The following is a 72,089-nucleotide window of genomic DNA, read 5'->3' as shown; positions in this document are numbered from 1 at the left end:
CTGTAGCAAAATCTGATATAGGTATGACAGATCATCAGTACAATATAAATTCATGATACATAAATTTGAAAGAAAATATTTGTTTAAAAAACTCACTTACACAGATGTGTAAGACACAATGTTATCATTAAAAAATAAAAATTCAGGTGGATAGGACAGAATACTTTCGATGATGATCAGAGCAGCAGACCATATTATTTCACACCCCTTGATTATAACTAGTCCTTTAAACAAGACTATTTCCCAAAAGTCCTAAAATTTGTTGACATGAAGACTCTATACAAAAAGGGATCACCAGAAGATATGGGAAATTGCCATCCTATGTTTTCCTTCCTGTCTTTTCTAAAGTAACTGAAAAATATGTGTCAAAGCAACTTGAAAATTCTGTTATAGAAAATGACATTACTTCTAAAGATTGGTTTGGTTTTCAAACAGGAAAAAGCACCATAAACACAATCAGAGTATTTACAGAAAAACAGAATGTCATGAGACCAGGGTACAAAGTTTCAAGATTATTTTGTATCTAATGAAAGCCTTTAATTCAATAAACCACTCATTACTACAGTAGAAACTTAAGAGGTGAATGACCAAAGATACTGCACTGCAGAGGTTCACCTCTTATCTGATAGAAAAGAAATAAACAGTTATTGTAACATATATTTCAGTTATCTACTACTCTGAACAGAAAACAATTTCGCAAAGAGGTACCTCAGGATTCGATACTGAATCTGTACCTGTTCTTGTTATGTGTAAATGATCTGTCATTAAATATTGATGCTCAATCATTCTTATTTGCAGATGGCACCTCAGTGCTAATACGAAAAGATATTATAGAAAATAATTCAGATAGTGTACAAATTGTTCTAAGAAAACTGATTCTGTAACAATGGACTTTTGTGAATCACCAGCAATGTGCCCTGTAAAAATAGCTCATAATAATCAGTTGATGACAGGAGTAAGACATACAAAATTCTTGGTCCTAAACCTTAACAGTGTACCGAACTTAAAGAAAAATTAAATAATATAGATTTTGCAATATTTATTTTATCTGGTTCCACTCATACAGACACAAGAAAGGCAGCCTATCATAGTTATTTTGAATTAGTTATTCATTATGGGATAATTTTCTGGAGAAATTCTAGAAACAGCACAAGGATATTAATTTTTCAGAAGAAACTCATTAGAAACACGTTTGCTGCCCATAAAAGTAAGGGACATGGCCCATTAATTAAGAAATTAAAAATAATGACAATTCCTTCATTGTACATTTTTGAACGTTTTGTTTTTGTTAACAATAAATATTAACTTGAAAATTTCTGCTTTAAGCATAACTATGGCACTCATCACAAAGAGAACTTCAACCTTTCCTCTCATCACTTAAAGCTTTATGCTCAGACACCACTGTATATTGGGATGAAAATTTGTAGCAAAACATATTAAACATGGATCTTCTTGGCTCTTTGAAAACCATGCACTACAACATTTTACTAAATAATGAAGAATTCATGGAAGACTGGGCTATGCTTTAGACTAAAGAAATCTGTAGACTATTAACCTATAACAAATCTTGTCATTTTTGTTCAATGCAGTTGCATAACAAACTGATAATGTACAATGCATGACTTTCCACAAATAGTGTAAAAAAGCACAACAGATCTACTGATTATAACATTGTATGTAATGGAATGAATGAATCACGTTTCACATATTTGGCACATGGGAAACTGATAGATGGATATTTGGGTACGTTTTACAATAATTAACTTTTCGTGCTGCTTCTAAAGTTGCTTCCCTTTATTAATGTATACTCTGAAGCATTCCACATCTCTGAAACATTACATTAGATATACTGATCATTTTGTAGACCCTTAGGAGATTCTCAAGATTGTGAAATATGTCAGAATAACAAAAATATGTTTCAGAATAATTACCAACCAGTTGTAAAAGAGAAATTTAATTTTTTACCCAGTTTCAGACACTTAGTGCCCTTCTTCAGAAGGGTATACCTATCGCATTATTTGTGAGTGTCAACAATAAGATGCATACTACAAAATGCTGTTGTCATGTAACTTGTAGTCAATTTGATTTGATTTTTTATTTGCTCCTTTTGATTACATATTGTACAAAGGGAGTACTAGTGATATAGGACAAGTCAAGTGAAATAATACAATATTATGTCAGTATTTTATATATCATACACATACTTATTTTCTATGAATGATCAGTTGCGGACAGTACTATAACCTACTTTTTACTGGCATAAGTTCAAATGGATGCTTAAAATACCAGAATGAATGAGGTACACATTTTTATCCCAGTGTCACAAATAAATAAATTTACATTTTTTCATTATGATTTAAATTAAAATACAAAATTTTTATCATCATCACATAAGCAAGTAAAAGTGAATACTTAATAGTGTAGAATAAATGGTACTACAGATTTTAACCTATGATACAAATAAATTTACATTTTATCATTATAAATTATGTTAAGAATGCACAATTTTTGTCTTAATTACTCAAATAGATGCCTTCTTACTCTAGGAATTCACAAATTTTGTAAAATGATTGTTCTCTGAGCAAGTTTTTAGTTTCCTTATGTTATTAATTTCGTTTTTTATATTGATGGGAAGCTTGTTGTATACTTTTATTCCTGACTCGGTTACTCCCTTATGGACTTGTGTGAAAACTGCAGAGCCTTGGTGGAAATTTTTCCTGTGTCTTGTGTTATGCTTGTGAATGTCGCAGTTTTTCTTGAATAATTCCTTGTTGCTGGCTGCAAACATCATCAGTGAGTATATTCATTGATTTGTAACACTAAATATCCTGAATCTTAAAGAGATCTCTGTAGGATGTTCTGTCCCCAAGATCCCACTACTAACCTCCTGAGAAGATAATACCATAGGAGAGTACAGATTTGGAAATATGAAAAATTGGCAAAAGCAATATTTCTCTGTCAACAAGAGGAGAAATAGCTTTCAGAGCAAAACATGCTACGCTAAGTTTTTTGACCAGTTGATCAGTTTGCTCTTTCCATCTTAGTTTGCTGTCTATCTGGATGCTAGGAATTTTGTATGTGTGATTTATAACCTTTTTGGTTGTCAATCTCCTTGTTTACTATCGGAAATGGTATAATGTTAGTTTTTGAAAAAAAAATTGGGGTTAGGCTTTTTGCAGTGAACCATTTGTGTACTTGGTTCATGACTGTTAGGGCTGTATCCTGCGTTGTGGAATTGAGCCCTTGATCAGAATACTTGTATCACCAGCAAACATGCCTATTTTTGATGTGTCATTAATTGTAACTGTTAGATCATCAATATAGATAAGGAAAATAGGTGGCCCAAGGATTGAGCTCTGGCAGACTCCACATTTTACATTTCCCCAGTCTGAGTTTACTGTTACACCTGTCTTCATTAAGACAACTGTGTTTCCTGTTCAAAAGTCACAGGCCTGTCAGCCCATGAGTACACATATTATTGTTGACCCTCACAAATATTGAGATAGGTATAATCTTCTGAAGAAGCGAGCTAAGTGATCAAAACCATTTAAGGAATTAAATTTCCAATATGCAACTCATTGCCGATTATTTCAATACATACAACTACAGTTGCTGAGGATGGATAAAATGCTAAAACAAAAATACATTACACTACAAGAGAACTAATAAATGAATGTTCCTTACACAGATCCAAAATAAGGTGGTTCTCATGCAATTAGAGAAGTCAGAAATGTAATATGTTAATTAATTAATTAGTGCATATGTAATTCCAGTGCTATTAGACAGGCAACTTCTAAAACAAAAAGTTTGCAGCACATACTTACAAATATCATATTACAGCACTGAAGCTGTTCCATTATCAACTATTTCATAGCATTTATGTTATGTTACATAGCTAGTAATAAGCACATCAGTTATTCCTGTCAAAAAATTCATCAGAGTGTAGATGGAGTTGACAATCAATAAATCTTCTAGGATCCTCTGAAAAGTACTTTCTTTTTATTGTTATCTTTAGTCCAAAAGGAAATTTGATGCAACTCTCCATGCTAACCCATCCTTTACAAGCCCGCTCACTCAACCCCTTGCAGCCCAAACAGATACTCCCTGATTCACTTCATTACCTCTTCATAAGTTGTGCAGTTTACCATCTAACCTACAGCATTATTTGGTAGAACCATATTCCAAAAGCTTCTTTTCTCTTCATGTCTTTACTGTTTATGTTCGTGTTTCACTTTCATATAAGGCTACACTTGAGACAAATACCTTAGAAGAGACTTCCTAATTCTTAAATGCTTGTTAGAGATTAGCATATACTCTCAAGACAAAAAAAAATGACACTCTATGAAGGAATTATGCAAATGGGACAAAAATTGGTAGATGTGATGGACATGTATAGACATTTTTTTTAATGAATGATTCATTCAAGAGAAAAAGCTTCACAAATTGAGCAAGCCAGTAATGTGTTGCTCCACATCTAGCCCTTATGCAAGCAGTTATTTGGCTTGCCAATGATTGATAGAATTATTAGATGTCCTCCTGAGAGGTATCATGCCAAATTTGATCCACTTGTTACGTTAGATCTTCAAAATCTTGAGCTTGTTTGAGGGCACTACACACAATGCCCCAAACATTCTTAATTAGGGAGAGATCTGGTGACCTTGATGGCCAAGATAGAGTTTAGGAAGCATGAAGACACGCAGTAGGAACTCTTGCCATGTGCAGGTGGGCATTATCTTGCTGAAATGTAAGTCCAGGATGGACTGTCATGAAAGGCAACAAAATGTGGTGTAGAGTATCATTGACATACTGCTGTGCTGCAAGTGTGTTGTGGATGACAATCAGTGAGGTCCTGCTGTGAAATGAAACGCCACCACAGACCATCACTCCTGGCTGTTGGCTGTTGAGCTATATAGTGGGCAACAGTCAGTTTGGTATACAACTGGTGTCCAAAGTGTCTCCAGACATGTCTTTGTTGGTCATCAGCGCTCAGTTTGAAGCAGGATTCATCACTGACGACAGTTCAATTCCAATCAATGAGATTCCAGGCTGAAGAAGTGTCTGGAGATGCCCTAGATAATGGTAGGATATCAACCAGACTGTCACAGGCCTGGGTGCCATTTCATTTCATAACAGAACCATTCAGTTGTCATCCACACCATTCTTACAGCACAGCAGTACATTGATAATATTCTATGCCCTGTTTCATTGCCCTTCATGGCAAGCTATCCTGGGATTATGTTTCAGCAAGAGTATGTTTGCCCAAACATGACAAGGGTTTCTACCATTTTTCTTCATGCTTGCCAAACTCTTACCATGACCAGGAAGGTCGTCAAATCTCTTCCCAACTCTGAGCATTATGGACAGTGCCCTCCAACCAGCTCAGGATTTTGACAATCTAATGTACCAATTGGACAGAATTTGACACTGTATCTCACAGGAGGACATCCAAAAACTCATTAATCAGTGCCATGCTGAACAACTTCTTTCATAAGGGCCAAAGGTGAACCATCGTGTTACTGACCTGGGCAATTTGAGAAGCTCTTTCTCTTGAATAAATCACTCAATTTTTTCTGAAATTGTAATCATTAGTTTGTCTGTACATGTACGTCCCATTTCCCAGTTTCCATCCAGTTTGGATAATTCCTTCATGATGGATCACTTTTATGTCTTGTCTTAGAGTGTATTTGTCTTGATATTGACAATCTCCACATTTATATCACCTTTACTTCCACGAGCATTGGTTATTTTGCTGCACAAAGATCAAAACTATTCAAATATTTTTAGTATCTCATTTTCTAGTCTGATTCCTTCAGCATAGAGTAATTTGACTATCTTCCAATGCCACTGTTTTATTTTTGTTGATGTTCATGTTCACCTTCTAATAAATTTCAAAATGATATCAGTTCTGTGCAGCTGATCTTCCAAGTATTTTGCTGTCTCTGACAGAATTACAAAGTTATCAGCAAGTATCTTCTTCTTGAACTTCAATTGATCTAATTTTGTTCTTGGTATCATTCGCTGCTTGCTCTAAGTATACGTTAAGTAGTAGGGGGATAAGCTACAACCTAATAGTAGCTAAACTTTTTATAATTGATGACAAAATATTGAAGATAAGTGTTCCTTAATAATGGACACTTTTCTGGACCAAATTGATTGACTTCAGGGTACTTCCATTAAGTATACTAACAGTTTAATTCTTAATTTCTTTGCGTGTTTTTGGTACTTGCATTGTTTAATTCATAAATTTCGGGCGTATTATAGTATTTGAGAGTTGTAGCATCGCGTTTTAGTACCTGAATAGTGTAAATTCGCGTAGTCGTTTGTCTTCTGTTTTTGTTTTGAACGGCCAGTGTTGGTTGGTCACAGTCGGTGTGCTCCCTGCCGCCGTTGGATAAGCAGCTGAGCAGCAAGTCGTATACTCCTAGCTCACTCATTTGTTACATAGTTTAATTCTTAATTTCTTTGCGTGTTTTTGGTACTTGCATTGTTTAATTCATAAATTTCGGGTGTATTATAGTATTTGAGAGTTGTAGCATCGCGTTTTAGTACCTGAATAGTGTAAATTCGCGTAGTCGTTTGTCTTCTGTTTTTGTTTTGAACGGCCAGTGTCGGTTGGTCACAGTCAGTGTGCTCCCTGCCGCCGTTGGATAAGCAGCTGCAGCAGCAAGTCGTATACTCCTAGCTCACTCATTTGTTACATAGTTTAATTCTTAATTTCTTTGCGTGTTTTTGATACTTGCATTGTTTAATTCATATTTTTCAGGCATATTATAGTATTTGAGAGTGTAGCATCGCGTTTTAGTACCTGAATAGTGTAAATTCGCGTAGTCTCCTTCCGCCGCCGAGCAGTGTCAGCAGTGCGCAAGTAGCAGGATTACTGCATTTACTAGGCAATCTTGTATTTTAATAACCATTTAAATTTTGTTGATTTGTTTGGGCTCTCTGTAGATTAGTTCAGACGTTCTTTGCAAAACAGTTTTTAGCATGGATAGGGACTGCAACTGCTGTGTTCAGATGCAGGCTGAGTTGGCATCCCTTCGCTCCCAGCTTCAGGCAGTGTTGGCTACGGTCACACAGCTTGAGGCTGTTGCCAATGGGCATCACTGTGGGGGTCCGGATGGGGGTTTGTCGGGGACGGCCAGCTCGTCCCACGCATCCCCTGATCGGACTACGACTGTGCTTGCCCGGGATACTGCCCGCATTGAGGCTGATCCCTCACCTGTGGTAGAGTGGGAGGTCGTCTCAAGGTGTGGCAGGGGGCGAAAGACATTCCGGAGGGCTGAACGGAAAGCCTCTCCAGTTTGTCTGACGAACCGGTTTCAGGCTCTGTCTCAGGTTGATACTGATCTTCGGCCTGACATGGCTGCTTGTCCTGTTCCAGAGGTTGCCCCTCAGTCTGCAAGATCCGGGCAGTCGCAGAGGGTGGGCTTACTGGTAGTTGGGAGCTCCAACGTCAGGCGCGTAATGGGGCCCCTTAGGGAAATGGCAGCAAGAGAGGGGAAGAAAACCAATGTGCACTCCGTGTGCATACCGGGGGGAGTCATTCCAGATGTGGAAAGGGTCCTTCCGGATGCAATGAAGGGTACAGGGTGCACCCATCTGCAGGTGGTCGCTCATGTCGGCACCAATGATGTGTGTCACTATGGATCGGAGGAAATCCTGTCTGGCTTCCGGCGGCTATCTGATTTGGTGAAGACTGCCAGTCTCACTAGCGGGATGAAAGCAGAGCTCACCATCTGCAGCATCGTCGACAGGACTGACTGCGGACCTTTGGTACAGAGCTGAGTGGAGGGTCTGAATCAGAGGCTGAGACGGTTCTGCGACCGTGTGGGCTGCAGATTCCTCGACTTGCGCCATAGGGTGGTGGGGTTTCGGGTTCCGCTGGATAGGTCAGGAGTCCACTACACACAACAAGCGGCTACACGGGTAGCAGGGGTTGTGTGGCGTGGGCTGGGCGGTTTTTTAGGTTAGATGGCCTTGGGCAAGAACAGAAAGGGCAACTGCCTCAACGGATGCGGGGCAAAGTCAGGACATGCGGGGACCAAGCAGCAATCGGTATTGTAATTGTCAACTGTCGAAGCTGCGTTGGTAAAGTACCAGAACTTCAAGCGCTGATAGAAAGCACCGAAGCTGAAATCGTTATAGGCACAGAAAGCTGGCTTAAGCCAGAGATAAATTCTGCCTAAATTTTTACAAAGGTACAGACGGTGTTTAGAAAGGATAGATTGCATGCAACCGGTGGTGGAGTGTTCGTCGCTGTTAGTAGTAGTTTATCCTGTAGTGAAGTAGAAGTGGATAGTTCCTGTGAATTATTATGGGTGGAGGTTACACTCAACAACCGAACTAGGTTAATAATTGGCTCCTTTTACCGACCTCCCGACTCAGCAGCATTAGTGGCAGAACAACTGAGAGAAAATTTGGAATACATTTCACATAAATTTTCTCAGCATGTTATAGTCTTAGGTGGAGATTTCAATTTACCAGATATAGACTGGGACACTCAGATGTTTAGGACGGGTGGTAGGGACAGAGCATCGAGTGACATTATACTGGGTGCACTATCCGAAAATTACCTCGAGCAATTAAACAGAGAACCGACTCGTGGAGATAACATCTTGGACCTACTGATAACAAACAGACCCGAACTTTTCGACTCTGTATGTACAGAACAGGGAATCAGTGATCATAAGGCCGTTGCAGCATCCCTGAATATGGAAGTTAATAGGAATATAAAAAAAGGGAGGAAGGTTTATCTGTTTAGCAAGAGTAATAAAAGGCAGATTTCGGACTACCTAACAGATCAAAACGAAAATTTCTTTTCTGACACTTGACAATGTTGAGTGTTTATGGAAAAAGTTCAAGGCAATCGTAAAATGCGTTTTAGACAGGTACGTGCCGAGTAAAACTGTGAGGGACGGGAAAAACCCACCGTGGTACAGCAACAAAGTTAGGAAACTACTGCGAAAGCAAAGAGAGCTCCACTCCAAGTTTAAACGCAGCCAAAACCTCTCAGACAAACAGAAGCTAAACGATGTCAAAGTTAGCGTAAGGAGGGCTATGCGTGAAGCGTTCAGTGAATTCGAAAGTAAAATTCTATGTACCGACTTGACAGAAAATCCTAGGAAGTTCTGGTCTTACGTTAAATCAGTAAGTGGCTCGAAACAGCATATCCAGACACTACGGGATGATGATGGCATTGAAACAGAGGATGACACGCGTAAAGCTGAAATACTAAACACCTTTTTCCAAAGCTGTTTCACAGAGGAAGACCGCACTGCAGTTCCTTCTCTAAATCCTCGCACAAACGAAAAAATGGCTGACATCGAAATAAGTGTCCAAGGAATAGAAAAGCAACTGGAATCACTCAATAGAGGAAAGTCCACTGGACCTGACGGGATACCAATTCGATTCTACACAGAGTACGTGAAAGAACTTGCCCCCCTTGTAACAGCCGTGTACCGCAAGTCTCTAGAGGAACGGAGGGTTCCAAATGATTGGAAAAGAGCACAGATAGTCCCAGTCTTCAAGAAGGGTCGTTGAGCAGATGCGCAAAACTATAGACCTATATCTCTGATGTCGATCTGTTGTAGAATTTTAGAACATGTTTTTTGCTCGAGTATCATGTCGTTTTTGGAAACCCAGAATCTACTATGTAGGAATCAGCATGGATTCCAGAAACAGCGATCGTGTGAGACCCAACTCGCTTTATTTGTTCATGAGACCCAGAAAATATTAGATACAGGCTCCCAGGTAGATGCTATTTTTCTTGACTTCCGGAAGGCGTTCGATACAGTTCCGCACTGTCGCCTGATAAACAAAGTAAGAGCCTACGGAATATCAGACCAGCTGTGTGGCTGGATTGAAGAGTTTTTAGCAAACAGAACACAGCATGTTGTTATCAATGGAGAGATGTCTACAGACGTTCAAGTAACCTCTGGCGTGCCACAGGGGAGTGTTATGGGACCATTGCTTTTCACAATATATATAAATGACCTAGTAGATAGTGTCGGAATTCCATGCGGCTTTTCGCGGATGATGCTGTAGTATACAGAGAAGTTGCAGCATTAGAAAATTGTAGCGAAATGCAGGAAGATCTGCAGCGGATAGGCACTTGGTGCAGGGAGTGGCAACTGACCCTTAACATAGACAAATGTAATGTATTGCGAATACATAGAAAGAAGGATCCTTTATTGTATGATTATATGATAGCAGAACAAACACTGGTAGCAGTTACTTCTGTAAAATATCTGGGAGTATGTGTGCGGAACGATTTGAAGTGGAATGATCATATAAAATTAATTGTTGGTAAGGCGGGTACCAGATTGAGATTCATTGGGAGAGTGCTTAGAAAATGTAGTCCATCAACAAAGGAGGTGGCTTACAAAACACTCGTTCGACCTATACTTGAGTATTGCTCATCAGTGTGGGATCCGTACCAGATCGGTCTGACGGAGGAGATAGAGAAGATCCAAAGAGGAGCGGCGCGTTTCGACACAGGGTTATTTGGTAACTGTGATAGCGTTATGGAGATGTTTAATAAACTCAAGTGGCAGACTCTGCAAGAGAGGCGCTCTGCATCGTGGTGTAGCTTGCTCGCCAGGTTTCGAGAGGGTGCGTTTCTGGATGAGGTATCGAATATATTGCTTCCCCCTACTTATACCTCCCGAGGAGATCACGAATGTAAAATTAGAGAGATTAGAGCACGCACGGAGGCTTTCAGACAGTCGTTCTTCCCGCGAACCATACGCGACTGGAACAGGAAAGGGAGGTAATGACAGTGGCACGTAAAGTGCCCTCCGCCACCCACCGTTGGGTGGCTTGCGGAGTGTAAATGTAGATGTAGATGTAGATGTAGTCAGTTATGACTAGTGGTAATCCACTGTTTACACATATACAGGGTTATTACAAATGATTGAAGCGATTTCACAGCTCTACAATAACTTTATTATTTGAGATATTTTCACAATGCTTTGCACACACATACAAAAACTCAAAAAGATTTTTTAGGCATTCACAAATGTTCGATATGTGCCCCTTTAGTGATTCGGCAGACATCAAGCCTATAATCAAGTTCCTCTCACACTCAGCGCAGCATGTCCCCATCAATGACACAGAAAGAAATCGCATGGGGTTAAGTTGGGAGAGCGTGGAGGCCATGACATGAATTGGATTTTTTAGGCATTCACAAATGTTCGATATGTGCCCCTTTAGTGATTCGGCAGACATCAAGCCTATAATCAAGTTCCTCCCACACTCAGCGCAGCATGTCCCCATCAATGACACAGAAAGAAATCGCATGGGGTTAAGTTGGGAGAGCGTGGAGGCCATGACATGAATTGCTGATCGTGATCTCCACCACGACCGATCCATCGGTTTTCCAATCTCCTGTTTAAGAAATGCCAAACATCATGATAGAAGTGCAGTGGAGCACCATCCTGTTGAAAGCTGAAGTCAGCGCTGTCCGTCTCCAGTTGTGGCGTGAGCCAATTTTCCAGCATGTCCAGATACGCGTGTCCTGTAACGTTTTTTTCGCAGAAGAAAAAGGGGCCGTAAACTTTAAACCGCGAGATTGCACAAAACACGTTAACTTTTGGTGAATTGCGAATTTGCTGCATGAATGCATGAGGATTCTCTACCGCCCAGATTCGCACATTGTGTCTATTCACTTCACCATTAAGAAAAAATGTTGCTTCATCACTGAAAACAAGTTTCGTACTGAACGCATCCTCTTCCATGAGCTGTTGCAACCGCGCCAAAAATTCAAAGCGTTTGACTTTTGTCATCGGGTGTCAGGGCTTGTAGCAATTGTAAACAGTAAGGTTTCTGCTTTAGCCTTTTCCGTAAGATTTTTCAAACCGTCGGCTGTGGTACATTTAGCTCCCTGATTGCTTTATTCGTCGATTTCCGCGGGCTACGCGTGAAACTTGCCCGCACGCGTTCGACCGTTTCTTCTCTCACTGCAGGCCGACCCATTGATTTCCCCTTACAGAGACATCCAGAAGCTTTAAACTGCGCATACCATCGCTGAATGGAGTTAACAGTTGGTGGATCTTTGTTGAATTTCGTCCTGAAGTGTCGTTGCTCTGTTATGACTGACTGATGTGAGTGCATTTCAAGCACGACATACGCTTTCTCGGCTCCTGTCACCATTTTGTCTCACTTGGCTCTCGAGCGCTCTGGCAAAAGAAACCTGAAGTGCGGCTTCAGCTGAACAAAACTTTATGAGTTTTTCTATGTATCTGTAGTGTGTCGTGACTGTCACATGTCAATGAATGGAGCTACAGTGAATTTATGAAATCGCTTCAATCATTTGTAATAGCCCTGTATTTTACCAGTATCTTATACACATAGGAATTTTCCTTTTCCCACCTGGTGTCTACTGGGAAACTGTTGTACATGTTGGTAACTATTATATATGTTGGTACTAAAAAGCAAAACTCAGCTTTGAACCTAACCTTCATATGGGGTACTATATATTTACCTGTATTTTAAAATCTTCATCATTCAGTACTTAAGATAAAATAAATTATTTTTTGAAATCCTGTGAATATAATCATTCATAAACACTTTTATTTATTTTTGTAAATAAAGTGATCTTTCTTGAACAATTTTTCTTTTGTAAGTAAATTTCATTGCACAAAGTATTAAGATATGGTATATTTAAATTACATAATATAACTGCCACTAAGAAATTCTCATTTTTAAGCAGTTGTATCACAATACTAGTTTTAGAAATACCTTAGGTATTGTCTTTCTTTGATCAGAGCTTTTTAACAAATTCCTTGATATCATAATGGACAAGTGTACAATCTATCACAGAATATTCAACTTTCCCAACACGATTCATGGCGAAATACTCTACATAACAAAAAAGGGTAACACCCAGAAGGCTTAACTTTGTATATGCACATACCAGTGGCTGATATGTAAGTTATTAGATCTACAGTTTTTAGTGACCATTAGAGTACATTAGTGTTGTTATTTGGCTTTATAGTGTGTGTAAGGGGCATGAACAGTGTTAGATGTTGAGTGATCAATGTGAAGCACTCAGACATGCTGCATACTCATGTGACACTATTATCAGCATCTGACCGAGTTTAAAAGGGCCTCATTGTGTGTCTCCATTTGACCAGCTGGTTGAATCAAACAATATCCAGATTTGTGGGTCATTCAGATGTGACAGTGGCATGTTATTTGACAGCTTGGCAACATGATGACAGGCATAATTGTTATGAAGATTCAAGTCAACTACATCTGACCACCACAAGGGAGGATTGCCGTATTTTAAACCAAGTACATCATAACCTTTGTCATCTGAGCCAGCCATCTGAGAGTAAGTAAGGGACTTCCTGCAACATTCTATGTTGTTGTTGTTGTTGTTGTTGTTGTCTTCAGTCCTGAGACTGATTTGATGCAGCTCTCCATGCTACTCTATCCTGTGCAAGCTTCTTCATCTCCCAATACCTACTGCAACCTACATCCTACTGAATCTGCTTAGTGTATTCATCTCTTGGTCTCCCTCTACGATTTTTACCCTCCACGCTGTCCTCCTGCTAAATTTGTGATCCCTTGATGCCTCAGAACGTATCCTACCAACCGGTCGCTTCTTCTTGTCAAGTTGTGCCACAAACTCCTCTTCTCCCCAATTCTATTCAATACCTCCTCATTAGTTATGTGATCTACCCATCTAATCTTCAGCATTCTTCTGTAGCATCACATTTTGAAAGCTTCTATTCTCTTCTTGTCTAAACTATTTATCACCCATGTTTAACTTCCACGCATGGCTACACTCCATACAAATACTTTCAGAAACGACTTCCTGACACTTAAATCTATACTCGATCTTAACAAATTTCTCTTCTTCAGAAACGCTTTCCTTCCCATTGCCAGTCTACATTTTACATCCTCTCTACTTCGACCATCATCACTTATTTTGCTCCCCAAATAGCAAAACTCCTTTACTACTTTAAGTGTCTCATTTCCTAATCTAAAACCCTCAGCATCGCCCGACTTAATTCGACTACATTCCATTATCCTCGTTTTGCTTTTGTTGATGTTCATCTTATATCCTCCTTTCAAGACACTATCCATTCTGTTCAACTGCTCTTCCAAGTCCTTTGCTATCTCAGACAGAATTACAACGTCATCGGTGAACCTCAAAGTTTTTATTTCTTCTCCATGAATTTTAATGCCTACTCCGAATTTTTCTTTTGTTTCCTTCACTGTTTGCTGAATATACAGATCGAATAACATCGGGGAGAGGCTACAACCCTGTCTCACTTCCTTCCCAACCGCTGCTTCCCTTTCATGCCCCTCAATTCTTATAACTGCCATTTGGTTTCTATACAAATTGTAAATAGCCTTTTGCTCCCTATATTTTACCCCTGCCACCTTCAGAATTTGAAAGAGAGTATTCCAGTCAACATTGTCAAAAGCTTTCTCTAAGTCTACAAATGCTAGAAACATAGGTTTGCCTTTCCTTAATCTATCTTCTAAGATAAGTCGTAGGGTCAGTATTGCCTCACGTGTTCCAATATTTCTATGGAATCCAAACTGATCTATCCCGAGGTTGGCTTCTACCAGTTTTTCCATTCGTCTGTAAAGAATTCACTTTAGTATTTTGCAGCCATGACTTATTAAACTGATAGTTCGGTAATTTTTACATCTGTCAACACCTGCTTTCTTTGGGGTTGGAATTATTATACTCTTCTTGAAGTCTGAGGGTATTTCGCCTGTCTCATACATCTCACTCACCAGATGGTAGAGTTTTGTCAGGACTGGCTCTCCCAAGGTCGTCAGTAGTTCTAATGGAATGTTGTCTACTCCAGGGGCCTTGTTTCGACTCAGGTCTTTCAGTGCTCTGTCGAACTCTTCACGCAGTATCATATCTCCCAGTTCATCTTCATCTACATCCTCTTCCATTTCCATAATATTGTCCTCAAGTACATCGCCCTTGTATAGACCCTCTATATACTCCTCCCATCTTTCTGCTATCCTTTCTTTGCTTAGAACTGGGTTTCCATCTGAGCTCTTGATATTCAAGCAAGTGGTTCTCCTTTCTCCAAAGGTCTCTCTAATTTTCCTGTAGGCAGTATCTATCATACCCCTAGTGAGATAAGCCCCTACATCCTTACATTTGTCCTCTAGCCATCCCTGCTTAGCCAATTTGCACTTCCTGTCAATCTCATTTTTGAGATGTTTTTATTCCTTTTTGCCTGCTTCATTTACTGCATTTTTATATTTTCTCCTTTCATCAATTAAATTCAACATTTCTTCTGTTACCCAAGGATTTCTACAAGCCCTCGTCTTTTTACCTACTTGATCCTCTGCTGCCTTCACTACTTCATCCCTCAAAGCTACCCATTCTTCTTCTACTGTATTTCTTTCCCCCATTCCTACCATTTGTTCCCTTCCGCTCTCCCTGAAACTCTGTACAACCTCTGGTTCTTTCAGTTTATCCAGGTCCCATCTCCTTAAATTCCCACCTTTTTGCAGTTTCTTCAGTTTTAATCTACAGTTCATAACCAATAGATTGTGGTCAGAGTCCACATCTGCCCCTGGAAATGTCTTACAATTTAAAACCTGGTTCCTAAATCTCTGTCTTACCATTATATAATCTATCTGAAATCTGTCAGTATCTCCAGGCATCTTCCATGTATACAACCTTGTTTTATGATTCTTGAACCAAGTGTTAGGTATGATTAACTTGTGCTCTGTGCAAAATTCTACCAGGCGGCTTCCTCTTTCATTTCTTAGCCCCAATCCATATTCACCTACTACGTTTCCTTCTTTCCCTTTTCCTACTACCGAATTCCAGTCACCCATGACTATTAAATTTTCGTCTCCCTTCACAATCTGAATAATTTCTTTTATTTCATCATACATTTCTTCAATTTCTTTGTCATCTGCAGAGCTAGTTGGCATATAAACTTGTACCACTGTAGTAGGCATGAGCTTCGTGTCTATCTTGGCCACAATAATGTGTTCACTATGCTGTTTGTAGTAGCTTACCTGCATTTCTATTTTTTATTCATTATTAAACCTACTCCTACATTACGCCTATTTGACTTTGTATTTATAACCCTGTATTTGCCTGACCAAAAGTCTTGTTCCTCCTGCCACCGAACTTCACTATTTCCCACTATATCTAACTTTAACCTATCCATTTCCCTTTTTAAATTTTCTAACCTACCTGCCTAATTAAGGGATCTGATATTCCGCACTCCGATCCGTAGATCGCCAGTTTTCTTTCTCCTGATAACGACGTCCTCTTGAGTAGTCCCTGCTTGGAGATCCGAATGGGGGACTATTTTACCTCCGGAATATTTTACCCAAGAGGACGCCATCATCATTAACCATACAGTAAAGCTGCATGCCCTCGGGAAAAATCACGGCTGTAGTTTCCCCTTGCTTTCAACCGCTCGCAGTACCAGCACAGCAAGGCCGTTTTCGTTTGTGTTACAATGCCAGATCAGGCAATCATCCAGACTGTTGCCCTTGCAACTACTGAAAAGGCTGCTGCCCCTCTTCAGGAACCACACATTTGTCTGGCCTCTCAACAGATACCCCTCCGTTGTGGTTGCACCTACGGTACGGCTATCTGTATCATTGAGGCACGCAAGCCTCCCCACCAACGGCAAGGTCCATGGTTCATGGGGGGGCATTCTGTGTTATCCCACACTATTGGTCACAGATGAGCAGCTTCTTTACTAGTGTATTACTGTCATATTAGTAGGCTGCTGTTAACACCACAACAAAAAGTATCTGCATTTAGAGTGGTGCTGTGACCAAGCTGCATGGACTGCTGATCAGTGGTGTCATGTGCTCAGCAATAAATTCAATTTTCCACTACAACAGATGACCATCTTTGCTGACTGTGGCAGGGACCTTGGGAGAGGTCCAATTCTTCAAATAATTTGGAGATATATGTTGGTGTTACTCCTGGTGTTGGGATGTGGTTAGCCATCAGGTATGACTTCAGGTCACAATTGTCTGTGATTAAGGGAAGCCTAACAGCACAGTGGTACATCACATACATCCTCCGTCCTCATGTGTTACCTCTCATGCCAGAGTATAATGGAGCCATTTTTCAACAGGACAATGTTTGTCCAAACAGGGCACCTGTCTCTATGAACCATCTGCATGATGTTGAAGTACTCCAATGGTCAACAAGGTCTACATATCCATACCTGATAGAAAATGCTTGTGAGCAGCACTATCATCAACTTTGTCCCATAGGTGGTGTAGAATGTCACTCATCTCTCTTTTTGGCTTTATGACACCTACTGTGTACCTGAGGCCACCACTTCTTGCAGATGTATGTTGCAGGTGGCCGCAGTCCCAGCCCATTAGTAACAAACACCCTTAGAAGGATGTAAACAGCAGACTCAACACAACTTGCCAGGCTGCTTTCAATCAAGTCTCACACAGCCTCCAAGGCATCAGGTGGCACCAACCTCTTCAATATGTGCCCTGCAGATTGGTGTAAACAGTGCTACAGTCACGGGCACCACTTACCTACATGCAATCATGTACCCAATAAATTCTGCACCAGTGTCCATCCACTGGCAGGTATTTACATTGCTACTCAACCACTCTACAGCCAGTGCATGCTCCAGGCTCAATACCAGCCACATCTGCAGCCCATCAAATGGAGACATCACCACCATTGCCATGAGCACCTACCATTGAATGCTTGCTGGACTTCCATCAGCCATCCTTGAGTGTCGCACTGCACTGGATATGCATCTCAGCCACCCCCAAGCTCAACACTATGCAAGACTTTTGTTTCAATCATCCACAAGCCATCAGCATCATTGGACCCTATTGCTAATCAGCCACGAGTACCCAGTCTGGTTACCATTGACTACGGCTTTCATGGACTTTGTCATTGTGAGCCCATTCCAAGTAACTTCAGGGATTGACTTTCCAGTTTATAATCAAGTAATGTTAACACACATCTCTTGAGCCTGTGCATTGAGTTCTCTTTCTTAGTTAATAAACAAACAGTTGTTACTGCTACTTTTACATTTTACCATTTGCTTGTCATACCTCTTGGGCACGGACACTAAAATGGCAGTGTGGTGACTCTCACATGCATGATGGTTTGATGGACATACAGTTTTTGGCATTTGTGTCTGGAAGAGCTTTATGTATAACACTAACAACAGCAGGAGCAGATGTGCTGGAGGAGAATGCCACATGGATCCGGACCATGTGCATGCAGCCTGCTGGTTGTAGCCCCTGCAGCAACTTGCCTCCACCACTGTGGAATCCATCTCCTGTGCTGCTGGCTGCCTTTATCATCAGCCCTGTCATGACCAGTCCTGTTGATGCCAGTGCCAGCCCTCTCAACAATGATGCCAATTTCATTGCAGTCAGCAATGTTAAATCTGATACTGGTCCTTTTGACACCTACACCAGTACTCTCATCATTGGCTTGGTCAATGTCAGCCCTGTCAATGCTGTTGATGGCCCAGATGCCACCTCTGCTGCAGCTCCTGTGTCCTGTCTCACTGTCCTCATTGGTGTCACCATCATAGTCAAGTTACACATTTCTCAGATTTCCATTGTACCTGCTTCTTTTTCCTTATCTTCTGTGTCTCCTGTGTTCATTGTGCATACACTCTCTGGGTACTCCTCCCCTCCGTTTGGTGCAACATCACTGCTCTCTCCTCTGTCTGCAATGATTGCTGGTCACATCTCTTTGTCCTGGACCACCACTGTTTCGCTCTCGGTGGCACCTTCCTTCCCTTCATTTTTTCCTTTCCAAAAGTGTGTGTTGTTCTGCCAGAGTGTGATGCATTCAACTTTCCTTGATTCTCTCCATTGGATGCTTTTGGGGCCTTTTGATGCTGCAAGCATAGCTGCCGTTTCGTTGACAATGCTCGCACATCATCCAGATGTTCTTTTTCCCATAAGGCTTTGCAACTCTTTCCAGGAAGCCTCATCTTTGCAGATACCATGCCCTCTCTGAGAAGGTTTTGCTATCTCTTTCTTAAGGTAGAGGAATATAGCATATGCTGGGCTGCTGCTACCTTGTGATTGTGGCCACCACTCATATTGATGTATACCATGGGTAGTGGCAGCGGTAAGATGGGAGATTTCATTCCTGGAGCAGCACTGCAAGTACAGCCTTCATTTGTGAATTCCTTTTATGAGCTCCAAAGATGATTGACTTATTTTCATTTACCTATGTGGTTAGTCTTACCTGTTTGTGTGCTTACTAGGACATGCTAGTATCTTAACAACTGTATAGTGTAGAGTTTTGCCATCTTTCGTGTGGATAGGGACTGTGCTTGCTATGTTCCAATGCAGACTGAGTTAGTGACCACTTTCTCACACCTCCAGCCAATGCTGGCTTCAGCCCTGCAGCTTGAGGCTGTTGCCAGTAGGCATCACTGTGGGAGGCCGGACTTGGGGATCAAAGGGTTGCCCAGCATGTGTCTGACATGTCACCCAATCTGTCCCTGTTTTGGCTACCGTGACCACTGCCTGCACTCCGGTTGGCCCCTCTCCTGTCATTGAGGGAAAGTTGTTCCCAGGTATAGCAAGCAGTGAAAGACTTTCTGAGGGGCTGAACGAAAGGCCTTCCCAGTTTGTCGGGCAAAAAGGTTTCAGGCACTATCTGTGGCTACAAAAGATCCAGAGCCAGGTGCTGTAGCTTGTCCTGTTTCAGAGGAAACCCCTCAGCCTGTAAGATCCAGAAAGTCACAGAAAGTGAGACTACTAGTAGTTTGAAGCTCTAATGTTAGGTGAGTAATGATGACCCTTAGGGACTGGGCTGCCAAGGAGTGGAAGAAGTCCAGAGCGCATTATGTGTCTATACTGGGTGGAGTCATCCCAGATGTGCACTGGATCCTTCTGGATGCTATGGAGAGCACAGATCACAGCCATCTACAGGTGGTGGCTTATGTTGGTTTAACGATGTGTTCTGCTTTGGATCAGAAGAGGTTGTGTCTGGTTTCCAGCAGCTATTTGAATTGGTAAAGATTGCCAGTCCTGCTTGCTGGATGAAGGCAGAGCTCACCTTCTGTAGCACTGTCAACAGGAATGATTGTGGACCTTTGGTGCAGAGCCCAGTGGAAGGTCTGAATCAGAGGCTTAGGCAGTTCCACAACTGTGTAGACTGCATATTCATCAGCGTTTGCCTTAGGATGGTGTGGTATCAAATCCTGTTTAATAATACACAGCTCCTCTACATACAGGAAGTGGCTACACAGGTAACTGGGCTATGTGGAAGGGACTAGGCACTTTTTTAGGTTAGATGGTCTCAGGAAACTACAGACGTGGTGTCATTCTACAATATAAACCTACCTATCTTGTGTTCAAACCTAGTAATTAACACCCTAGTTCATGATCAATTGTTTATGATATTTTATAGGTCTTGAACAAAAATGTTGTTAAACAATAATTATGTTAGTTGACAAATCAATAAATTGCCATAAATATATACTGTAACCACATAACAGAATTGCAATGTATTGTTATGTTTAGCAATTTGATTTACCGTGTACCACAATAAGTGAATATTGGGTTGTTACATTGCAATGGAAAATTTAACTTTTTCTTAAATGTATTTCTATTCACTCTGAGTCTTGTTTTGCCCTAAAATAAAAAAGGGCAAAATTGAACAAAAGCAAGGACAAGTTATTGATAACTCCTAGGACTAAAGAATCTTGTGTAGGAAGAGGGAGCCCTACACAATTCAGAAAACAAGCAGTAGTCAAGATTTGAAACTCTGTTACCACTAGTAATGTAAAATCCTTGAGCCTATCACAAATAAAGTGAAACTCATGTATTGTTCTCAAAAAATAAAACACTCCAGGAATATGGCAAAACTAGTTGGAACATTATTAAACAGGAAAAAAAGAAAAATAATGATCCAAACAACATAAAATAACCTAAAGAGTGTATGGTATTCATCAGATCACTAAAAGATATATGGAGTGAATCTTGGGCTGACTGCTTAGGGTTACCCTTAAGTTATCTTTGTAATCCATCAATGATTCAGGGCATATTTCCTGATAGACTTAAATAAGCTAGGTATAAGAAAACTACCTCAGATTACAGATCTATATTACTCCTTTCAATCTTTTCACATGTGTTTGAGAAAATGGCCTGTGTCATAATACTGAGTCATGTAACTGAGCAGAATTTGTTAACTTCCTCTCAGCTTCTTGCTCATGGAGGATTCTCCACTTAGACAGCAAAGATCTCACAAATGAAGTGCTAGCAGAACAAAACAAGAAAAATTATCATCTTGATGTACTGTGTGATCTTGCCAAAGCCTTTGATTGGGTGGATCACAAAATCTACGTATGTCACGGCATTAATGTTATCCTTCTTGCATGGATGGGATGTTAGAGACAGAAGCAGAAAAGAGAGGTTTTCATTTGCTGACTGTATTTCAATAACTTTAAATGGCAGTTCAAAAACTGTAATGTTGCTTTTGGGACAAATTTGTCAATCGAGCACCCAATTTAAGTTTAACCAGACACAATTCAGATGATAGCTACAAGTGGTTCATTGCTAACAGTTGAAGCCTTAATCTCATAAAGACCCATACCATACAATTTCAGACAAGTAGTAATGACGTGATGGGACTAAGTAGACACTGTTGTACACTAAACAAAACACTCTTTGAGACATTCCTTGGGGTCCAGCTGGGTGTTGTTGTTGCTGCTGTCGCTGCTTCTACTGCTGCTGCAGATTTGAATCCAAAGACTGATTTGAAGTATTTCTTCACAAAATTCTATCCTGTGTAAGTATCTTCATCTCTGATTGTAACCAAGCAATGTGGCACAGTGGTTAGCACACTGGACTCACATTCAGCAGGACAAAGATTCAGATCTCTGTCTGACCATCCAGGTGTAGGTTTTCCGTTTCTGTAATTTGCTGGAATAGTTCCTTTGAAAGGCTTCCCTATCCTTTCCTAACCTAGGCTTGAGTTTTTCCTCTAATGACCTCATTGTTGATGGGATATTAAACTCTAGTCTTCCTTCATCTCTGAATAACTAATGCATCCTACATCCATTTGAACCTGTTACTGTGTTTGTCCCTTGGTCTCACTCAACAGTTTTTACTCCCCACACGCTCTTACATTGCTGATAATTCCTTCATGCCTCAGGAAGTTCCTATCAACTGATCCCTTCTTTTAGTCAAATTCTGCCACAAATTTGCTTTTTCCCCAATTTTAATTAATACTTCTTCATTAATTATTTGATCTACCCATCTAATCTTCAGCATTCTTCTATAGCTCTACATTTCTAAACCTATACTTTTCTTGTCTGAACTGCTTATCATCCACACTTCATTCCATATGAGTCTACATGCCAAACAAATACCTTCAGGAAAGATTTCCTAACAACTAAATTTATGATTTTGCTGATATCTGATTTATGGGCATAAGGCCATGGCCCAAGGCATGATTCTATGCCTAACAGTTCTTCTTCCACTGCTGGAGACTTCATCAAAGGCTTTGTCATCAGACCATTGCCTATGATTGTGGAGTCATGCCAACTTATGTTGTGGAACTTGTAGTGGGTAAGAGATGGCACTGTTTGTTTTATTTAGCGTAAGGGCCCATAACATGTCTGATTTCAGTTCTTCTTTTCAGTTGGAATTGTTTCTGTGCTTTTATATTTTTATGGTCTCTTGTACATCTTAGCATAGTAATTATTAGATCTTGTGAAAACCACAGTGTCAGAGGAATGAATTTGGTAGTTTCCCAGTTCTAGCACATGATCTGCTACTGCTGATTTATCTGTATTGTAACAGTTTCCCCATAAATTTATAATTTAGTGTTGTTTAGTCTTCAGTCTTGACATGGTTTGTTTATGGCATTCGACATGAATTTACTGTTTGCCACTAGTTTTTCCTGTTAACTTCTCTGTCAAATATTCTTTTGTACTTGTTTGTGTACACATCAAATTCAAGAACATGGTTGTTCTTTGCTTCCATCTACAGTTTCCACTTTGTAATACTAGAGCTCATGATGCCTTCAGTTACCCATGAGTTTGTTTCACTCTGTTTATCACATACTGTTATGAAGAAGAAACATTCATTGGAAATACTCATGAATTCTGACAAAAGCGTGGTAGTCAAGAGTTCACTGAACACTAGTTGATGAATGACCAGGAAGTTTGATTCAGTTTTAAGACAAATATATTCCTGACTCTTTCCACTGTTAGTTGAAAGCTGTGATACCCCAAAATTTCATGTCTTAATTCAGAAATATGGATTGAAGTTAAATTTTCTGAAGGCACTAGAGCAAACAGCTGATCAGTGGCCTGCACTGATAAGATTATTACCAAATACCAATTTGAAAATGCACTGTGTAGTGCTTAGTCCTTGGTATTTCAGACCATTCAGCTGTGTTTATGATCTTCCAGAAGCAGATAAATTAAAGCCCCCAGAAGTGAATGTAAATATTAATTTCAGCAAAAGTAACAAACTTTTCAAACACCATAAACTATAGCAAATTCTTAAATTTTTCTATATTTACTGAATCATTTCCTCTTATATCTTGGCAAAAGAAAGCAAGCAGGAAACTTAAATGGATTACACCAGGAATAAAAATTTCTAGTGCCAGAAAGAAAGAAGTACACAATCAAGCTAAAATGATACAAAAACTCTGGTTTTGCCATGTATATCAACTGCCATAAAGTTAGTTGCAGTGACATCCAAAAACTGCAAATAATACATTTATTTTCAGACACAGAAATAAGACAAAAGCAATGTGGTCAGTTTTTGATTCAGAAATAGGGGGCAAAGTCAAAAGTCAAGAAATTTTAAAAATTAGATTTGCAAATGATATAATAAATCCTGTTCAGATGTCAAATTGTTTCAACAAATTCTTCTTAAATTTAACAAGATCAGCTGTCAATATAGCAACCTATCAAGACGAAGCAAATATCATAAACTAGGAAAATAATCAGAATGCATCTTTTAAACGTCTGGGTGGGATTAAATTACCAACTCTGTAATCAGTGGTGTGTATAATGTCATTTTGCACCCACTCACTGTTGATTAGTTAAAGCAATCTGTTGAACAGGTATGTTTTCCAAATGTATTGAAATATGCCAAAATAAAACCATTATATTGAAAAGGGATAGCAGAAGATATGGGGAATTACTACCCCATCTCTGTCCTGCCAGTCCTCTCTAAAGTGCTTGAAAAGATCGCAACAAAACAGATTAAAAAATTTCTTACTATAAATGATACAGTTCTTAAAAACCAGTTTGGATTCCATCCGGGAAAAAGCAGTGTCAGTGCCATCAATAACTTAACTCAAAAAATATCCTTCACATCAGGTAAAGATAAAAAGGTCACAAGAATATTCTGTGATCTGACAAAATCATTCAATTCAGTGACCCACTTGTAGTTCTCCGCAAATTGCAGGTATGTGAAATCAGGACACTGCCTTACAATGGTTCAACTCATACTTAAAAGATAGGATGCAAAGAGTAACTGTAACTTCAAATTCAAGAAGTTACTCCTCAAACTGGAAAACTGTTTCCTAAGGAGTCTCACAAGATTTGATATTGGATTCCCATCTGTTCCTTTTCTACATAAACGACCTACAACTTGCTGTTAATGTCCATTCAGTTTTATTTGTACAATAATTTTAATTGAAAATGACATGCTTGAAAGAATTCCAGAAAGTGCCAAAAATGCATTAGAAAAATTTAAATCTTGGTTCCATAAAAATAGACTGAAACTAGATGTAATTAAAACCAAAATGATGCAATTTGAAGCTAAATCATTTGAATGGAGTGAAATAAAAGTAACATTCAATGATCAGGATACCGGAGAAGCAAACCAAGTAAAGGTCTTAGGCCAAAATTTTGACAAAAATTTAAATTGGGAAGTGCACTTGGACTACTTAGCAAATAAACTTATCACTTTAGTATCTGCTATCTGTATTTTGGCAGATGCCACAAACATAGACACCAGAAAGATAGTCTGTCACTGCTACTTTGAGTCCGTTATTTGTTATAGCATAATCATCTGGGGAAATTCAGCAAATGTCATGAGTCTCATAGTATTACAAAAGGAAATAATTAGGAACATTTGTGTTGCCAAACAGTGGGTATCCATGTACTGCTTCGCATGGAGTGCATCCTCCGTTGGGTCAAACTGATGGATGTTGGAAGGTGCAAGATCCAGGCTTCAGAGTTGACCGCTGCACCATAAGGGAGAACATCAGACAGAATAACTCCTTCAGAGTCCCAGAAGACCATTGGCATGACTTTACCAGCTGACAGTGTGGCTTTGATCTTTTCCTTAAGAGGAGATGTGGTGTGGTGCCACTCAATGGATTCTTATTTGTTTCCGGTCCAAAGTGATGACCCCATGTTTCATCACCTGTAATGATGATCAACAAAAAATTGCCACAATCACCTTCATAATGTGCAAGCAATTCTGCACAGGTGGTTCTTTGTTGCTCTTTGTGGTCTTCTGTTAAGCAGCGAGGTACCCACCAAACACACACCTTTGAGTACACCATCTGGACGAGTATGTTAGCACTACCAACAGAGACGTCCAGTTGTGCAGCAAGGTGTTTGATTGTGATCCATAAATTTCCACAAATGAGAGTGTCTGCACATTCCAACAGTGTAGGAGCCGCAGCTGTGTACAGTCGACCAACACACGGGAGATCAGACAGATCTGTGCACCCTTATTTAGATGATGACAGATGCCTTGCCCAATGACGCACTGTACTTTTGTTCACTGCCAGATCTCCGTAGACATTCTGCAAGTGCCTCTGAATATGTGCAGTGCTCTGATTTTCCACCAAAAGAAACTCAATGACAGCTCTCTGCTTGGAACACACCTACTTGACAGACACCATATTGAAGGCTACATATAGTGCCACCACCTATCAGAAGTTCATGAAATGGCTGAAGACGGAATATTCCATAATGTCCCACAGCAAATTCCACATTTTTTCAACCAGAATTGGTCAAGGAGAAAAAGTGTTGTATTATTTATTGAACATCCCTTGTAAATGCAAAGAATGATGAAGAAAACTCTACATTGATAATAAATACTCTCTGCCAAACCAGTGATCCATCTTTTGTCTCTTCTTGTACTGTCTACTTGCACAGTAACTGTTGTCACCCTGCCAGAACCCCCACCCCACCACCCCTTTTTTAATGCTAGGTGCTCGAGGAATATTGGGTTACTAGTACCAACCATCATGATGATTGGCTGGAAGGGGGAGGGGGTCATGGTGGCAGTAGCTGGTGAGATATTGTGTGCCTCTTGGCCTCTCGAGGCTCCTGGGAGGCTTCAGTGTCACTCAGCATTGTAGGCTCAGTGCAGGACAATCGAAAACTGACAGGATGGTTCTGTGGAAACTCCTTGTGTAGGTAGCCAGGTTTTAGTCACTCTGTGGAGATTGCATTGTGCCTGGCATTCTCATTAAACTTGAAAGTGTTCTTTTTTTAAATCACCCAGTTGGGATCAGTATACAGTGGGTGTAACAGTGGGCATCTGGTATCATCTCTACGTCAGACATGTGAGAGGTGTGTCTGCATGCAAATGTCTCATCTGGTAGCTGAACTGTCATGCGAATTCTGTCACTGTGTCTATAGTGATTTGTTGAATTGGTGCTAGTGCAGTGGGTTCAACTGGCATATGCAGTTCCTCACTGTTGGGCTGGCCAAGAGTGCAGATCTTCCTTCACTAATGTGTGTGGGCCTAACAATACTAGCAGCAAGGCATCCATCCACATTTAAAAGTATCATATCAATGCCGCCTTTACTGTGTGATGCCATCTCTCCACCTTTCCATTACTAGCAGGATGGTAGCTAATGGTGCAAAGATGGTTGCAGCTGCATAGCTGAAGAAGCTTGTTAAATAGCTGCAACACAAACTGTCATCCACAGTCACTCATAACAGTTTGGGGAATACCAATCCTCGAACACCATGAAAGCAACAGTGCCTTTGCAACCACTTCTGTGGGGCTGTCTGGTATGGGAGAAGCTTTAAGACACCTCTTAAAATAATCTACTGTACTAAGTAGATAGCAGTGACTATCAGAATAAGGCAACAGTCCTATTATGTCGAAGTGTATGTGCGAAAATCTTGCTTTTGGCACTGGAAAATGTGCGACCAGTGCTAAGGCATGTCAGCCAACTTTGCTGTGCTGGCAATTGAGGCAGGAGTGTGCCCACCCTTGACAGGCTTTCTGAGTTTCCGACCACACCACTCTGCTCGTCACTAAGCTTGCTGTTATCCTTATAAGCCTGCTTAAACAGTGCTTGGAGAAGTGTGCATTAAAATGCTACAGAAATGTACAGGCATTGTTTATCCTGGGATGCAATGCACCAGATACTCGTGGCACAATATGGAACAGAAACACCTCTCAAATGCAAGGCTATGTGTTCACTTTGGAGCAAGTCATCTGGCACTGTGTCCTCCTGTTGCTTGGCTGCTATCTTAGCCCATGGCACCAACTGTAGGCTGGTGCAATTTCGTGACAGGCAATCTGCGACAATGTTGTTTCTACCTGAAATGTGATGCACATTGGTTGAAAAGTGGGGTATATATTCCACTAGTCTACACTGCTGTGGTGACCCATGATCCATTGCACATTGGAAGAAACAAGTTAGTGGTTACTTGTCAGTAAAAGTTGTAAATCGTCTTCCTTTCAAAATGTTTAATGGCCTCGTAGATCACCAACAACTCACAATCGATAGCGCTTCATTGTTTCTGCTGTGGCACAAAATTATGTGAGTACAAGGCGACTGGTTGCTGTTGACGAGTGGTGGCGCCTTCTATGCGCCCTCTACACGCTCTATATAAACAGGACTCTACGGCCTAGCAGCCAGTCGTAGACTCACCTCAGATAATGTTGCCCGCAGCTGGCAACGAAACGTCAAGGAGAAGTATTTCTACTATTGGACCACGGCCTCTTAGCCCGGAAGTTTTAATTACTGAAGACACCGGCCGTGAAAGTCTACACGCTATGATTACCAGGAGCCATGTTTTTTGTGCAATATGTGCAGTGGGAATGTCCAGTATCTATGTGATCTATTCGCAATACCTGCTTTCAACAGCTCATCAAAGCCTGCTTGTAATGCCAGGAGATTGTGAGGCAAAAGCCTCCTCAGATGAGCTGTAGCAGGCTGGCCAAGTGATGTGTGGATATAGTGCACTTTTGAATGGTGGCACTTCCTGATGGATGAGTGAAGGAAATTGTTGAAGTATTTGACTGAAAGGATTGTTATCATTTACTATAGTAATAGTTTCTGTCAGGCAAAATTTGTTCAGACCAATGGTCAGTATTATGTGACACAATTGACTCATTTGCCAACACAGATATAATAATGTTGTGTGACTAGGGCCTCCCATCGGGTAGACCGTTCGCCGGGTGCAAGTCTTTTGATCTGACGCCACTTCGGTGACTTGCGCGTTGATGGGGATGAAATGATGATGATTAGGATAACACAACACCCAGTCCTGAGCGGAGAAAATCTCCGACCCAGCTGGGAATTGAACCCAGGCCCTTAGGATTGACATTCTGTTGCACTGACCACTCAGCTACTGGGGGTTATGGTGTCTCAAATTTAAAGTTTTAAAGTCTCCTGCATTCAAATGCAGACGTGGAGAGGGCTTTCAGTCAAATGAGCATTGTGAAATCCAAACTGCGTAATAGGATTACTATCAATACTCTGAACTTAATTCTCACATTAAGAAGTGGGTTAAAGCACATAGGGAAGTGTTGTCATTCATTGGAACAGCCTTATTCCAAGCTGAAGTTTATAGGCACAATGTGAAGGTACACCAGACAGTCTGCGCCTGACAATGGAGCAGCCAGACCTAATCAGTGATCTTCAATAATGGATGAAATTGGAAGTGAGTATGAGGACTTAATGTAAATGTAAGTTTTAATAAATACATTATTTTAGGTAGTATCTTATTATAAGTATCACTTTCATTTAAATACAGTAGTTAATTTTAAGTGAACTTTGATATTTTATTTGGTTCTACATTCTTTTAAATTTGGGATATTTTGATAAAAAACGATGACTTCTTAAATGGCTCTTGCGAACTTTCAGTATTCAGAGTTGCCACAAGTTTCCTGTAGTGCAATTCCCTGATATTTCCCTGATTTCCACACAAGTATCAACATTTTTACCTGACAGATCTCAAGATCTCAAGGGTAAGTAAAGACATAAGTCGACAAAAAAATGTAAGGACTTCTGTATTTCTAAATGTCTGAGCAAAAATGTTAAGTGCTAACATCAATATCTTTTGTAATGAACTCATTTTAGATGAAGAAAGCAAGCCAAATAATATATATATTTCATTAAGACCACTGATGTTATTTTATTTCAGTAAAACGAAACGCATTTGATGACAAAAATACTTATTTTGTTGGAGTCACAAGAGAGATTTAAAATACATTAACTGCTTTCAGAATTAACCTTAGAAAAAAAGTAGGTCTCCTAAAAGGAATGTAGAAGGTGGGGAAGAGTTGTGTAAACCAAAACTAGAGGTGACCATGAATAAAATGTTGCTTCTACTATGTTTGTTATTGCTGCTTATTAGCCACTGTGTTTTGTCTATTATTCTACAGGTATTGTGTGATTTTTCTTTCAAGCATACAAACTGCTGGCAACTGCCACAAATTTCTTATTATTATTATCCATACTTTCTAATATATAAACTACTTTTGAAGTGCCAAAATATATTAGAATAAATAAAATATCTATAAGATGTTCCACTAAACAATGTACTTGCACTGAGAGAGTCGCAATTCCTGAAATCCGTTGCTTGTGGCCTTTGGTGTTTCCGAGGAGCATCACAGTCCTGGGTCCATGGATAAACCATGAAAATCCATTGCATTACACCACACACAGACAGACCCAGCCTGCTGGCAGATCAGTGAGACTAGATCCAACAGGCAGGGTCTGCACATTTGTGGGAAACTATGGGCTTGAGATTGGCAGGCCTGATCTGTTAGATATACCCTCAGAAATGGCCTGCAGTTTTGTCCCGTCATGGAAGTCCACTCGCGTGGCCATCTATTCACGTCTCACAGACACGAGGTTGATGAAATGAGACTGTGGTGATCACCCACGCAACAGATAAATTGCACAAATACTCTGGGAATCAATACTATTGAGGACAGGTAGCAACGCATTGTAAAGATGATTGCTGAGCCACAGACAGGCACGTAGAAAAGACAATCACACTCTCACAACAAAATTTTTGCATAGCCTTTGTCAGAAAATGATGGCGCACACAAATTCACACAAACACTCAGACACAACTCATGAACACAAGACCATTGTCTCTGGTCACTGTGTCAACAATCTCTGAGAATCAGATCCAAACAAACCACTCCTCATGCCTCCCAGTGTCTCATAAGCAGCTGCTAGGCTAGCAGCAAGTAGTGTTGGCAGCACCAACTGCAAGCTTCTGGGAGGGGTGGTAAGGGGAGAAGGAGTAAGAATGAGAGAGTAGGGGAGTGGTGCATGTACTCAGCTGAGCCCAGCCAGTGACAAAGCATGACATCTCAGTAAACGAACAATTTCATGCTACTGAGACAAAAACAAGATTTTGTTGCCGTGGCATACGGAGCTCCATCGCAGTCTTTAACACTGGTAGCATGCCGCGACAGTGTGGACGTGAACCGTATGTGCAGTTGACGGACTTTGAGCGAGGGCGTATAGTGGGCATGCGGGAGGCCGGGTGGACGTACCGCCGAATTGCTCAACACGTGGGGCGTGAGGTCTCCACAGTACATCGATGTTGTCGCCAGTAGTCGGCGGAAGGTGCACGTGCCCGTCGACCTGGGCCCGGACCGCAGTGACGCACGGATGCACGCCAAGACCGTAGGATCCTACGCAGTGCCGTAGGGGACCGCACCGCGACTTCCCAGCAAATTAGGGACACTGTTGCTCCAGGGGTATCGGCGAGGACCATTCGCCACCGTCTCCATGAAGCTGGGCTATGGTCCCGCACACCGTTAGGCCGTCTTCCGCTCACGCCCCAACATTGTGCAGCCCGCCTCCAGTGGTGTCGCGACAGGCGTGAATGGAGGGACGAATGGAGACGTGTCATCTTCAGCGATGAGAGTCGCTTCTGCCTTGGTGCCAATGATGGTTGTATGCGTGTTTGGTGCCGTGCAGGTGAGCGCCACAATCAGGACTGCATACGACCGAGGTACACAGGGCCAACACCCGGCATCATGGTGTGGGGAGCGATCTCCTACACTGGCCGTACACCACTGGTGATCGTCGAGGGGACACTGAATAGTGCACGGTACATCCAAACCGTCATCGAACCCATCGTTCTACCATTCCTAGACCGGCAAGGGAACTTGCTGTTCCAACAGGACAATGCACGTCCGTATGTATCCCATGCCACCCAACATGCTCTAGAAGGTGTAAGTCAACTACCCTGGCCAGCAAGATCTCCGGATCTGTCCCCCATTGAGCATGTTTGGGACTGGATGAAACGTCGTCTCACGCGGTCTGCACGTCCAGCACGAACGCTGGTCCAACTGAGGCACCAGGTGGAAATGGCATGGCAAGTCGTTCCACAGGACTACATCCAGCATCTCTACGATTGTCTCCATGGGAGAATAGCAGCCTGCATTGCTGCGAAAGGTGGATATACACTGTACTAGTGCCGACATTGTGCATGCTCTGTTGCCTGTGTCTATGTGCCTGTGGTTCTGTCAGTGTGATCATGTGATGTATCTGACCCCAGGAATGTGTCAATAAAGTTTCCCCTTCCTGGGACAATGAATTCACGGTGTTCTTATTTCAATTTCCAGGAGTGTACACCAGTCAATAGTGTCTCACGTGGCTAGCATAACTACCACCAGACCTTGATTGCTCAGTCGGCTATGTACTTTGTCTGATATCATTCATTAATGTCTCCACCACACTATTGACTACTCGCCAACGACTTCACTTTGGTATTGGTTTTCCTTTTTGGTCTCATACTCGATATGTCGACAGTGTGGTATGAAAAGTTCGTTGAACTTCATTGTAGCCTAGATTGCTTTCACCTAGTTGTTGTTATGTTGGTTCCACCATTTGGTCTGCCGTATTGCTTAACTGCTGCATGGGTTTGGGTCCCACCTGCAGGCAGTCTTCTCGACGTGTGTCATCATAGTTTCTCGCCTGTTTTTCTGACATGTCCATCTGGTGAATTGTGTATCTAGAAATTATTTACTTATTTATTTAGTCTACTTTTGTTTCGCCTATTTTGTCTTCATCTCTCTCTCTCTCTCTCTCTCTCTCTCTCTCTCTCCCTCTCCCTCTCTCTCTCTCCCCCCCCTCCCTCCCTCCCTCCCTCCCTCCCTCACTCCCTGCCACCCTCCCTCCCTCTCTCCTCCCTCTCTCCTTTTATCTCTCTCTCTCTGTATGTTTTTCCCTCATCTCCTTTTCTACTTTCCATTTTGTTTTTGACTGCACTTTTCATCTTTATTTCTCACTCTGACCCCTTACCATTAATCTTATCATTGTTAATTGAACCTCATCAGTGCTTATTGTTGTGCTGTGCCTGACCTCATGCTCTCTCAAAAGTGCCAGCTTTCATTTTGTCTCTCTTCGTCTTCACAAAAGAAGGTTTCCTCTCAAGCAGTGGTCTGAGTAACCTGTCTCAGCTACTCAACCCTATCTTTATTTCCTCCCTAATTAAAAAACTAACATTTCCAAATGCCTGCTAATAGTTTTTCTTCCTTTTTTAAATTGTTGAATGTGTTTATTGGTATTACCTAGAATTTTGTCATTTGAAGGTAAGTGCTCGTCAGCTATTTTGTGCCCTAGTAATTTTATAATTAATTAGACAGTCATTGAAAGATAGAAAAAGTCTGCTGCCCACTGCATATATCAGAGCAGACACACATTAAACAAACACTGATAAGTAACAATATTATGAAAAGGAAAGTTGTAGTATATTCTTAGAGAAATTGTTTAAAGCTGGTTTTTAAAACTTTCTTAATAGACTTTCTTGCAATAGTTTATATGTATCTTCAAGAGCCTTCCAGATCAGTTCCTTTAGTATCTCTGTGACACTCTCCTTCTTGTTAAACAGACCTGTGATCATATCTCTGTATACGTTCAATATCCCCAGTTAGTCCTATCTGGTACGGGTTCCACAAGCTTGAGCAATATTCTAGAACCAGTCACATGAGTGATATGCAAGCAATCTTCTTTGTAGATTGATTGCACTTCCCCAGTATTCTACCAATAAATCAAAGTCTACTGCCTGCTTTACCATGTGACCATTCCATTTCATAACCCTACAAAGTGTTGTACCCAAGTCTTTGTATGAGTTGGCTGACTCCGACAGTAGCTCATTGATATCTTAGTCATCAAATACTACTCTTATTCATTTTGTGAACTGCAAAACTTTACATTTCTGAACATTTAAAGCATGTTGCCAATCCCTGCACCACTCTGAAATATTATCAAGATCTGACTGACTATTTATGCAGCTTCTTTCAGATAGTACTTCCTTACACATAACTGAATCATCTGCTGAAAGTCTGATTTTACTATTAATATTGGCTGCAAGGTCATTAATACACAACATGAACAGCGAGGGTCCAGACACACTTCTCTGGAGCACCTGAAGTTACTTCTACATCTGACAATGTCTCTCCATCCAAGATAACATGTAGCATCCTCACTACCAAAAGTCTTCAGTTTAGCCAGAAATTTCACTTGATACCCCATACGATCATTACTTTGACAATTAGTATAGGTTAGGTCTTGAGTCAAATGCTTTTATGATGCAAAAAATTCAACATCTGTCTGATTGCCTTGGTCCAAAGCTATCAGTATATCAATAGAGAAAAGTGTGAGCTGGGTTTCGCATGAGCAATGTTTTCAAAATCCATGCTGGCTGGCATTGAGAAGGTCATTCTGTTCAAGATATCTCATTATGTTTCAGCTCAGAATATGTTCTAAGATTCTACAACAAATCAATGTCAAGGACATTGGACGGTGATTTTGTGGATCACTCCTACCACCCTTCTTGTGAGCGGATGTGACCTGCATCTTTTTCCAAGAACTTTGCATGGTTTTTTGTTTGAGGGATCTACAAAAGATAATTGTTAGAAGGTGGTCTAACTCAGTCACAAATTCAGTATAGAATCTGACAGGGATTCCATTGTGCCCTGCAGCTTTGTTCAATTTTAACGATTTCAGTCATTTCTCAACACCACTGACATGAATACTTACTTCATCAATCTTGTCAGTGGTATGAGTATTAACTTGGGGCAATTCTCCTGTGTTTTCTTTTGTAAAGGAACATTTGAAAACAGAGTTCAGCTTAATCTTAGCTTCCCTTGGTTTCACTTCTTGTCTCATTCACTAGGGACTGGAACTAACTTTGGTGCCATTAGCAGCCTATACATATGACCAGAATTTCTTTGGGTTCTGTGGTAGTTCACTTCACAATATTCTGCCATGGTAGTCATTGAAGGCACCATGCATTTCTCTCTTGATAGCCAAATGCAATCTATTCAGCATCTCTCTATCTATAGCCCTAAACTTTGTTTTACACCTATCATGCAGTAATCTCTGTTTCTTTAGAAGTTTATTTACAGTGACTGTACACCATGAACTGTTCTACTGGGTATATATCTATACAGCACATAGTCAACCATTCTTTTAAACTTGAGCCAGGGACCTTCTAAATGCTCCTACCCTGTGTTGAATATTTCAAGTTATTCACAGGTATATGACACTGCTGTTATATATAAGTATCACTCCTGAAAGAAAGGATATTGCAGAGACATGGCTTAGCCACAGCCTGGGGAATGACTCCAGAATGAGATTTTCACTCTGCAGTGTAGTGTGCGCTAATATGAAACTTCCTGGCAGATTAAAACTGTGTGCCGGACCGAGACTCAAACTCGGGACCTTTGCCTTTCACGGGCAAGTGCTCTACCAACTGAGCACCCAAACACAACTCACACCCCATCCTCACAGCTTTACTTCTGTCAGTCACTCATCTCCTACATTCCAAACTTTACAGAAGCTCTGCTGCAAACCTTGCAGAACTAGCACTCCTGAAAGAAAGGATATTGTGGAGACATGGCTTAGCCACAGCCTGGGGGATGATTCCAGAATGAGATTTTCACTCTGCAGTGTAGTGTGTGCTAATATGAAACTTCCTGGCAGATTAAAACTCTGTGCCAGACTGAGACTCGAACTTGGAACCTTTACCTTTCACGGGCAAGTGCTCTACCAACTGAGCTAGCCAAGCATGACTCACGCCCCATCCTCACAGCTTTACTGCTGTCAGTTACTCATCTCCTACCTTCCAAACTTTACAGAAGCTCTCCTGCGAGGATGGGGCATGATTGGTGCTTGGGTAGCTCAGTTGATAGAGCACTTGCCCGTGAAAGGCAAAGGTCCCGAGTTTGGGTCTCGGTCCGACACACAGTTTTAATCTGCCAGGAAGTTTCATAAGAGCGCACACTCGGCTGCAGAGTGAAAATCTCATTCTGGAAACTGTTATCAATTTCAGGTTTGACCCAGTTTTCTGATACCTAGTATTATGAGAGCTTCACTACTTTTCATGAGCACATCAAACTGTGGTACTTTGTTGTAAATGTTTTGGCAGTTTACTATTAGGATTTTAATGCTCTTGCCAGTGGAGGCACTTCTTTCAATCTTGCACTGATACTTCTGAGTTTCCTCAGCTATTATTATCTGGATTGAATGAAGAGTCACCTAATCTAAAAAATCCCTGTGGGCTCCTCACATTCAGTCAGCTACCTGAGTAGCAGCCTGACGCGTTTTGGGATCCCTACCATTCTCAACCCTATAGCACAAGTCCAGGAAGTCTCAGCATAGCTTGTCACAGAACTTTTGAAGTCTCTGGTTCAGTCCTTCCAGTTGACTTAGAAGCAAAGGGCCACAATCAGTTCTGGGGACAATGCTGCAAATTGAGAGCTTCTTTGAAACTCCATGCATAAGCCTAGTCTTATTAACCTTCTCTGCCAGTCTCTGGAATGGTCCAAGAATGACCTCAGAGCCCAGATGACAGGCATCATTTGTTTCAACATGCGCCACAATCTGTGGTTGGTTGCTCACTGTTCCATCAGTTGCTGCTGGAATAGCCTCTTCAACATGGTGAATGAGGCCCTGAGGCATACAAACTGAGTGCATCTGTTGTCCTTTCTCATCCCTTGCTGCCATTTTACTAAGGGGTACCATCATTCTCCACGCTTTTGAACTGCTGATGATGAATAGTCTCCTATCCTTTGGCGTTTGCCGCCTCCTGTCACCAGACAAAACAAGTTTCCCCAAAACAGGTGAAGTGAGTCTCAATGGCTCACTTTCAGTTTCAGTGAAAGACAGCACCTCAGACTTGTTGGTTAGGGGGATAGATATAACACACTGAGTCCTCCCTAGTCCTCTCTGTGCAAGATGTCTAGATCTACCATTGACATGCCACTTGCAGTCGAGTGGATGAGTAATGACATGTATACTTGAGGTTTCTGTGGTACAGGTGTCAGAGGTACATGACTCTCAAGATAGGATACAGTATGCAAAACCTTAAGTTAAGATGAACAGTCGAGATCTCAACTGTTCATTTTAACTGAAATATAGCATCAAGTCCTTGCTCCCCGTAGGCTATGTTGTCAAAATTTATGAACATGTGAAATGTTTGCTTTGCAAACAGACACATGAAGTGTTTATATTCAGATTTCCAAGTATCATGAGATTTTACACTTCTATGCCCTGACATTAATTTACTTAAAACTTCATCAAGCGATTTCAAAGAAGTATCAAAATCTCCTGAGAGAGATCTACACATACCTACAATAAAGAAAGGAATGGTCTCAAATACAAATTTCAGAATTGCAATTTTGAACTCTTTGTCAGTGTAAAGCTTCTTCGCCCACAGCACTTTTTCTGTGTTGGTCATAAGCTTATTTTTCTCGAGCAAATGGCAGCATAGTAAATGGCAACATTGTCAAATTTATTATGTTATCTACAGTAACACATTGAAAGGTTATAGACTTTGAAATAATGAATGTTATCTGCTCATTTCTAGTATTCTTAACAACTACTAATGTGGAGCTAATCTTGTGATAATTAATTCAAAAGCATGTAATTTGTTTCCTAAGCATTGTAAATTATAATGCAAAACTTATGGATTACTTTTGTGTGAATTAAAGTCTGTGCAAGGCATATAAAAATCACATACTGATGTTATCTAGTTGGCATTGGTGGGGAGAATGCTTCTCCTTAAATGTATTGCTTCACTGATATTGCATGATTTATTCTTATTATTACCTAGTACATCTTTCTTCATTCTATGCTTTAGATATGACTTTATCCATTAACCCTTTCAAGACAGATTTTTTAAATTTTATATAGAAACTTCTGCTTTTGACCACATAGTGTTTTATTAGTCTTGATAATATTATGAATACATTTTTGTCAATTCGGAACTCACTTCCTGCAATTAGGCCCTGGGACACTGGTGTCCCAGTAGTCTTACTGAGTGGGACGTGGGTGTCCCACTAGGCTTACTGAGTGGGACAAATGTTGTCCCACCAGTACCCAATAGGAGTTACTAAAATATATATAGCAAACAAGATGTATACAATCAGTTTTTTATTACACTAGTTAGTAACAATTTGTAGAACACATTTACTATCAAAGAATTACACATGTCTGATTTATTATAATCACATATGATATGTTCCAAAGCACTTTTTGCATTATGGATGCTGGCACATTTTGCAGGTAGATTTTGTTCTTGTTTCCTTGTTGTTGCTGGAACACAAAACACAACATCTTCTTGTAGGTCCTTCTTCAGGGAGGTGTAGCCCTACATTCTGCATACCTCTTGCTCTCTTAGAAGGACGCCCAGCTGAGTATTTCCACTGTACCTTGGCAGTCTTTTGTCCCTTGGCAATCATCTGCTCTGCTAGGTTGACTAGAAAATGTTTTAGTGGCACTGTCTTGTGTTGAATTTCCTTTTGTAAAATCCAGGCATTTACAACAATAGTTAGCAACAGTTTGTAGGACACTTTCTTCCACCATTTATCAGATTTTCTGTCTAAATCATACAGTGTACTCATCTGATCAGCCAAGTCCACGCCACCCATATACTCGTTATAAGTTTTCAGTGCCACTAGACATTCTACAACCAATTTAGATCCATCTTTTGCTTTTCTGTTCACTGTACATACATCATAAGAATGACAGTTACTGACCAACATTACTTCTATGGTGTCCTGCCATTTACACCACAACATACCTGACAAATTGCAAAGGAACTCGCATTCCCCCCCCCCCCCCCCCCCCCCCCCCCCCGAGTAAGTTTCTTTGTTGACTTTGGCACATTTTTCCTGTTAGCCATACATGTACCAACAGCTGCAAATGGCAAGGTATCCATCAAATGAATTGATGTAAAAAATCTATCAAATGACAACATTACATTAGTGTCTCTAATTGTTTTTGAGAGCTGCAGAACTACATGCTCACCCAATGTGCCATCCAAATTATTTGCATCCTTTCCACAATATATGTTGAAGTCATATGTGTAGCCTGTTACAGAATCACTCCTCATCCATATCTTTATCCCATGCTTCACTGGCTTCATAGGAAGGTATTGTTTCAAGGCTGACCTTCCTTTGAACTTTACCATAGACCTGTCAATGCTTTGTGCTGTACTTTCTGACTTCGCTTTCTGAAAAGTGTTTCTCAGACAAGCGACTATTGACTCTGGGTAGTAAAGCTTAACAGCTGTGTCTGGTTTCTCAGGGAAATTGAAGTACAGTTTAGAAAGTAACACTTTGCACCTATCTCTGGAAATTGCTCTTTTTATAGCAACATTTCCCATTGAAGTATTGTGTGACCAATACTCTGAAAATGAAGACACATTACAAGCATAACACCAAGAACCAACCTAATTTCTCCAGGGTCTGTGCTCTGAATTGTGGTTTTCTTTATCATTTGTAGTCTCTGATTCGTACACTGAGAGATAAATATAAAAAGACTGGGAGGAAATATTTTCTCAAAGATGTCTAGTTCTGAAGCACTCCTATCCAATTTTGCTAATACAGCTGGAATTACCATGTTTGGCATAGCCTTTCGAGGTCTGAACATTGCATCTACCTTTGATGACAACACTACATTGTTAGTTGAACCTCCGACGTATGAAACCTCATTGTTGTCTTGGTCACTCGCCTGATAAACAAAGTAAGAGCCTACGGAATATCAGACCAGCTGTGTGGCTGGATTGAAGAGTTTTTAGCAAACAGAACACAGCATGTTGTTATCAATGGAGAGACGTCTACAGACGTTAAAGTAACCTCTGGCGTGCCACAGGGGAGTGTTATGGGACCATTGCTTTTCACAATATATATAAATGACTTAGTAGATAGTGTCGGAAGTTCCATGCGGCTTTTCGCGGATGATGCTGTAGTATACAGAGAAGTTGCTGCATTAGAAAATTGTAGCGAAATACAGGAAGATCTGCAGCGGATAGGCATTTGGTGCAGGGAGTGGCAACTGACCCTTAACATAGACAAATGTAATGTATTGCGAATACATAGAAAGAAGGATCCCTTATTGTATGATTATATGATAGCGGAACAAACACTGGTAGCAGTTACTTCTGTAAAATATCTGGGAGTATGCGTACGGAACAATTTGAAGTGGAATGATCATATAAAACTAATTGTTGGTAAGGCGGGTACCAGGTTGAGATTCATTGGGAGAGTGCTTAGAAAATGTAGTCCATCAACAAAGGAGGTGGCTTACAAAACACTCGTTCGACCTATACTTGAGTATTGCTCATCAGTGTGGGATCCGTACCAGGTCGGGTTGACGGAGGAGATAGAGAAGATCCAAAGAAGAGCGGCGCGTTTCGTCACTGGGTTATTTGGTAACCGTGATAGCGTTACGGAGATGTTTAATAAACTCAAGTGGCAGACTCTGCAAGAGAGGCGCTCTGCATCGCGGTGTAGCTTGCTCGCCAGGTTTCGAGAGGGTGCGTTTCTGGATGAGGTATCGAATATATTGCTTCCCCCTACTTATACTTCCCGAGGAGATCACGAATGTAAAATTAGAGAGATTAGAGCGCGCACGGAGGCTTTCAGACAGTCGTTCTTCCCGCGAACCATACGCGACTGGAACAGGAAAGGGAGGTAATGACAGTGGCACGTAAAGTGCCCTCCGCCACACACCGTTGGGTGGCTTGCGGAGTATCGATGTAGATGTAGATGTCACTCATGTTAGAGGCACTGCTATCACGTGATTTAGAACTGCGAGAGAAGTCAGGAACATCAACACAGTCATCATTGTCGTCATCAAGCCACTGCAAGACACGTTTATCCATATCAGAAGCCATCCTTGATTCAGTGCTGCGTCAGTGTTTCTGAAATAATAAAGAATATAAAAACTATTAGAGCGTGTTTCCTTTATATTGAGAACTGGTGGGACAATGATGTCCCAAGAAAAAGAACTACTGGGACATATACATCCCAAGTCGCAAAAACACTATTTCTGGTTTTTTTTTTTTTTTTTCAATAAACTTTCACAATCGTGGGAATTATAAATCAATACAACATAAAAGGATGTAGATAATACTTATATATGACACTCACATTTTCTTAGCTCTATTTCGATGATTTTCTTCAAGAAACGATGCAAATATCACTACAAACGTGTGATTTATTCACAAATATGCCGCCATGACAGTTTCACAAGTGCTGCCAACAGTCCAGACACAAGGAGGGAAGTTTAAAAGACTGTAATGTGCAAATTCATTGTTAAATTGGGACGCTTTTATCCCAACAGTCTACTTGGAACTTCTTGTAGGACATGTATGTCCCATTAGTTTCCAAAGGGTTAATTGACTATACCATTAGTTCCATAAAACTTAGGTTATTCTAGGAGATTATTGTGATTCACACCATCAGATGCCTTTGGTAGGTCGCAGAAAATATCTATAGTTGCTATTTTGTTAATTAATGCTTGTAAAATTTAGTGAGTGAGTGTGTAAAGTGCATTCTCAGCTGAGCAACTCTTATGTCATAATATTGAAAAAAACTTATTAAAATAAAATGTAGTATAATAAGAAACCATGGGATTATGTAATGCCAGAATGAAAAGGACACTGTATGCAATAATAATTATTGTAATTACAACAGGCCTACAATAAGAAGAATTAAAATATTGGAAGGAATACAGCTAAGGTGTTGAGTAATCAGTATGCACTTAAACAAAACTGAATAATTTTCTACACTTGTGGAGGACATCCTTCTTCAGAGCTAAATGATAAAGAACAAAACACACACTCATGTGCATTCAGCTACATTTTGCGGTGGCCCGGTGTAATGTTAAGTGTTTTCATGGACTTACTTGTTGAAGAATGCTGGTTCTGCTTTCTTGCAGCGCCGATGTCTTCTTCTAGCAGCGGACACTTCTCCGAAGATTTCACTGCTAGGAAGGGGATATTTTCACTCTCTCGCTCTCTCTCTCTTCTTATTTAAAAAATACGCTACTCTTGGAATATCATTCAATGCACCCGAACATATTTATTTCCACTTTGTACACAAAAACAACTAAACTTTATGACGTAAGCCCACACATTACCGGGTACCCAAGATCAGTTAATTACAAATTTTTGAACACAATTAATACATAAGCTTTCATCGTGGCTGACTATCCACATCCAGTCCACGTACTCTCAAAAGCAGTTCAACGTCTACTAAACAGTCAGTCACTATCTCGAGTCACTCCATTTGTTTTTCAACAATACAAAGCTACATTACTCTTTGCAGCCGGCCACGGAGCTTCCGGGCCGTAGTTTATTATTCTTGGCAGGTCACGCTGAACACTTGCCAGCGCCGAAGAATTATCTCCCTTCAAGTTTCACCTGCACAAACAATAAATGGGTGCAGTATCCCATGCTCATCCTTACACCCTGCTTTAAAATAACACATGTTTGAAACGGCTGGAACACAAGTGTCTCCAGACTTTCGTAAAATTCTGGGGGCACTACAATTTTCCCAGCTGACTACATTGCCCCAACACAGATGAGCTGCAATTGAAACTGCAGGGGGAAATTATTTAGGTATATCATGTATTCTCTTCTACACATCTAACAGTGGCATGACTGGTTTTAGTTAATTATTCCATTGTTTAAATTAAAAAAATAAATTGAAAGATAATATCATTGTGTGAGGATCAGGGGAACATAACTCCATTTTAGCTACTTTACAGGAGGTTAAAAAAATGATATTTTAAGAAGTAAATTTCGTTTTTCAGTGACTAATACAAACTTTATTGAAAAATTTCTACACTACACATAAATACACTTAAAAATCTGTCAGATGATAATATATTTATAAAAATTGTTCTTACTGGACTACTATTAATTTTTAATATGGTGCTAAGGAGATACGTCTTTATGATCCTCTTTGGAGATACGCATTTGGTTTGCCAAAATATAAATTACAAAGGTAATTTACTGATTAAAAACAGATAGGGTACAGTAAAAGTAAAAACATATGAGCAGAATTTGTACCTACATCACCAATGAATGTTCACTTTCTTGCTAACTTCATCACAACCTTTGCCACCACAGTATGAATCTCCAGCTATTTCTTCTTGAAGACTCTTGTAAAATGCATGGTACTGTTCCCTGATAATGCCACTGCGGCATAGATCCAGGAGGTCTTTTACCTTCTCTTCCTGAAGTTTCAGTGCTCCATGGTATTTCAGTTCCAACTGGAAGATTGTATCGGAATTTCGAGATTTTCTGGAAACTGGCAAACTTCTGAATTGTTGATTATGGAAATGCTTGAAAAAGATGTGATTAACATCACTTCTGTGATATTGAAGTTGCATCACTTTAAGCCATTGTACTTGATTTCCTTCACTGTCAGTTTTAGCATTCTTAAACTTTTCCTTCTGCATAGCACCAAAATCCAAAAAGTCCTTCTGGTCCATTTCAATGACTTCATACAGTCTTTGTTTGGTAGGAGTTTGAACAACAGTATACCACCCCAAAGGGTCCTAGATATTAACATTTTTTGCAGCCCTCTCTATACGGACATGGACTGAATCACACTCCATTAAAGAGTCGCCAGGCTCAAAGAAGCACTGCTGTATCACCGGGATGTTCAATGTTTGGACAGCATGAAGGAACATGGTACTCACGTTGGTGTTTTGGTTCTGTTCACCACAAGTGTCGGAGAACAAAACAACTGGACGGCCATCTGCAATCTTCTGGAGTTCTTCAAATACACATGATGCTACTTCAATTGAGCCGTGTTTAGCCACACCTTCATGTCACATCTAATTTCTAGCTTTCCTGGTAACAGTGTTGTATACTGTGAGGTTGTATACCACCAGTCTTCTTTTGTAAAAAATGGCTTTAGCTGCTATGTGTGAACAGCATCTCACAGCTTCTAGGTCAAACTCCAGTAAATGACATTCTCCTGCTTTGGCCTGCTCCTTCAACTCATTTTTTAGTATTCTACCAGCCTCCTTTCTCTTTAGGTGTTCTGAATGCTGGTCTTTCTCTGTCTCTTGATTTTCTCAGAGATATTTTGAAAGCGATTGCAGTGGTCACATACATCTTTTCTTGGTATATGAAAGCCTAAGTTAAACCCTGTATTGAATATTTCTCTGTAAAGCCAATATTTTTCAGCAGTAACCTGTTCCTCTTCGCAATGTTTCTTATATAGTTCGTGCATTATTTGTATATTCAAATCTCCTGGTAAGAACTGTCACACAGTGCTCTGTTGGCAGTAATGCGATGGAATGGTAGGAAATGATTTTATATGGTTCCTTATTCTCTCCCTTGCCTCATCTCCTTATACCTGGATGATGATGACCCCTCTCGTCAGCAGACAGAATCATGTTGTTGCTGTCCCTTTTCTTCTGTATATATTGCACAAATGTTACTGATATATTAAAAATGCTAAGGAAAAACCCTAGACACACTTGAACTTCACTACCATTTTTCAGGAGAACGTACTTCTTTGTGACATTTCTTTGAGACTGCGCACCTGCAGAACATGACCTTGCTTTAGGTACCACCTTAATAAGTGGAGCTAAATACTGTCACTGCTTTTCTAAATCTTTCATCATCCAGAATCCTTGGAACATCTGTCTCGGACATTTGGAACAATCGTTGTACTTAAATGTTCTGGCTGGTACTTCTTTATTAGCAGTTGATTTGTACGCCTTTCCTGACTGCCTATTCATTTTTATTATGTTCTTTTTCCACTTGTCAGTGTTCTTATTTGTTTTTCTCGTTTTATTTTCCTTACCAACTTCATTTCCTCTATCAGATTGCCCATGTTCTTGATCATTAGACTCAATGGTCACTGGATTAACTTCTTCCTGTTGCATGTTCATTAACATCGCAAAACCTTTGTCCATACAAATTGAAGAATCAGGACTGAATAGCTGATTTGTCAGTGAACGTGGATTTCCATATTGTATCTCCTTTGTGACATTGCCTGGAAAGGAGAAAATTATGTTACTGATGTTAGTGCCTTGTCTAGCATAATATACCACATTAATCAACTATGAACCTTACAGTCCCATTGTATTTTAAAAATTATGGTGTGTGATAATTACGACAAAATGTACCACTTTACGCAAAGACAATAAATGTGGCCCTAGCTCTATTGAAATGCACATGTGTTATTATTTTAGTAACATTGCAGTTAGGGGAAGCAATAAATCATAATGTAATTAAGGACCACTAAAAAAAATGAATACACACAACCATATTCAAACGATAGTCCCAGTATATGTATTTTGTTTGTCAAATAATTTGTGACTAAGAAATTAGTATTTGAAATGTTAAACAAGACCCACAGATTATCATTTTGCTTACCAAGGTTTTCTAAAGATAATTGCAGTGTCTGTTGAACTGCAGCTCTCCTTTCCTTTGGCCTCGGAGATGGTGATGGTGATGATGATAGTGAAGAATCCATGCTGTTTTTGGGTATGTAATCATCTGATGAATCCGAACTAAGCACTTTGAAATCATTGCAATCTTCTTCAGTTAACTCTTGCAGGCATTTCACTTCGGAACAGTTTTGTATTGGAGATGAGGTTTCACCATTCTTTTCTTCTGCTTCTGTAATTTCTACAATGCGGTATACAAACAATGAACGGGAATCAAGTCAATCAAACTAATGATCTGTATCTCAGAGGATGATTATCTCATAGATAAAATTAATAGTAATTCATCTTACCTGCATTGGATGTAGAATTACTTTCACTGCAGTAATTTTGCATCACTAGCTCAACCATTCTCCTTCCTCGTGAAGTAATTTTTTATCTAACAGAGAGTGCACACTAACAACAGCTTCTTCACAGTAAATACCACACGAAACTAAACAAAATTTGACGTGAGAGTGACAGCAACGTGACTGTGTTGATAATGCTTACAAAGGGCACTCATTGTTTAGAGTTTCTCCACTTATTGATTCTTGCAAGGGAAATACAATGGCTTGAAACCTCGAACGTAAAGTGTTTTGAGAACTGATGAACAGACAAGTGATTCAGCAGGGAGGCATGATGCCAATTTTCTACTTGGAGTCACAAGCTTTATTATTATCTGCTAGACAACACATAATACTCTTTCACCACACAGGAAAATAGTGCACAAATGCAGAAAAATTGTATTATACAAAACAAGCAGATATTGGTATCTGCTGAATAAAAACATATTTCAAAAGTGTGGTTTGTCTGTAAAGGAGATCGCATATAGGATGTCAGTGCAAACTAGTCTTGAGTACTGCTTAAGTGTTTGGGATCCATATGAGATCAGAGTAAAGGAAGACACTGAAGCAATTCAGAGGCAACATAAGTTGTGCATAAAGACCATGAAGATAAGATACGAGAAATTAGGGCTCATATAGAGGCATATAGACAGTTGTTTTTCCCTTGCTCTATTTGTGAGTGGAGCAAGAAAGAAGATGACTGGTAATGGTACAGGGTATCCTCCACCACATGCCATAAGGTGGACAGTGGAGTATCAGTGTAGATGTAGGCCTGCACAGTAATCATGTAGGTGTGGGTGAAACCATGTCAGATGTAGTGATCATGATCAAGATCCTCAGAAGCCTTCCAATGAAGTTCTGTGCCATAGTCAAAGCCTGGGAAAGTGTGCCCAGTATTCAACAAACAGTTGTGGAACTCCAAGAGTGGCTCACCTCTGAAGAATGACATGGAGGAGTTGGATCTGAAGCCCTAGAAAGTTGTCTTGGTTGGATATCAGGGAGAATCTTGCAATTACAGACTTTTAAATTCAGAAAAGAAGAAAAGCGTTGAATCTCAGGAAGTGAATTTCAGTGAAGGAATTCTTATCACCAAGTGGTCTGAGGCACCTTGCCATGGTGCACGTGGCTGTCCCCATCATAGGTTCAAGTCCTTCCCCGGTCATGGGTGTGTATGTTGTCCTTAGCATAAGTTAGTTTAAGTTAGATTAAGTAGTGTGTAAGCCTAGGGACTGATGACCTCAGCATTTTGGTCCCATAGGAACTTACTACAAAGTTTCAAAATTCTGACCATTCATAAACCAATTTTGGAGCAGGATTGTGTCCATTTACATCATTTGTTCCCTATTTCAGACTCCAGGACTGAAGAATCTGAACATGAAGGTGGAGAACATGATATCAAGCCACCAGCTGAAGATGAGAGAAAAGTACAAGGAGAGGGGGATCGAGATCCCAAACAACCACTCGAATTGGCAGCAGTTGTACAGATTATATGACAGAAGACAGATTTGACCCCTAGCCAGATATGATATGACTTATGTATTGAACTGAACACTTTTTGAAGCGCAGTCTCGAGTCCAGACAAATAAAAATGGAAATGAGCAACTGAAGAGGAAATCGAATTGCATCAAACAGGTGAAACTGTGGTTTTCATGCCAAAAGTCACCCAAAGGACAACAGATTCAAAGTGTATTTTCAAAATCCAAGCATCAAAAACCAAAATGGCCCTTGATATAAAGCTTGCCTTGTGGCTTGATGCTTTAATCAACATTCTGGACTCAACTTAATGAAACTTCCCTACCAATAGTGAGATATGATTCACTACACACTTTGCTCATGACATTAGCTGGAAAAGGTTTTGAAATTTTGCAATTTGATGTAAAAACTGCATTTTTATATGGAACACTAAATGAGAAAATTTATATGTTAATGCCACAAGGATGGATGCTGGATGAGAGTGAATATGTATACAGGCTTAAAAAGTCAATGTAGAGTTCAAAGCAGGATTCCTATTGTTGGACTCAAACATTTTGTAAATTCTCGAAGTTCTATTTTAAAGAGAGTGATGCAGCTAAATATATTTTCATTGGGACAGCTGGAAGATGCAGGTAAATCTATTTTCATTGGGAAAGCTGGAAATGATCTGGTTTCTTGGCTTTGTTAGTAGACAGTGGATTGTTGATTGGAGAAAGAACTCCTCAAGATCATTGTAGAAGAAATGGTGAAAACATTTGTAATTACTGTTTCCAAAGTGAAAGTCTGGAATTGAAAGAAATAGACAAGAAAAAACATTGTTTGTACACCAAACAGTGTATGCAAAACGAACCCTGAAACATTTTGACTTAGAAAATTAAAATCCTGTACCTGTTGTGGCAGATCCAAGTGTTAAATTGTGACAGAGACATTGTCATGCCATTGTACAAATTTTGAAGTATATGCAAGACAAGGAAGGCCTCAGTATATATTGTAGAGGAAGAGCAAACACAGGATGATTCTGTATGGGTATAGCAACTTGGATTATGTAGGAGATATAGAAACAAGGCAGTCAACTTCTGGTTTTTGTTTCTTCTGTTACCAAGTAGACCAATAATGTAGTCCTTCCAGTGTTGAAGGATGGTGACTCTGAGCACCACAGAAGCAGAATTTGTGATAGCCAGCATGGCATTAAAAGACATAATATGGCTGTGAAAACAATAAGTGATATTGGAAAGCAATGTAATCAAGCAGCAAAACTGTATATGGATAATCAGAGTGCAATAAGGCTCACAAAAATCCCAGATTTTATTAAAAAAATCAGAATACATGGCTGTCCAATATCATTTCATACAAGAAAAGTACGACAAGGGAGTAATCATTATCATGTATGCCCCAAGTGGAAAGCAGTGTGCTGACATTTTCACCAAACTGTTGAGCGATGATAGGTTTGTGATGCTGTGCACAACCTTCAATGCTCTCAGAAATCAATTTAAGATGCTCAGACAGTGGGAGTATTAAAATGGAAATGTTACTTTCACTTTTAAAATCTCCCCATCTAAGTGACTGATGGCACCAAAGTTGAATTTATTTTGATGTTTTGTTTATTCATTGTGTGTCCACTGTTCAGTACACTTTGCTTTGTATTATGATGTAATAAATGTTGTTCGTTTGTATTCCTGTGTCTGAATTTGAAATCCACAAACCTTAATAGATCTGCTTGGACACACATTTGACAGCATCTTGTGAGAAGCATCTGATGATATGTAAGTCCATTTAACCTAATTTGATGAAATATAAACTCCACTTCAATTGCTAGGCAAGCCAGTCAATGGCGGCGGCCTTTGTACATTATTTTTGCAAATTTTGCCCAAGAGTTGAATTATATTTGTATTACGTGGCACAATTTATCTATTGGAGAGAAAACGTGGAATACAGTACAAAAATTATGTTTAAATTATGAGTTGAGAATAACAGAATGTGATGATGAAAATGTTGCTACAGCAATTCTCAGAAATGGTGATTAACAAACAGCAACAAAGGTCCAATCAAACTACCTTTGAAGCAGATATATCAGAAATGTCTCATTATAAAAGGAACAAAGAGAGAAAATGCTTTTCAAGTGTTTTGCCACATGAAAAGCATTTCCTCGCTTTGTTCCTCTTATAATGAGACATTTGTGATGTATCTGCTTCAAAGGTAGTTTGATTACAACTTTGTTGCTGTTTGTTAATCACCAGGTCATTTATCAAAACAATGTAATACAGGTTTTGTTTATTTTACATTTAAGGAAAAAAGCAATCGATGAAAGGAAGGATGGGCTTTGTTGTCAAATTCTGTAATGCTGGTGGAAAGTTCAAGAAATTGTAGCTAGACAGATACTTCATAAATTGAAAAGGAAGTTTTAGTTGTGAGAAGCAACATGTTTTCTGTACAAATAAATAAACTGGACTATGACGAGTGGTACACTGCGAGCGGTGTGACACATCATGTAACATGTCATTGTGATTGGGACACGATGTATGAGCCATTTGAAACTCCAAGAAAGATGGAGAGTTCAAAAAATGTTGTAGAAATAGAAGCATTTGCTATAGGTCTAATTGGTTGTACCACTATGTAATGGAAAGAAATGGATGGAGTTATATTTTTAATATGTTTATATTGTGAATTCTGTTTTATTCATCTCATGATGTACATTTTCAATCTATTTGGTTTGCGTACAGGAGATACATCAAAAATTTATAATACAGTTACAATGATTTTTACATTAATAAATTATAGCACTACAATAAATAATAACACTATAAGGATATTTCTTGGAATATTTAACACATTGTATCCAGTTTGTCCTGCATGAATTTGCCCACTGAGTAATAAAACTTCAGTGTCAGTACCTCATATAGCTTTCTATTAAGTGGACTTAAATTCATCCGTATCAACTTGTTCCCTTTTAATTTATTACAAATTTTCATTTCCATGTATTGAGGTCCTTGGGCACACAGTCTGAGGTGTTGGGTGGGAAGCATATAATTTTCTTTGTTTATAGTATCATGTGAATGGACAAAATGTTTTCCCTCAAATAATTTATGTCTGGTGCACAAAAATATAATAATCTTGTATGTGTATAAGAATGGCAGAGTTAATATTTTAAGTTTTCTAAATAATGGTCGACATTGTTCTTTGTGATTTGCAGTGCACATATTGCAAATGATTTTTTTCTGTATTTTTAGTGTCCGCACTATGTTTATCGAGTCACTCCAAAAAACAGTACTGTATCTAAGAATGGATTCCAAGTAGCTTGTATATGCTACTTTTCATGTGTCCATGTCAGTTGCAGTTGATAATATTTGCACTGAAAATGCAAAGCTGCTCAGTTTGTTTTCCACGTATTCAATGTGTGCCTGCCAGTTCAAATTTTTGTCTACATTTAAACCTAAGAATTTGACTGAGTCAACTTCTTCCATATCTGGGTTGTTGTGTCAAATCTTAAATGCTCACATTTTGATGTTTGGTTTTGAACTGCATCACATGAGTCTTAGATATGTATAGATTCAACCCATTTAACTGAAAGCAAGTTTCTAAGGTACTGAGGGTACTGATCACAGATTTGGAATTTTTTCCAAATCCTGATCTTCAATTAAGACAGAAGTATCATCTGCAAACAGAACTGATGGGAGCTGATATTTAATGGTAAGTCATTAACTTAGAAGAGAAATAGGACTGGGCCTAATATGGAGCCTTGTGGAACACCCTGAGATTATTTTTTTCCAGTCAGAAAAGTAATATGCACCATTTGAAGAGATGCTAACTCTTTGCTTTCTGTTGGATAAGTAGGATTTAAGCCATTGTAGGGCACTGCCACTAATGCCATACTTTTCAAGTTTGTAATCAAGCAATGCATGGTTTACAGAAAATTCCTGGCACCTTATTTCTCTTGTCTAATGATGTACTTATTTTCTCATTGAAACTGTTTACTGCATCTATGGTGTTTTCCACCTGCTGAAAACCAAATTAATTGTTTAGAATAACAGAGTATTTTGCAATGAAGTTTAGGATTTGTGCAACAGCAAGTTTTTCAGATATTTTTTATGACTGGTTGAATCGATATAAGATGATAATTTCCCATCATCTCTCTTGATCTCTTCTTGAAAAGTCGTTTGACTTCAGCATATTTCAGTACCTCTGGAAAACAGCCCTCTTCAAAACATTGATTTACTATTTGTCCAGATGGGTGCTATAAATTCTTTTCTTAAGAAATCTGCACAAAAAGAATTAGATCAAATAATTTAAAATGATGGTAAGTCATGTTTTTTTTCTTTCAAAAACAATATTGCAGTTTCTGTTGAGCATCCAGTGGTGAAAATGTTCTTATCATTTGACTGTTTTGGTTTTGGGTCAGCTCTGACATGTCTAAGATGATTAGACAAATCTCAGTAAAAAACATTTGGAGTTTGCCTGGGTGCAATACTCTTTTAGCTGAGGCAAATGAGCACCCCATACATCTGTGGCAAGAACATCTGAATGAGAAATGTTTACTGAAACCATCACAGTTCACACAAGACCAGACATTACAAGAACATGCAATAGAAGTCTTCCTCCACTTTTTGCTGCCTACTTGGATACATTCCCATTTTTCAAATGAAGCATATCTGCACAAGATTATTCTGCCATGAAGCAGGTTACTGTGTCAGTGTATTGGAACCACAAATTATCTTTGACCTGAACTCTGGCTCTGATTATTCAAATAATTGTGTTTTGACAGAGTACCTTGTCAAATGTAACAGTGTGTGGCGTTGATTGGTTATATCAAACATAGACAACATTAATCTTTGAGACTCAGGTTGCTCATCCAAGCTGCCATGTTAATTCAGTCTGTTATTACACCTTGTACTGTGTGCACGTGTATGATAATTGTCTATATATATATATATATATATATATATATATATATATATATATATATATATATATATATATATATATATAGAGGGAAACTCCGACCTGCCAGCGCTTTTGTATGGTAAGTCACATCATCTTTGTTTTATATATATATATATTAAAATTAATAGAGGGGAAACATTCCACATGGGAAAAATATATCTAAAAACAAAGATGATGTGACCTACCAAACAAAAGTGCTGGCACGTTGATAGACACACAAACAAACACAAACATACACACAAAATACTAGCTTTTGCAACCAACGGTTGCTTCGTCAGGAAAGAGGGAAGGAGAGGGAATGACGAAAGGATTTGGGTTTTAAGGGAGAGGGTAAGGAGTCATTCCAATCCCGGGAGTGGAAAGACTTACCTTAGGGGGAAAAAAGGACGGGTATATACTCGCACACACACACATATCCATCCACACATATACAGACACAAGCAGACATATACAGAGGCAAAGAGTTTGGGCAGAGATGTCAGTCGAGGCGGAAGTGCAGAGGCAAAGATGTTGTTGAATGACAGGTGAGGTATGAGTGGCGGCCTCAATCTCCGCTAATTTCAAGTTGCCGCCACTCATACCTCACCTGTCATTCAACAACATCTTTGCCTCTGCACTTCCGCCTCGACTGACATCTCTGCCCAAACTCTTTACCTCTGTATATATCTGCTTGTGTCTGTATATGTGTGGATGGATATGTGTGTGTGTGCACGAGTGTATACCCGTCCTTTTTTCTCCCTAAGGTAAGTCTTTCCGCTCCCGGGATTGGAATGACTCCTTACCCTCTCCCTTAAAACCCAAATCCTTTCGTCATTCCCTCTCCTTCCCTCTTTCCTGACGAAGCAACCGTTGGTTGCGAAAGCCAGTATTTTGTGTGTTTGTTTGTGTGTCTATCGACGTGCCAGCGCTTTTGTTTGGTAAGTCACATCATCTTTGTTTTTTATATATATATATATATATATATATATATATGTGTGTGTGTGTGTGTGTGTGTGTGTGTGTGTGTGTGTGTGTGTGTGTGTCCAGATATTAGTAGGCACAGTTTATTCCATATACCGCTATTTGTATCCTGTTCCCATACTGGTGACCCCAAAGTTTCTACATCTTCCACGACTTCCATGTCAGGTATTGTAAATTAACAGGTTATGTGCAAGCCACCATGGCTACCTCACCCAATGCTTTGTTCGAAGATTTGGAAGCCCAACTGCGACCACCGGGCCCCATCAATCCTTTGCCAATGGCCGACTCTCCATTACTCCATAGTGATTCGTGATCTCCAACCACTTTGACCTGCACAGTTGAGTGCTACACCGTTAACTCAAACAATGGACTCGGGTTTCGTGTCGCCAGACTATGCTCGCCAACATGTGATGTTTGAAGTGGATAATATTCAGAACTTTGTACCTACCAATCAATCATATAATGTTCAAAGTAATCTACATTCACACACATACTTCGACTCTCAATGGGCCGCAACAACAGTTAGTGTCATGCCGTGTGCAATACCGTCATTTGTGCAAAATGCTCCCGGCCACTATCAGTCATGACCTGTTCCAGTTTTGCCTCATTTACAGACTAATGATGGACATTTACATGTGAAAAATTCTCCTTGCTCACCCCCCAGACCTGTTGCTCAACTTTTCGACCACATGGGTTCGAGTACATCTTTCGGCATTTCACCTTCCAGGGACATCTTACCACACCGCAGTGATCTTCCGCAAGTTCCACCAGTAATTTATAGTCTGACCCCATGGAGCATGTTTTCAACTTGCGCGGAGAACTCACACTTTTGTCACATGAGTTACCATTCCATCCCCCCCCCCCTGTCCTCCGCCCCCCCTCCCCCACAATTGCAGGGGCCCCGGTTCCAACCGCTCAGCCACTTGCCTCTCCCACAGCTCTGCGTGTGTCTGCTGCGCTGGCCTTCCGCGTTATTTCCGAGGTGGGCAAATTCAAATCTGTACCTGTAACCTGGGGTCCAGTTTACAGGAACCCTACACATATCGCGCAACCGCATGTTCCTACGGTACCAAACATGCCAGCCGCATTGTGTTTTCACAACACATCAAGGACAATGCAACCTGCCAGCTACAGACATTCTTGCCAGTAACACACCCATGCCTACTGTGCCGGACGGCTGTATGGCCTCTCCTGCCATGGACCAGCTGGTTTTCCAAGGGACACCGAAGCCGCCTTTGTCTGCCGAAGCTGCCAGCTTTATAGGAAGACAACCCTGTAGCATGGTTTGCGCTTGTCAAGCATCTTTTCAAGCTGCATCACATGTCTGATGACAACTCTAAATTCCTCTGTCTCATCATGCACTTCCATGATGACTCAGACTTAATTTGCGATCTACTCCTCTCGCCACCATGTCCACCAAAGAATGAGTTCACAAAGAAAACGACTCACCTGCTCACCACAAGAATTACTCATCAGGGTCTTGTATGAGGAACACCTGGGGGACTGAATTCCATCACAACCCTGGTGCCACCTTTGGTTACTTGTGAGTAAGCATACCAGGCCCCACGTCACTCTGTAGGATGTGTGGTCTGCCAAATTGCCTACTGACCTACAGATCCACGTGCTACTGCACTCCTTCGAGTCAATTGGCTCTCATATCTGCATCACAGACCAACTGTGTTCATTGATATGACAACACCAACCAGCTCACCACTCACCGCTAGGTGGCACAACTGCTCCTGCTTACCGGCCGTCTGTTGGCAGAGGCAGGGCTCGCTCTGCCTCCACGTCCTCTACATCACCTGGCAGTATTTGCTGGCTCTCTCCACTGTACAAGCACACCAGGATCGCCCACACACCATATGTGCTGGTATACATGCCGGAACATATCAAGGAGGACAAGCCTCCTCCGCTGCCGCAGTCACCACCACCACTGTATCCAGCTCATCTGTTCTGCTGGTACCACAAGATTTTTAGCAATAGTGCCAAGAAGTGCTGATTACCTTGCCAGCACCCAAATCCTGACCACAGGACCTAAAAGATGCCAAGTCCTGCACGGAACCTCACAGGTATCGTATACATTGTAGTCCGTCCACTCATCCGCCTGGCCAAGCGGTCATTTGTACGTGACTGACATTTTGTCATGGCTCATTTTCCTACTTGACACTGGTGCTGAAGTGTCTATCATACCTCCATCAATGGCTCCCCTTGTCTTTTCACCAATGAAGTCTCTTCTATGAGCTGTCAATGCATCAACGTTACAAACCTCAGGCTATGTTAAAGTTACGGTGCACATATCTCCTTCTCTGTGTTTTCCGTGGACTTTCTACATTGACGGCATCAATGAACCAATTCTCGGTATAGATTTTTTGTCCATTTACAAACTCTCTCTGAATGTAGTTCAGGGCTCAGTGCTACACCATCCCACTAACACTCAGATAATGTGCTTGCGCACTTATGTTCCACGTTCTGTTTCTCTCATGACATGTAAGTCGGCACCCAAGTGCTCTGCCCTCATGGGCGATATTGTGACCAGCTTCACTAACCTATTGTCAGAATACAAATCGGTGGCTCAACTCCGCCATGAAAATGACGAGATGAAAAAACGAATAGCACACATTTACCTCACACAAGTACCTTGCTGCTGAAACTGCAGTCCACAGTCCCACCACCTAATCTTGTTGCTCCAGCAGACACCAGCTGAGATACTCATCAGGTTAATCCAAAAACATTAATTGCACATGATGATTTACATCAAGTAGACTCCACATCCTCGACACACTTGCCATATTCACTGCCTTATGTGTCAGACAGTGCTTCTAATAACAGTCGCACGCGTGATACGTCCATGCCCACCTTACGGGCAGCCACCCCACGTGTTGATAAACATTCTCCCTCTCTCACGCACCAGCCTCGTGACTCGACAGGCATCACTGTTCCACGCGCGATGCCAATGCCACTCTTAACTGCACCAGGTACCAAGTGCAAGTTTGACAGCAGACAGTCACCGCGCATTTCGACCCGCTCGGTGCTGCATGTGCAGCTGTCCTCTCCAAACAAGTGCACACTGCACTTACATACTAGACATGTGACTTTCATGCTGCCTTTTCCCACTTGCACTAACTCCCACACCTCGTTGTGCCCTAACTGTCCAAGAACTTTGCGTCAGGACATTGATCAGTCTCGTGTACAATTCTCAGTTTCTTCCATCACTGACAGAATGACACATAAGGTAGTTACCATTGCCGGCCCTCCTATTAGGCACAAGGTTAGACGCCTCAACTCTACTAAGTTGTGTGCACCCTGGCAGAAAATTAATGAACTTTTGGAGGCAGGTAGCCTTCAACCATCAGACAGCAACTGGTCTTCACTGATCCACCTCATCCTCAAACATAACAGTTCTTTCTGAATGTGCAGTGACTACTGATGTTTAAATGCTCGTACTGTCATGGACAATTACCTCATGCCTAACATAAATGATTTCACTCATATGTTATCGGGTGCTACAAGCTTCAGTGTTATTGACTGTAAACATGCCTACCATCAGATTCCCGTTGCGCCGGATTACGTCCCTACAACAGCTATTATCATGCCACTTGGTTTGGTCCAATACAATTCATGCCATTCAGCCTCAAAAACATGGCGCAAATGTGGCAGTGTTTCATTGACTCCATCTTACGACAGTTTGAGTTTTGCTTGGCATGTCTGGACAACATACTCATTTTCAGCAAGTTATTTGAGGAACATGAAAATCATTTATCCATGGTCCTCCAGACCTTGAACTCTGACATCAAGGTCAACAAAGAAAAATTCCAGTTGCATAAGCCTTCCGTCACTTTCTTGGGTTACACTGTGTCCACCGATGGAATATAGCCTCCCAAACCTCGTGTGCACACCATCACTTCACTGCCGTCCCCAGCTACTTACAAAGATCTCCAATGTTTACTGGGCACAATAAATTACTACCTTCATCACTTGCCTTCTGCCGCCGCCATGCAGGCCCCGCTGACAGACTCACTATTGGGTAAACAGACTTCAGGACTCAAACCTGTTCGCTGAACTGCACCTATGCTGGAGGTTTTCAATGCATTAAAGACTTCTTTAGCTCATGCCATGACACTCACCCAAAAGAACTATCAACAGCTCAGAAGAAATACTCCGCTTTCGATAGAGAACTCCTGGTGGTCTACAAGGCCATCAAACACTTCTGCCCCGACATGGAGGGTTGCTTGTTTTTCATCCTCACAGCTCAGTCACTTTGATCTAGTCTCACAATTCACTACTGACATTTGCTGCATCAAAGGCACGGACAACATCGCCGCAGATTTTTTTTTTTTCATTGATCAATGCTATTTCATGTATCATTGACTTAACCAACCTGGCCACCCTACAAGCCTCCAATGAGGAATCTCAAACTCTCCTCATGGACCCTCAAACGTCCCTTGTGTTTACTAAAGCTAAATACCCTGGCATAGTGGACGAGGTGTGGTGCGACTCTTCTACTGGTACCTTAGGCCCGTTACTCCCATCCCCCCTGCACCAGCAGGCCTTTGATGCTCTGCGTAACCTTGCTCACCCTGGTGGCGTCCGCACCACTAATGGCTCGTCACAGAGTATTTCATTTGGAAAATTATAAAACAGTACTGTCAGACCTGGGCACGCAGCTGTGTCCCCTGCCAACGCAACAAAATCGGCTGCCACACCACCCCACCACTGGGCAAGTTCGACATCCCTCCAGGATGATTTCGTCATGTACATATCGATCTTATCGGTCCTCTTCCACCGTCAGAGGGCCACTGATACATTCTATTAGACTTAGTCAGTACATTATTTTTGACAAATGCATGTTATACAAAAGAAAATTAACATGCATTTGTCAAAAAACAATGTACTGACTAAGTCTCAATATGGTTTTAGGGCCCAGTTATCAACAATTAATGCTTTTGAATCCAAATTATCTGCTGAAGCCACACTAGTGGACTTAAGCAAAGCATTTGATTCTGTAAACCACACAATACTGCTGGAAAAACTATGGTGTTATGACATTACGGATCTGGAACTCTCCCTCATTAAATCATATCTCAATAATAGAAAGCAAACTGTAAGCTACAACGGTCAAAAGTCACAGTTACTGAATGTCACTAGAGGTGTACCCCAAGGATCAGTGCTTGGGCCATTACTGTTTATAATATTTATAAATGACCTGCCCAGCAATATGCCATGCAAATCTGTGCTTTACGCAGATGATGCAACTTTCATCAATTCAGGGAAGGACATAAATAAACTGAAGGAGCAAAGTAAAGATTTTCTCAGATTATCCAATATGTGGTTCGAAGCCAATGAGTTAGCTATTAACTATGAAAAGACTGTAAATATATCCTTCAGCTTATCCAAACTTCTTGGCATATACTTAGATACGAAATTAACCTGGCAGAGTCACATAGACAACATATCTCGAAAGCTTTCGCGAGTTATCTACCTACTGAAAAAATTACGCACCTGTGTTTCTGAAAGCCTACTGATTAATTCCTATTATGCATTCTTTCATTGCCATATTAGCTATGGTATTCTTCTGTGGGGTAATTCTCCATGGTCCAGGAAAATTTTTATTTGGCAGAAGAAAGCCATCAAGAGCATCTCTGGGATTACCAAAAATAATGTATCATGTAGGTCATACTTCAAAGAATTACAGATAATGACAGTCCCTTCTCTTTTTATATACATAAGAGAAAACTTTAACAGTTGCAACCTTAGGCAGTCCATTCATAATCATAACACTCGTCAAACATTTAAGATAGACATACCAACAACTCGACTCAAGAAAACACAAGACAGTTATGAATACATGGGAATAAGGCTTTTCAGCACATTACCTGTGGTGGCACATTGTGTCTCTCTTAATATATTTAAAAGTAAGACTAAAAAATGGCTGAAAGGCAAAGCTTTTTGCAGTGTTAAAGAATTTGAAAACTCTTCAAAAATAGACCTGACTTACGAAACAACTTGCAACTCTGTTTGTACCTCTTCCTAAGCTTTCTTGTCTCTGTAGTTCCACATTTAATTGTTAAACATGTGGAGAAATCCTTATGTATGAAATGTATTTTTTTATTAGCTCATTCTTTAAAATGCACACTTTAGTTATGTGGGATATCTTTATGTATCAAATGTATTCCTTTATTATGTATGTTCTTTTAAAATGTATGCTTTAGCTTTGTGTGATACCTCACAATATTTATATTTCTTAATATGTAAATTGTAAATTACTCATGACGACATTGATTGCATGTAAATGCTTAAAGATGGATAAATAAATAAATATCCACAACTGGCCACACGTCCCGCTGGGTAGAGGCAGTACCCTTACCAAACATTACTGCTGAGATCGTGGACAAGAGTTTTATCTCCTCATGGATTGCTAGGTTCAGTTGCCCGACCACCTTCACCACCGACCAGGGTCAGCAGTTTGAGTCTACCCTGTTCACCATTTTATGTAACGTCTGTGAAATAAAGAAAATTCACACCACAGCCTATCACCCACAAAGCAACGGGTTAGTGGAACTGTGGCACCGCACTCTGAAAACGGTGCTCAGGTACCACAACTCAGGTACCACGTCCTAACAGAGAAACTCATTCAGCCTCAAGTACCTGAAGTCTCCCCCCCCCCCCCCCCTCCACCTCCCCAGATTTTATAAGTCGCGTGCCCTCCCATATAATGCTGAGAGATGATTTGGTCTCATAACCTCTGCAACCACCTTATCTCAGCCCCTTTAAAGTCCTCAAGCGGGGTGATACAACTTTTGACATCATCGTCAAAGACAGTCCAGTCCGCAAACTGTTTTGTTACACCGACTCAAACCAGAATTCGTGGACCCCGACATCCCTCTGTTGGCTCAGTCTCCCTCCTGCCGTGTAGTCCGACAATATTTTTCCTCAGGCCACCATGCCTTTTTGTTCACTTGACGCCTTGCCCGTCACTTTTCGCGGGTTTCTCAGACATGTAACCCTCCACCCCATGTGTGGGTTTCCCTGCTACCTCATCGACTATGGAGACACCCTCTCCAATAGTCATCCTGCTCTGCAACATACCCCCACACCACATGGACAACATTTCAGTTGTCACTCTCAACTACCAAGTTCTCATTCTACTCACAGACACCGTGGCCCCGCCACCCAACGACCAGTTAAATGTCAGTGTTGTGCATAGCCTCACCCTCTCTTGTGAGTGCGACCCGATGACAATTCGCACCTTCATCTCACCAGACAAATCAATTAGCATCCAGGCTTGCCACACCTACACCCCGCCATCAACTGTTCTATCTGCCTGATCTAGGACTGACCGCCACATCGTCCGTCCTCGCTGGCTCAACAACCTCGAGGCGGACCTGCCTCCCATTGCTCCGCCTCTGCACCCTGCCCTGGTTGGGGTGGAGATCCCGGTCGTACATCTAGCAGCTCGTACAACGACCAACAGTATTGATGCCCACATGGTCTTCCCTCAAGACTCACATGCGGTACTTTGTACTCTGTACTGGGCCAGAGGGGGGGGGGGGGGGGGGGGGGGGGGGGGGGTTGTGGCATCGATAGGTCATATTGAACATAGACAACATTAATCTTTGGAACTCAGGTCACTCATCTGAGCCACCATGTTAATTCAGTCTGTTCTTGTACTGTGTGCACATGTATGATAATTGTCAAAATATCTGTATGTGCAGTTATTAGTGGGGACAGTTTATTCCATATATCGCTTTTCGTATCCTTTTCCCATGAGTATAAAGTTTGTCTACACCAATGCTATAAGCTGCCCCTCCTTTTGCTTAAAGAAATGTTTGAGTTGTTTGTCTGTCAGTATTTCTATGCATCAGACTTATCAATTATGCCAATGTAGGAGGCAAGCTTACACCCAAGGTACATGTGTCAGTTTATTAAAGTTCCTAACCGAGTGCCTGCTGATATGTGTTCTACGACGACAGCTTCCATTACTTCTGTCATAAATTCACAACAGAATAATAAAATATGATGAATAGGTTGGAATAAAGTTAAAACTATTTAAATAAACACTTGTTTTATTTTTCTTTAGGCCAAGCAATATGTCCCTGCTTGGCCTGATCACATGTATTTCACAGTCACATTGCTACTCACTTACCAAAATTTCAAATGAGTTTGCCATTGCTGTTCAGTACTTTACAACTGACTATTAATTATGTATGTTTACATCAGTTACAAAATTAAATCAATTGTTCAAATTATGTAATTTTATTCATGATCTCTCACAGCTTACACACCTGTGACTTTTTATGGTTCTTCAGGTTGGAATGATTAAAAATATCATGCTGAAACCACACCCTGCTTGTAGAATGGGGAATCCCACATCATCAGTGCTAATATACAGATCTAAGATGAGTTAGGACAGATTTGATCTGTGTGGTAGAGGGTCAATATCTGTACCCTTATATTATGCTACCAACTGTTGTCAAACTCTGTGAGAAATGTGCATTCTAGTAGGAAATAAAAGAGAAATCCTGAAAATCTTTCAAAAATAGTCCAAAAAAATCTAATGAAAGTGCCCCAGAATGGTACTCTCCTCATTTACATTAATAGTAATCTGAAGGCATCAATATTTTGAAGTAAACTCATCCCATTCATCCATCAATAGTAATCAAAATTTTTACAAAAGCTATTTTTCATTATATAAATTGTTCAAGAAATTGTAGTCCATTTACACAATTCTTGAAACGTCAAATCACAGATGAAAGAAAATCATGCATTACCACATCACCAAATATTCAAGAAACTGGACTCCAATGAAATCAATGAACTTTACAAAATGTCCACATCAGTTATATATTATTATAAGAGAAGAGTGTTTTTGGATTGTGATCTAAGACATGAGTCTGTTCCTTCAAAGGCAGCCTTATTTAGTGTAACAGTTTGGAAATTGAGTAAACACATGTGACAAATATTGACAATACAAATATTAGAAAATTCAGTCTGCTGAAAAGAAGTAGCAAAATACACTAAATGATTTCATGCATTCTATGAGAATGTCTTTGCACTGAGAATACTACATGCACAAGGAGGAACCAGTGTGCAGCTAATAGGGGCTGCACACACACAAACACATAACCACTGTGATGTGCTCTCCAGCTCACCCACATGGTTGTGTTGTGTTACATAATTGCAACAACTAGGTGAACCACTGGTAGCTGATCCATGCCTCCTAATGTAACAAAATGTTTTAAAGGAAACCTCAGTTTGCTAGTATGTAAGTTCCCCAATCATGCAGTAATCATCCGTGGAGACTTAATCATCCAATAATCAATTAGGATAATTACAATTTTGTTACTATTGTTTGTGACAAGACATCCCGTGTAACATTACTACTGAGAATAGATAGTTCAGAATCCCAATCATAATGGAAATATATTAGGTCTAATAGAAACAAATAGACCTGACCTAATGTCGCCGTCAAAACTGGTATCAGTGACCATGATGCAGTTGTGGTAATAAATATTACCCAAGTACAAAGTAGAAAGATTTATATGTTCTCCAAACTAGATAGAAAAGCAGTAATGTCATATATCAGCGAGGAACTTGAAACTTTTTGCATAGGATAAGGGCATGTAGAGGAATTGTGATTCAAGTTTAAAGAAGTAATTGACCATTCTCTGGATGGTTATACCCAGTACAACAGTTCATGATGGAAGGGACCCTCCATGGTATACAGTCACTATAAGAAAACTTCCAAGAAACAGAGACAACTTCATGATAAATGTGAAATAAAGGACTGGTCTACGGATAGAGAGATGCAGAATGAAATATGTTTAGCTGTCAAGAGGGCTATGCATGAAGCCTTCAATTACTACTGCAGCAGAATATTATCAAATGATCTTTCACAAAACCTGAAGAAATTATGGTTGTATGTAAAGGTTGTTAGTGGCACCAAAATTAGTGTCTAGTCATTCATGGATGAGACAGGAACTGAAATTGTGGGTAGCAGAGAAAAAGCAGAAATCCTTAACTCAATTTAAAATGTTACTTTACAATGAGAAACCCAGGAGAATTGCCCCAATTTGACCATTATAACACTGAAAATATGAGTGAAGTATGTGTTAGTGTCCATGGTGTTGAGAAAAAGCTGAAATATTTAAACTTCAACAAAGTTACAAGGCTCAATGGAATCCCTATCAGGTTCTATACTAACTTTTCAGCTGAGTTAGCTCCTCCTTAAACTACTGTCTACTGTAGATGCTCCAGACAAAAAATGATGCCCAGTAGTTGGAAGAAAGCACTGTTCACATATATCTACAAGAAGGGAAGTAGAAGTGATCCACAAAACTACTGCCCAGTATCATTGGCAACAATCTGTTGTTGAATCTTGAACAGAATGGCCTCCTCCATGCCAACCAACATGGATTCCAATAACATTAATCATGTGAAACCCAACTCATACTGTCTCATATGACATTCTGGAAGCTTTGGATGAAGGCAGTCTGGTAGATGCACTATTTTTGCAAGGCATTTTACTCAGTATCACACCTACTTAGGTTATCAAAAGTATGGTCATATGGGGTATCCAGTGGAATTTGTGACTAGATTAAAGATTTTCTTGTAATGTGGGTGCAGCAGATCATCTTGGATGGAGAGTCATCGACAGATATAGAAGTAACTTTAGTTATGCCCCAGGGAAGTGTGTTGGACACTTGCTGTTCATGTCATATATTAATGACCTTGCAGATGATATTAATAGTAACCACTGACTTTCCACACATGTTGGAGTTATCCATAATTAGGTACTGTCAGAGAGAAGCTGCATAAATATTCACACTGATCTTAATAAGATTTTAACGTAATGCAAAGAATGGCAACTTGCTTTAAAGGTAAAATTATGCACTTCACAAAATGAAAAAAAGTGGTGCCCTTTGTATGTAATATCAATGAGTCACAGCTGGAATCAGCCGACTCATACAAATACCTGGGTGTCACACTTTTTAAGGATATAAAATGGAATGATTATACAGGCTCAGTCAGGAGTAAACCAGGTGGTAAACTTTGGTTTTTTGTTAGAACACTAGGAAAATGCATTCAGTCTACAAAGGAGATTACTTACAAGTCAGTTGTACAACCCAGCCTAAAATATTGATCAAGGGGGTGGGACCTGTACCAAATAGAACTAACAGGGGATATTGAATGCGTACGGAGAAAGGCAGCACAAATGGTCACAGGTATGTTTGATCCTCGGAAAAGCACCTCAATATAATGTTGGAAAAACTGAATTGACAGACTCTTGAAGATAAACATAAACCATCTTAAGAAAGCTTAATTATAGCATTTCAAGAACTGGCTTTAAATGACAGCTCAAAGGATATGCTACAACTTCATACATATCATTCCCATATGGATCATGAGGACATGGTTAGATTTATTACAGCACACATGGAGCCATTTAAACAGTTATTCTTCTCACACTCCAAACACGAATGGAATGGGAAAAACTGTAACTGATACAATGGGGTGTACCCTCTGCTTTGTACTTTACAGTGGTTTGCTGAGTACAATTGTAGATGTGGATGTAGATGTAGAGTGAACTTCATTTCCTCGAACAGTAATTAAAACTCTGTTTTTATTATGAGTCACTGAACTACTAATAAATTCACTGAAAATGTAATCTTAGTGATGCAGAAAACTAGTATGAGAAATGAAGATATTTCTAACATTGTACTTGAAAAATTGATGCTGATGTTATGATGTTATTATATGTATAATTGTGATAACATTTAATGAGCCAATAATGAGAATCTTGAATTCATTCCTTTGTGATCTGACGAACAAGAAGATATTATTTGTGAACAACATGTGTGGTTTATGCAAAATGAACATGGAAACATTATAACATTGCAATATGTTTTCTCTCTGTATTAACGTCCATATATAATGACAATAAGTACACATAATGAAAGATATTTATTGTTTTTTTTTCAGATTTCAGTAAGAGGTTCATACCAAAGGAGACACTAATGAATATGAAACTTGAGGATAATATCTACGTATGCCAAAAATGTGGCAAGCAATACAACTGGCGCCAAAGCTTGCGAAAACATGAGCAATTCGAATGTGGCAAAGACCCACAGTGCTTCTGCAGGCTGTGCCCATATCGATGCAAGCAGAAAGCAAATTTGAAAAGACACGTCATTTTAGTTCACCGAACTGTGATACCTGACTAGATTTAGGAACAGCACAGACTGCTGTGCAAAATGTTTAACACGATTTGTGTATAGTTTTGACATACAGCTGAGAAATTATTGCAAAATAAGTTATTATTGTGCAAAAATAGTTTTCAAATAAACAGTATGATTTATTTCTTGTTAGAGAGTCATCTGCATATTTTTTGGATAAAAGTTTCTTTAAAAACCATAGCTGAGCATTATCTGAAAGCCACCAGAGTAATATCCCATAACACTACCATGTCTTTTCAAATCATGGCAACTGATGACAACTAGCAAAGCTGTGTTGAGCGACAGTTTTGTCTTGGAGAAGTTTGGGCACATTGTGTTCTGATACATTACTTTCCAAGCAACTGAAATTCTAGGAGCTGTTGTTCTATTTCATCATCTTGTGTTGTGCGAACATTGAAAGTGTAAATGCTTAGCACAATACAATGTATATGAAAGTAATATAATTAATTAAAATCACATATCAGTTTCTTTTTTTTATTATTCTCTCATAAGAGTGGTAACACAAATATAACAGTAGTAGTAGTAGTAGTAGTAGTAGTAGTAGTACTAGTAGTAAGTGGTAATAGTAGCAGCAGTTGTTTTATTCATGTGTAGACCATGTTTACAAGAATATTGGACATGTCTTGGTGTTATTTATTTATTTATTATTTTATTTATTTATTTGTCTGTGGATCATTTCTTATAATGATACTGGACACTTCATTTTTACATAAATCTTGCACATACATAGCTAGTTACAAAAAGGTAATACATATACATATATTTTATAGAATATTCACAAAAAATGTCACTAAAGTACATTACAAAAAATGTATACATACGCACAATTTAATTTTTTATTTCAAGATATTCTTTTACACTGTAGGGGCAGATATTGATCAGATGTCTTTTTAATTTTCTTTTAAAAAGAGGCATACCTTCTACCATCTTTATACATTGTGGTAAACTGTTGTACAGTATGCACCCAGCATTCACAGGTTCTTTGTCTGTTAATTTTAGCCTGCTTCCTTCTATATGATAGTCATTTTTTATTCTTGTATTATGTTTGTGATATTCACCATTTAGCAATGTAGTGCAGCTGGTTTTTAAGTAGATAATTGTTTGCTACTGTTAAAATTTTTAACTCCCTGAATTTATTTCTGCGGGGTTCTGTTGGTGATACTTTTGTGATGCATCATACGGCTTTCTTTTGTAATCTTAACACCCTTTGTGTGTGCACATTTGCAGCCTTTCCCCATGACAGGATGCCATATGTGAGGTGTGAATGTTCTAGTCCATAGTACATTGTTTGTATAGTGTGTCTGTCTTCTAACTTTGACATTTTTCTCATGAGAAATATGCTTGAACTTATTTTGCTGCACAAGTTATTTATGTGATTCTTCCATGTCATATATCTATCCACTGTTAGACCTAGAAATTTGTAGCTGTCTGTCTCCTTTAGTTCTAGGTCTGCAAGCCTGACTATGATGTTGTCCAAAGTGTGTTGTTTGTTTCCATGTATCTGTATATATGTTGTTTTGATTCCATTTATAAAGAGATTGTTTTCCGTGAAGTAGTTGTTTCCACTTTTCATACTTAGTGAAGCCTTCTCTTGCAGGTCATCTGTTATAGAACTGGTAACAACAATTGAAGTGTCATTTGCATACATGACTACACTATCGGATACTGATTTGGTCATATCATTCCATCATTCCCCCCCCCCCCCCCCCCCCCCCTTTTCAAAGAACTGCAAATACTCACAATACCATCACTGTGTATTTTTAAAAGCATTCTGTGCACAAGAGCACATATGGAAATTCTACGTACAAATGAGGACTGCCATAATTATAATACTAGAACTCATAAGAATTTGTATGTAGAAAGGGTAAGGACAACACAAACCCAAAAGCATGTAAGTTATTTTGGAATAAAACTTTACAATGCTCTGCCAGTGTACATGAAGGAAATGAAGTAAAATTTAAGACTGAGCTTAAAAATTACCTTTTAAGCAAAACTTTCTATGACATAGATGAGTACTTTGATTGTGTGTAAATTTATTGCCAAAAATTTTAATTTATATGTCTAAATTTGTACTTTTAAAAAATGCCTTGAAAGTGATATTCCATTATTATGTCTGTAGTACTTGCACTAGTATGATAACTTTGTTGTGACAATTCCTACATCATGTAAATGATTTACAGGAAGATAATAAAATGAAATGAAATGAAAATGAAACATACAAAATGAAAAGTAGTGGACCAAGGACAGATCCTTGGGGCACTCCATATTTAACAATTTCATAATTTGAAAAGACACTTGTAATATTATTTTTCTCTTTTTGCTTTATTTATACACGCTGCTTTCTATTTTCCAAAAACGATTTAATGATGTCTGCTGCTTTCCCCATTATACCATAAAGATAAAGCTTTTCTAATAGGATGTCATGACGTACACAATCAAATGCTTTAGATAGGTCCAGGAACATACCACAGACTTTATTTCGTTCATCAAGTGCTTTAGTTACCAGTGTTATGAATTCAGCTATTTCTGTTTTGGTAGATTTGCCCTTTCTGATTCCATGTTGTTCATCGTTTAGAATATTGCATGTTTGTATAAAATTTAATATTCTGTCTTTTATTATGGTTTCTATTATTTTAGAGAGTACAGATGTAATGGTTACAGGTCTGTAGTTTCCTGGTTCTTTTTTTCAGCCTCCTTTATGTATAGGGATTACTTTACTCTTTTTCAGGCACATGGGAAATATTCCTTTATCTATAGATAAGTTTATCAGAAAGGTTAATGGCTTTACTACCCATTGTGCACAGCATTTAATTAGTTTAGGTGATATACCATCAAGTCCCTCAGTGTTTTTTGGTTTTAGGCTATGTATTACTTTTAAAATTTCTGATTCATTAGTTGGGGTTAGTAATAAGCATTTTGCCTCACATGGAATTTTTATTGTGTTTTATTTTCGAAATACTATTTTGAGTTATTATTTTGTCCACAACTTCAATATAGTGTTTGTTTAAAGTATTGCTCACATTTTGTGCATCTGTGATATTTGTTGAGGTTGCTATCTCGTTTTCATAATATGTCGATTTAGTGTTGTCTTTTATAAGTTTGGTGTATGTTTTCTTCTTTTCACTATAGGCATCCCTGTTTTCTTGGGTTGGCCTTAACTGAAACTTTTCATACATGCTTTTCACCTCTGCCCTCTCCCTTTTTACCTCTACTGTGACCCAATTTTTATTTTTCTTCTTATTTATTTCTCTACGTACTTAAGGACATGTCACATCTATGTAATGGTCTAATGTTTTGCAGAATGATTCCCATCCTTTATCTACATTTTCTGTTAAGTATACTTCACTAAAGTCTTCGATTGTAGCCTATTTATGTTTGTTTGCTTTGTTTGTCTAAAGTCTTTAAATATTTTTTCTGGCTTCGCTGTGTTGCCTACTAATTCAACTACTACCCCATAGTGGTCTGCAATGATTGTGTTTATGACCTGTACTGTCTGCCTGCTCTGTTGTACCTTAGTGATCATGTGATCTATTAACGTTTCTGTATTTTTACAGTATCTCATGGGACTGTCTACTACTAAATAAAGTCCATAAGTTTCAATCAGATCTTGAAAACTCCTTGTATAACAGTTGTCTTTTAGTGTGTTAATATTTAGGTCACCAGCTACAATTATATAGGAGAATTCTGTGCTAGCCTTATCCAACAGTACTTCTAACTCTTTTGTGTTGTTGTTGTTGTGGTCTTCAGTCCTGAGACTGGTTTGATGCAGCTCTCAGTGCTACTCTATCCTGTGCAAGCTGCTTCACCTTCCAGTTCGTACTACAGCCTACATCCTTCTGAATCTGCTTAGTGTATTCATCTCTTGGTCTCCCTCTACAACTTTTACCCTCCACGCTGCCCTCCAATACTAAATTGGTGATCCCTCGAAGCCTCAGAACAGGTCGTACCAACCGATCCCTTCTGCTAGTCAAGTTGTGCCACAAACTCTTCTCCCCAATCCTATTCAGTACCTCCTCATTAATTATGTGATCAACCCATCTAATCTTCATCATTCTTCTGTAGCACCACATTTCAAAAGCTTCTGTTCTCTTCTTCTCCAAACTATTTATCATCCATGGATTTTAATACCCACTCTGAATTTTTCTTTTGTTTTCTTTACTGCTTGCTCAATACAACCCTGTCTCACTCCCTTCCCAACCACTGCTTCCCATTCATGTCCCTCGTCTCTTATAAGAGCCATCTGATTTCTGTACAAATTGTAAATAGCCTTTTGCTCCCTGTATTTTACCCCAGCCACCTTCAGAATTAGAAAGAGAGTATTCCAGTCAACATTGTTAAAAGCTTTTTCTAAGTCTACAAATGCTAGGTTTGCCTTTTCTTAATCTAGCTTCTAAGATAAGTTGTAAGGTCAGTATTGCATCACGTGTTCCCATATTTCTATGAAATCCAAACTGATCTACCCCGAGGTTGGCTTCTACCAGTTTTTCCATTTGTCTGTAAAGAATTCGCATTAGTATTTTGCAGCTGTGACTTATTAAACTGATAGTTCGGTAATTTTCACATCTGTTAACACCTACTTTCTTTGGGATAGGAATTATTATATTCTTTTTGAAGTCTGAGGGTATTTTGCCTGCCTCATACATTTTGCTCACCAGATGGTAGAGTTTTGTCAGGACTGGCTCTCCCAAGGCTGTCAGTAGTTCTAATGGAATGTTGTCTACTCCTGGAGCCTTGTTTCAACTTAGGTCTTCCAGTGCTCTGTCAAACTCTTCACACAGTATCATATCTCCCATTTCATCTTCATCTACATCCTCTTCCATTTCTATAACATTGCCCTCAAGTACATCGCCTTGTATAGACCCTCTATATACTCCTTCCACCTTTCTGCTTTCCCTTCTTTGCTTAGAACTGGGTTTCCATCTGAGCTCTTGATATTGATACAAGTGGTTCTCTTTTCTCCAAAGGTCTCTTTAATTTTCCTGTAGGCAGTATCTATCTCACCCCTAGTGAGATAAGCCTCAACATCCTCATCCTCTAGCCATGCCTGCTTAGCCATATTGCACTTCCTGTCGATCTCATTTTTGAGATGTTTGTATTCCTTTTTGCCTGATTCATTTACTGCATTTTTGTATTTTCTCCTTTCGTCAATTAAATTCAATATTTCTTCTGTCACCCAAGGACTTCTACTAGCCCTGGTCTTTTTACCTACTTGATCCTCGGCTGCCTTCACTACTTCATCCCTCAAAGCCACCCATTCTTCTTCTACTATATTTCTTTCCCCATTTTTGTCAATTGTTCCCTTATGCTCTCCCTGAAACTCTGTACAACCTCTGGTTCTTTCAGTTGATCCAGGTCCCATGTCCTTAAATTCCCACCTTTTTGCAGTTTCTTCAGTTTTAATCTACTGTTCATAACCAATAGATTGTGGTCAGAGTCCACATCTGCCCCTGGAAATGTCTTACAATTTAAAACTTGGTTCCTAAATCTCTGTCTTACCATTATATAATCTGTCTGAAACTTGTCGGTATCTCCAGGCTTCTTCCATGTATACAACCTTCTTTTATGATTCTTAAACCAAATGTTAGCTATGATTAGGTTGTGCTCTGTGCAAGATTCCACCACGTGGCTTCCTCTTTCATTTCTTAGCCCCAATCCATATTCACCTACTACGTTTCCTTCTCTTCCTTTTCCTACTATTGAATTCCAGTCACCCATGACTATTAAATTTTCATCTCCCTTCACTATCTGAATAATTTCTTTTATCTCATCATACATTTCTTCAATTTCTTCGTCATCTGCAGAGCTAGTTGGCATATGGACTTGTACTACTGTCGCAGGTGTGGGCTTCATGTCTATCTTGGCCACAATAATGTGTTTGCTGTGCTGTTTGTAGTAGCTTACCCACATTCCTATTGTTTTATTCATTATTAAACTTACTCCTGCATTACCCCTATTTGATTTTGTATTTATAACCCTGTATACACCTGACCAAAAGTCTTGTTCCTCCTGCAACCAAACTTCACTAATTCCCACTATATCCAACTTTAACCTATCCATTTCCCTTTTTAAATTTTCTAACCTACCGGCCCGATTAAGGGATCTGACATTCCACGCTCCGATCCGTAGAACGCCAGTTTTCTTTCTCCTGATAACGACGTCCTCTTGAGTAGTCCCCACCTGGAGATCCGAATGGGGGACTATTTTACCTCCGGAATATTTTACCCAAGAGGACACCATCATCATTTACCCATACAGTAAAGCTGCATGCCCTAGCGAAAAATTATGGCCGTAGTTTCCCCTTGCTTTCAGCCGTTCGCAGTACCAGCACAGCAAGGTCGTTTTGGTTAGTGTTACAGGTCAGTCAATCATCCAGACTGTTGCCCCTGCAACTACTGAAAGGGGTGCTGCCCCTCTTCAGGAACCACACGTGTGTCTGGCCTCTCAACAGATACCCCTCCGTTGTGGTTGCACCTATGGTACGGCTATCTATATCACTGAGGCATGCAAGCCTCCCCACCAACAGCAAGGTCTATGGTTCATGGTGGGAAGCTCTTTTAGAAATCAATTTATCTGACTGTTTGGTGATCTGTAGATACCTATTATCACAAATTTCTCTCCATAATATGTTGTCTGTATTGCTGCAGCTTGAAACAGCATTTCTGTACAGTTGTCTACTGACCATGGAATAGTAACCTGTATTTTACTGTGTACATAGACTGCCACCCGTCCACCCTTGTGTTCAGATCTGCAGAAATCAGCAACTCTTTTATATTCCTGTATGTTGTAAACATTAATTTCATTTCCTTTCAGCCCATGCTCCGACATAATAAATATATGTGGTAACTCTGCAGCTACTAGTACTTTTATCTGTTCTAATTTACTGGATGCATACTGTACATTCTGCTGCAAGATTCTTATATTATTAATATTTGTGTTGATGTTTTGATTTTCTATGGCACCTTTCTTTTTACCTGCTTGTTACAATTAAGAACAGCAAAAATAATGTAATTCATATATGCCGGCATTTGCATATTTACATGTACAGCTTTTACAAGGTTGAGACAGAAATTATTGAATTGCAAAAAAAAATAATTTTTTGTTGGAGCCACAAATGTTACGACTAACTATGAATTATGACACTCACAACAGTGTAATGCCTCTAAGTGACTTTTAAATTTGCATTTTGGATGGAAATTATCATTTGAAAAAATGATGCACACAGT

General features: G+C 39.9%; 1 protein-coding gene across 1 annotated transcript; it reads right to left on the bottom strand.

Moving 5' to 3' along the window:
- Window positions 1–37,328: 37,328 nt before the first annotated feature.
- LOC126474249 (piggyBac transposable element-derived protein 4-like) lies at window positions 37,329–40,359 on the bottom strand. Its single transcript, XM_050101713.1, has 7 exons — window positions 40,239–40,359; window positions 38,903–39,214; window positions 38,367–38,870; window positions 37,846–38,184; window positions 37,668–37,775; window positions 37,530–37,572; window positions 37,329–37,341 (listed from the first exon to the last, which is right to left on the bottom strand). The coding sequence occupies exons 1-7, from the start codon at window positions 40,357–40,359 to the stop codon at window positions 37,329–37,331; spliced, it is 1,440 nt and encodes a 479-aa protein (XP_049957670.1).
- Between the last annotated feature and the right edge of the window lie 31,730 nt (window positions 40,360–72,089).

This window comes from Schistocerca serialis, chromosome 4 (genome assembly GCF_023864345.2).
Source record: "Schistocerca serialis cubense isolate TAMUIC-IGC-003099 chromosome 4, iqSchSeri2.2, whole genome shotgun sequence".
NCBI lineage: Eukaryota > Metazoa > Arthropoda > Insecta > Orthoptera > Acrididae > Schistocerca > Schistocerca serialis.
Note: the sequence above shows the minus strand (reverse complement) of the source record. Positions and strands in the feature narration are given on the sequence as shown.

What these genes read in the sequence shown, in the direction of transcription:
- LOC126474249 (XM_050101713.1), bottom strand. Translation starts at nt 40,359, where the DNA reads ATGGCTTCTGATATGGATAAACGTGTCTTGCAGTGGCTTGATGACGAC. An exon ending in TAGCAGTGCCTCTAACATGA is followed by an intron (nt 39,215 to 40,238) that starts GTGACATCTACA and finishes GATATTCCGTAG; the next exon opens with GCTCTTACTTTGTTTATCAG. An exon ending in TCCTTCTAAGAGAGCAAGAG is followed by an intron (nt 37,776 to 37,845) that starts GTATGCAGAATG and finishes TTTGTGTTCCAG; the next exon opens with CAACAACAAGGAAACAAGAA.